We start from the raw sequence: 72,089 nt of genomic DNA on the forward strand, positions 1-72,089 counted from the left end.
CCCCCACTAACAGTCATCCTTCCAAAAGGTCTCTGAAACCAGAGGCCACTGCCCTGGCTCCGTAGACCACCCCTTAATCTGTTTTACAGAATGGGACTCCCATGGAAATAATATTTCCACCTCCTCCTCCTCCCACTCCTTAACCAACTCCTGTTCCTTTGTCCAGGTTGGAACCATTGTCTGGCCCAGCGCCAAAAAACCAAAGCCTCCATGCAGCTGGCTCCCTCTGGGGAACCAGAGGCACATTCTACAGTCCTTCCCTTATGGGACACGGGGCCCTCCAGATGCTAATAGCAATCAGTCTCACCATTACTGGCCTTTTTCCACATCACAGGTTTAACCGTAGAACTCAGAATGCCAAGTTCTCTGCTTTTTACTTACCAGCCCACCTGGGAGGATTGCCAGCAGCTTTTACAGGTCTTGCTTACCAAGAGGAGTGGGGATGTATTATTTCAGAGGTGCACAAAAATGTCCCAGACACTACAGGAGTTCCAACTACAAATCCCATATTGATGATTACTTTCCCTATAAGAGGCCCAATTGGGACTACAACACGACTACAGGTAGGAAACGTCTCCTAGTCTACTATCTGGCTCTGTTGGCAGGTCTCAAGACAATCACAAGACAGCCCACTAATTTGGCCAAGATGTACAGAAACAGGAAAGAATAGGACAGCATTTGTGTCCAAGGTAAGTCAGAATGTAGCTAAGTTTATTGGGGTAGATTGGAGATTGCATTGCGCATATAGGTCCCAAAGTTCAGGACAGGTAGAAAGGATGAACAGAACATTAAAAGAGACCTTAACAAAATTGACCTTGGAGACTGGCACTGACTGGGTGATACTCCTCTCCATTTCCCTTTATAGGGTTAGGAATTCCCCTTACCATCTAGGATTAACTCTCTTTGAGATTATATATGGCATGCCAGCCCCTGTAGTACCCAACAAGATTGATGCTACTGCTGAAATGGATTAAAACAGGTTTTGAGAAATAGTTTAAGGCTTCTGTGCAAGCAGGCAGCTCTTAAAGGGGCAACAGCAGCTTCTCAGATAAAAAAAAAAAGGCTGCAAGCCTCTATAGTCATAAAAAATGGATTTAATAGATAACAAGATGTTCCTCCCTTGAAATTACAGCTAAAGGGAATAAAAATACGTTTTGTAATTTTGTTTGTTTGTTTTGAATATATAAGTTAACTATGTTCTTCTATATATCTTGATATATGTTATTATTAAATATATTAATAATCAATACCGCACATAATTTCTGTCCTGTTTTAAAAACCAGGATTATAAAAATAATAAGGTTTAAAACTATGTTTATATAAAATAGTAAAAGTGCACCTTCATGTGTTTATATATAGGAACTTCTTTTGCTGGCAAACAACATCAAAATAATACATTTAATATTGATTTTAAAAGTACTGAATTGTTTGCATTGATAAAATTTGGTTTTGCCTTTTAAAATTATGGTTATACTTTATGACTTCATTCCTAAAAAGGGTACCTTATTTTGGTATTTCAAAAACAGGTTTAAAAAAAAACTATGTTTAAGGCAATAAAGCATTTTAAAGTTTATCAGGTATTTTAGACAATGACCTTAGGCATTTTAACAGAGAACTTGGAACAGTTTCTCAATCCTTTGGGAGAGAACAAAAGACTTTGATATTTGTTTTGTTAATTTTACGAAATAAAACCAAGTTATACTATTTGAGCCAATTATGAAAATTGCAGTTTTGATAAAATAATAAAAATTATTCTGATAAAAAACTTTTATATGGTTTAAAAATTTTAAAAAATGTCTGGTGAAATCAAAAAAATGGAGATGGGAAAAGCCTAACCTGAAGATATACAGACTGTTATAAAAGATAAAAATTGTATTTGCTTTGATTTTTACACCTGCAAGCATGATTTGAGAAAGAACTATAAGATATATTGCTCTTCATTTGAAAAGGCTAATGTTTTTTTTCAATGCAAAATGTTTTCTTATGCTTTTTAGCCTAGGTTTATATAGGGTTATATTCAACTCATTTTTAGTTGTTATAAAAATATATGCCTGGTTGCCAGTTCCTATATAAATTATTTAATGCTGTCTCTAAATGAAATTTTTGTCCTTTATGCTTTTTTTTGTTGTTCAGTTTTAATGCAATATGATAGGATGACAAGATTTTCTGGCCCTTCTATGTATTGTATTTGATTGAAAGTTTTGCGTTGATTTTAGTTCAGAAAGATATTTAAAGTTATGCTAATAAACATAAATAACTATATAACTATATATTTATATAAATATAAATAAATAACTGCTAATAAATGCAGTTAGTTATAAGAATGGATTTTATCTGGTATTTTGTTTATGTTTTTAAAGTTAACCCTAAGATAAATAATTATAAAGTTGGCCTATATAGATCTACTAAAAATTAATATGGGTTTAAAAATATTTATTTAAAAATATGCCAGAATTAAAAATTATGACATTCTATTGCATAGAATGCAATTTAAAATAAATAATTAAAAAAGAGATAAAAATAATTCAGATATGCCAGCCCTCAAGCTTGTCAGAGATCTGATAAATATGGCATTTTAACATGTGTAAGTTTATTATGACAGAGAGAGAGCCAAATTCCTGACAGTAGCTCCCCCAAGAAGATTTGGGCACAATGTGACTCTGGATTATGGTATGCTAACCACTGGGCAAGACTGCCCCAACAGGCCCACTGCCTGGGCCCAGCCTAAACTGTGGACACCTGGAGAGTCAATGTTTCACGTTGCTAAGGGCGAGGTGAGGCCATTCTCTTGTTTCTTTCTCCACAGAAACAGTCTCTCATCTTATGTGCCTGATTTCTGGACTGCCCTGCTCATGATGCCATGAGACCACAGGAGCCAAGGACAGCTGCCTAGAGTGATGGACTGACTAGTTGTCACTGTCATTTTGATTGGTACATGGATTGGTACATACTTATCCTTCTAAGGTCTCTGATTACATTGATGGCTAAGCTAAGATAATGGTAGCCTTGCAGCTAAAGAGCAGATAGTTAGAACCATTGTTAGTGTATTGGTTAATTTGTTAGTTAGTTAAAATTACCAGGTACAAGGTTTTCTATTTAAAGAAGGCAAGCAGGTTTGCCTAGCCTACAGGCTTCATGTTAATTATCTATGTCTTATAATGGATGGCTAGATAGAAAGATAATGGAGTTTATGTAGGGTCTGAGGATATAAGAGTTTACGTTTTGAGAATCTAGAAAATGTTGTTTGGTTTGGGAAAATGTTTCAGGGTTTATAAATACAAGAAAGATTGGAGGATTTAAATAGATGTTTTAAAATATATGAACATAAATTGTAATGATACAGAAAAATAATTTGAGACATATTAAAACTGGAAGATATTTTAGACTTCTCTCCTCTCTCTCTCTTCTATTGTTGTGCTTATGTTGTTATAAAATTTTAGGAGTCCAGAGTTATGACATTGGCTAATAGAGTTCTGATAAGCTGATTGCTTTATATCCAGTCACAAGTTGAATATTTTAATTGCCTTTTGATGGTTTTCTAGAGATAAATATAAAAATGCATTTCATCATGCTAAACACATATATACAATGTGTATATGTGACCCAAAAGCCAGAACTTTTACTATGATATCTTTAATATTTGCCATTTTTGTGGTAGACTTTGATACAGAAATTAAAAATATTTTAAATCTATTTTTTTTCTAGTTGCTTTGTTAAGGGAAGTCCAAGCATCCACAGTTCAGCACTAAAGCCACTAATATATTTCTGCCTAACTTTCCAGTGTAACATGGAGATAGGAACTAAAAATAAATGCTAAGAAGATCTGATAAAAAGTGGCCCAGCTCTATTGGTGGCTGATTACCAACAGCTGTAACCACAGTTAAAATGTTAGTTTCAGATAATGGATACATTTAAATCGATGCTCGTTCCATTGAATGCAGTTTTGCCTGTTATTCACAAAATGTTTTAGAAAATCAAAAATCATGAGACCTGAATTTGACATAGCTCAAACAGACCCCAGAAGAGTTTTTCCCTGGTATTGGGATTTCTCATTTTTTCCATTTATTAGACAAATTTAATTTCTGTTTCTAGTTTAAACTTGTCTCAGGAGATTTTCATCTGGTTGAAACTGCAAGCTGAGATCTGAACTTCCTGGAAGCTGACATGATTGCTCACTGCCTCCTTGGATGGACCACCTAACCAGACGTTTCTGAGGACTACCCCATTGCCCAGCCTTTGACTGGCATTTCAGCCTCCCTACCCCCTGATGTCAACGGTCCTACTGTCAGAACTGAAGTAGTTTCAGAAGACCAGACCACAGTCCAAAATCCCACCTACAGGCTGAAATGCTAAGTCAAAGGTGGCTCCCTGATATTAGCTATTATCTTGAGATTACTTAGCTGGAGCAGAAACTAGTATTGTAATACAACACTGGATGTACAAAGCCAGAGCTATAGCAGCTCAAGGGTAGAATCTTTTGCTTTTGGCCATTTTTGGATCAGGCTTACTTAACAAGTTGTTAGAATATTAGAAAAGACTAGGAACTATACAGCTAATGGCAATAAAAACCCAGCTTAGAGATGACCTTGAAGACCTTGAACTGTAAGAGCCCAAGATTGGCCTCTTCAGTTACATGGAAAGGGGGAAATGAAGAGCTTAAGATAGCCTGAATATAACTCCATTTTGAAATAAAGATCTTGACTAGGAACTGAATTCAGGCACCAGGAAATATCACAGAATGTACACCTGGCAGAAAACAAAGTTAACTGTCCTAGCAACAGACTCCAGGAAATATAACAGAATAAATGCTTAATAGAAAATAGAGTCAAACTCTCTGGCAATAATCAATGGGAATTGGTTGAGAATCGGGTGGGAAAATTCTCCCCAATGTTTCAGATATGGTTTAGAAAAATAGCCATTGTGATTATATGCCTTAGCCATTATGATTATGTGCCTCAGAAAAGGTCACCCTTCCCTTCTAAACCTCACCCAATTCTGTAACACCAAGGCTTGTGCCCCCCCCTGCTTGCTGCCATGGAAACCCCCTGCTCACACACTTTTGCTTTAAAAATTCTGTTCACTCAGAACTCGAGGTACTACTCCTCTACTGCTGTGCCAGTGAGACTTGGGTCCCAAGTTCGATCGCTCTAATAATAAAGCTCTCTTGCAATTGCATCGAGTCATCTCCTGGTGATCTCTGAGGGTCCCGTGAACCTGGCATAACAATAAGAAGCCAATATAAATGAAATCACCACACAAGAAGAAAGTCCCAACATGAAATCTCTTGTCACTAAATTAAGCATCCAGTACTGGTAATGGTTTATATTTAACTGAGGTATTGGCCAAAGTAGTGTGATCGTATTGCCAAAACAATACAGGCTTTTGCCAAGACTATAGGCTGCTCTCCATAAATTGACTGCAATGCTGTATTGCCGGAGACAACACTTACACTTACATTGAACATAGATAAATAGAGCTTGTGCCTACATAGAACCTTCACACTTACATTCTAGCAACTTTGATATGGGAATTGCTCAGCAAATACAAGAGATGAAATATAAACACTAACCCACCTACCAAATTTTTGAACTATAACAATGCTCTACCTGTAAGATATATTAGTGCAAGAGTTGTAGGAGTAAATAACCAATCTATAGTTTGACTTAAAGCCCTCTTCACATGATGGAATCCACACCTAACACTGGTTTATTGATCAAGAAAAGGAAATTACACAGCCCATGGTTCTGGGGGAAAACAAATACTACATTCTACTAAAAGTAATAAAATGACCATTGACACCATTCTGCAATACTCATAGACCAGTATCTTGTTCAGCCATCATAAAAAAAGTGTCATTCTGCATCTGATGGAGACAAATTCAAAGACCCATAAAGAAAATAGACAGTCAGTGAGAGACATCAAAATATGCCCTTTAGGCTCTTCAGTAATTCAGCCAGAAGAGTGTAAGAGCCAGAAAGAATAGAGGATATCACAGAACAAAGCACTATAAATTAAGAGGACTGAAGAATAGATGAACTGTGAGAGACTGAGGCAGCATGCACAAGGCCTTTAGTGTTCTGTCCCTAGCCCTATCTCTAATTGATAAGTGCTTGCAAATGAAAATGTAGTTTTCTCCAAGGGACACTCATTTTATCCAAGGGACTACTCTTAATTATATTTTTAAGAGTACATTCCAAAAGGTAGATGGCCAAATATTTCCCTCACTGGCAAGTTTGGATTCTCATGTCCTAGAATTCTGACATTAATTTAAAATTTTTTATCATAGTTCTCATTTTAATTTGCTGAAGATTTTTTTCTATTTTTAAAGCTATATGTCCTCTGTGTGTATGCCATTGTTTCAAGTTTAATATTTTATGAGATTCCTGCATGTATGAACATGTCTGCATCCTTTCCCGACTTGGGCTCTTTTTATTTTTCTTTTCCTACTCAGATGTGTTTGCTTTTGTCTTTTTGCTATTTTATTTTCTTATTATACATTATAGCCCTCCCTTTTTTAATATGAGGGTGAATTTAGACAGGATAGAAGGGGAGATAGAAAAGAGTTTCCAGGATTAAAGGAAGGGAAAACTTTAATCCGGATGAATATGTAAGTAAAGTGACTATTTTTAAAAGAAAAAAAAAAAAGAGAGAAGGAGGAGGATGAAGAGAAAGAAAAAAGAAGGAGGAGGTGGAGAAAGAAAAGAGAAACAGAAGGAGAAAAGGATGAGAAGATGATGATGATGATGAAGAAGAAAAAGAAGAACAACAGCAATTGTGTCAAAAAAATGTTAAATAGCCATGCACAAAATATCCAGAAAATCTGAAAAGTGCAAAAAAAGTAATTTATGAACAAAAGAAAGTAGAAAAGGAAGAAAAAACTCACATCAAAATCCTAGAAAATATTTTCAGCAAAATAATAGAATAATGTATCCTTAACCTAATAAAGAAGGGGTAGCCTATAAAAGTACAAAAAGTATATAGAACAACAATCAAAGTATACCAGAAAAGAAATTGTGCTCAGCACATAAAATCAAAGCATTAAATGTAAAGAAAAGTATATTAAACAAAGAAGGGATATTAAAAGTTTCAAGTTGATGATACTAAGTTGCATATAAATTCAGGCTCTTTATAATAACTCCTGATCTCTCAAGAGAGAAAGAGTGAATAATCCCAAGCATCAAATCAAAAACCCCACACCATAACTACAAAATAAAGGGAAATAATAAAAATTGCTCATTGAAATCTCTCAACTTGGATGTTCAATTTTCCAATAGAAAGACAGGAACTAACAGAATGGACTAGACAACAATGTCTATTCTTCTGCTGCATCTACTGAACACTCTTTATCATCCAGATTGGACAGCAACTCTGTGTAAAAGGATGGAAGGAGACAGTAGAAGAAAGTGGACCAAAAAAGAAGTTTAGGTGAACTTTATTTTATACAGTCCACTCAAACATATACCTAAAATTCTTGAGTCAATTTAAAAGAGAGTATGTACTGTACACACTGAATGAGGAGTTCCACCATTATCCATATGAAACAGATGATTTGGGCTGGTCCAGCACACATCTACACTTATGTTTACTGAAGCAAAGCTTACTGTGTGCTAAGAGAGAATGGACTTGATTGTCCTGAATCACATGAGTGCAAAATATAATTTTATTCATTTTTTTTTATTCATGGAAAACATGTACTTTTGTTTTTTTGAGATTTTTAATATAATCACATTATTTCTCGTTTCTCTGTCCTCCCTACAAAATCTCTCATATATCCCTCTTTTGGCTCTTTCAATTTCAAGTCTTGGGTTGCCAATAACAGCTATTACATGTATCATGCATATGTGTGTGTGTGTGTGTGTTTGTATGTGTGTATGCAAGATTGAGAGAGAAAATTTAACATTTCAAGAAAGGCAATCATTTTACTTTGAAATTGTGGATTAACTCAAAATGTATCATCAAAAGTTATGACCTGAGCTAGACACAGAAATCAAACATTGTTTGACATCAGTCCTAATTGGGCCAAAAGCAGTCAGCACCCTGAAATAAGAATTGAATAGTCAGTATTAGAGCCTGAACATCAGGGTGTAGTGGCATGACTTGTCAAAGAACACATTTCAGTGACAAGAGGAATAATATAAAAAAATAATTTGGGGTGTGTGCATAAGAGCTATTAATAATAGCTTACATTGTTTACTTGAGAAATATTCTGTGTATATATTTTAAATCTCAATAACCAAAATGTTATAATTACTGTGTAAGAGATATTAATTTATTTATATATTATTTATTCTTCCATCAATTTTCCTTCCATTTTCACTCTCCTGAGTTTTGAGTAATCATTCTTTGCTCTTTTGAAAATTCAAGCCACTTTTTCATAAACTATTTTTACACACTTAACATGTCAAAATTTGATTTGTAAAATATTTTACAATATTATATTACTAGGAATATATAACAAACCACTGAATTTTATCAAGGGTATTTATTATATACAGTATTACAGGAAAAAGGAAAATGTGAAGAGATGAAGTGCTATTCTTTGTAGTTGTTTTTAAGGGACAGTTGCCTGAGTCCAGCCATTTCAGGAAAAAAAAAACAAACTCATTTTTTTTCTTTTTATTGATTATTACAATTTATTCACTTTGTTTTCTGGCTGTAAGCCCTTCCTTTATCTTCCACCAGTTACAACCTACCTCCCTCTTCTACCCCTGTGCCTCTCTCCTAGTCCACTGATAGGGGAATTCCTACTTCCCTACTATCTTATCTTAGTCTATCTTATCAAGTTTTACCAAGAATGACTGCACCCTCTTCCTCTGCGGCCTGGCAAGGCTGCATCTTCCAGGAGTAGGTGATCAAGGAGCCTTCCACTGAATTCATGTCAGAGACAGCCCCTGTTACCCTTAATATGGAACTCACAAGGAAACTGAGATACTTATGAGCTACATCTGAGAAGGGGTTCTAGGTGTTCTTCATGCATGGTCCTTGGTTGGAACAGGACTCCCTGGGCATATATTTTTTGGCTCAATTGGCCTCCTTGTGGAGGGCCTCTCACATCCAGGTCTTTTTAGCTTCTGAATCTTCCATATTAATCCATGCTTTCTGCACAAAATTTAGCTATGAGTCTAACCATCTGCTTCAATACCCTGCTATGTTGGTTCTTTCAGAGGCCCTCTGTGGTAGTTTCCTGCCCTGCTCCCTATCTTCCCCCATTACCAATGTCTATCCTATTTGCCCTTCTGAATGAGGATTAAGCATCTTCCTTAAGGTTTTTTCCTGTTGTTTAGATCCTTTAGGAGTATAGATTTTAGTATTTTTAAACCTTAAATTATATGGCTAATATCCACATATAAGTGAGTATATACCATGAGTGTCTTTCTATTTCTGGATACCTCAATCAGAGTGATCTTTTCTAGTTGCATCCATTTTCCTTGCTTTTAATTGCTGAATAGTATTGCATTGTATAAATGTGCCACAATTTCTGTGTCCATTTCTTGGTTTGGGGACATCTAAGTTGTTTGCAGATTCTGGGTGTTGTCAATAAAGCTGTTATGAGTAGAGTTGAGCAAATGTCTTTGTTGTATGGTTGATACTCTTCTGAATATATGCCCAGGGTTGGTTTAACCGAATATTCTAGTAGCACCATTCACAACTTTCTGAGAAAGCACCAGATTGATTTCTAAAGTGGTTGTACAAGTTTACTTTCCCACCAGCAATGGAGAAGGGTTCCCCTTTCTCCACATCCAGTCCAGCTTGTGTTGCAGATGATATGATAGTACACATGAATGACCTTAAAAATTCAACCAGATAACTCCTACAACTAATAAACACCTTCAACAAAATGGCTGGACTCAAAATTAAATTTAAAAAATCTGAAGCCCTCCTGTATACAGAAGACAAATGGGCTCAGAAAAAAAATAGGGAAACAAATCCCCTTTACAAAAGCCACAAATAACATAAAGAACCTTGGTGTGACTCTAATCAAGCAAGTGAATGACTTGTATGAAAAAAAAAAAAAGAACTTCAGGAAGATATCAGAAGATCTCCCATACTCCAGAATTGGAGGATTAACATAGTAAAAATGGCCACTCTACCAAAAGAAATCTAAAGACTCAATGCAATTCCAATCAAAATAGCAGCACAACTCATTACAGACCTTGAAAGAACAATTTTCAGTTTCATATGGAAAAACAAAAAAACCAGCATTGATTTAAAAAAAATGCCTGCACAATAAATATTTTCTGGAGGTATCTTCATCCGAGATCTCAAGTAGTACTATAGAGCAACAGTAATAAAAATGGCATGGTACTGGCACCTGTACTTTAAATCTTGAAGGGGTGTGCATCTACTCATTAATCATTTTTATTAAATCACATCAAGAAGCTGAGGAGAAAAACAAATATAGGGGAATCAACTGTTGTCTCAGTTTTAGACCCAGTTTGCGGGTGCCCAGACAGCCAATGCTACCTTGGCTATTGTTTAAGCTCATCAAAATTAAAACATCCCTGGCTTTACTATTAATAGTGTACTTTTATTAACTTTAAATTGTTCTCTAAGATTTTTACACCAGAGCCATCAGCAAAAACATCTTCCTGACCTTGTTAAACAATCTATTTTACCAAATTCTTTCTAAGTATAATGCTCATTGCTAACAATCTACATCTATGGCTCCTTTTAAGGGCAGTGGTTCATTCATTAATCTGCTCCAGTAAACATGTGAAAAGAGATCAAGCATTGTTAATTTTAAATGCCAGTGATATTGCCCAGTGACAAGCTAAAAGACTTCTTAGAGTTTTCATACAACTCATGTTATGAGTTATATGGGCATCATAAGGGCAACAAGCAGAGCTATGCTACATAAGAGCCCAAAGTATTCAGGACAAGCAGTTCTTGGGATTATTCTTCTCCAAGAGAAACTCATTGTGACTATGCTAACAGGGGAACCACATTCAATGAGTTCTACTGCTGTTTTGCTGTTGTTCCTGCATGACTCTTGACAGGACCAGGTAGCCAAAATAGTTTGCCTATATATGGGTGTTTTTATATTGGTGAGGGCCTGAGAAGGAGAATTCAGGATATTGCATGGGTTATACCAGCCTGGAGGATCAGATAACATGGAAGACCAGAAGGATTGCTGGGAGAAAATGGCAGGTAGCTTTGATTTGATATGTTGAGTAGGAACCTCTGCCGTTAGTTCCAGGTTTGAATCCTACTTCTATGGTAACATAAACTTCAGAAAAAGCATCATGTTCTCCATTGGGTTATGATTATCAAGTAAGCCCACAAGGAAGAAAGGTGGCAAAGACAAAGATTCTGTTTTTCTTTTCCCCAACCCCCATCCCTAGTCCATTCAAAAGGGGAGTTGCCCTCTGCAATCCAACCATACCTTAGTGGAATACTTCTCAGCTATTAAAAACAGGGAAATTTCCACTCTTATTTCTTTTCCATAGGCCACTGTACTCACCTCAGAAGATTTCATACAATGAAGCTTGCCTGCAAACTTACTGTGACATAAACACTAGGTATAACTCATTTTAAAGAGTCCCACCCCAATACACTGTTTTATTTACCATCTCATATCCAGAAACATGTGAAATTTGAAATGCTCTGAAGTCTGAAATATTTTATCACAGGCATTTCAGAGAATGTGATTGTCTTGCTGCCTGGAGGGCTGTTTTCCACCAGCCCAGGAATGCATGAGTGGTAGAAGATGAGTAGTATAAAGCTTGGAAAGCCTGCAAGGATAACAGAGCTTTATCTGTTATACTTGGCAACCACCTCAGAAAGTAAGGTGGTTATCTTTATCTATTATCTGGCAACCACCTCAGAAAGTAAGTTCAACTTTAATTCTAGAAAACAGAAAACAGAGGCTTATATCCCTTGGGGAGTGCCTGCGATGCTCGAAGTATAGGTGTAGATAATTGTTTAATACTAGGCAATTCAAAGATGCTCGATTTGCATTAAACAGCACATTCCTATTATATGAATAAGAAGAACAAGAACACAGAACCAAATTATCCTATATTTGAAGGGAGGGGAGAGTTATCAGGGATCTGTGTCAAAGGCCATCTATCAAAATTGATTGGTGGTGTCCATGTCTAAAGATACTCTCCAGATGAAGTCAGGCAGAGAAAACGCACCCTTGACATGGTTACCCATTTAGGCCAGAAGCAGAGTCATACATGGAAAAGAAAGCCTCCTCCCTCATATCTCAAAATTCAGTGTGGTTTGTGATGTTTTTTAATAGTACCCCTGGAACAATAGGTATGTGTACATAAAGAAACTTCTTCAGGCTGCCACTGTTGTGATACTCTCAGAGAACTTCCTGGCTGGTGTTAGTTCATTTCCTACATATTCATCCACTGAACTAAAAGATTCTTGTGTAAAGTGAGGCAATTGAAAACATTAAATGTTGAGAATCAGGATTATCAATAAGTCTTCCATAAACACCTTATTATATAATACTGTTGCGTGTAATTGATATTCACTATTCATTGTATTATTTTAAAAAATGAGTTTATTTACTTTACATTCCAATCTAAGTCTCCCCCCTTTTACTCCCCCATTACTACCCTCCATTCCTATTGCCTCTATTCCTTTTCCCCTTCAGAAAAGGGAGGTCATTTCCATTGAGCTAGTTTTACAGTTCTGTTGCATCTCAGTGGACCAAAGTACACAAAGGGCTTTCCACCTTGCTTATAGTCACAGAATTCCTCTCCAGTAAGGATACTTTTATGATGATGATGACGACTCTAGATTTGTGCAAGGCCTCACCATTTGAACACATTCATAAGTTCTCTCAAGTATGAATCCTTTCATGATGATGAAGATTGTACAAATATAGAATGATTTCACCATGTTAAAAGCACTCATAGGCTTTCTGTCCATTAGGATTTCTTTCAAGAGTTTGAAGATGATTCTAAAGTGCAAAAGTTTAATCACATTGGATGCAGTCAGACAGCTTCTTTCCAGTATGTGTTCTTTTATTTATTAAGAGATGTTATATGCAAAGGCTGTGCCACATAATTATATTCATATGGTTTCCCTCCAAAATGTGTTGTTGTCTTAGGAGATAACTGTTACATGCAAAGGTTTTATCACACTAATTACCCTCACCAGGCTTCTCTCCACTGTGTGTTTTTTCATGTTTTTGGAGACTACTTTGTTGTGCAAGGGTTTTATTATGTTGAGTACCCGTATAAGGTTTCTTTCCAGTATGTGTTCTTTTATGCTGTATGAGTTTACTATTTTCTGCAAAGGCTTTACCTCACTGATTACATTCATAAGGTTTCTCTCCAGTATGTGTTCTTTTATGGCTTAAGAGAGTACTGTTTTGTGTAAAGGATTTACCACACTGGTTACATTCATAAGGTTTCTCTCCAGTGTGTGTTCTTTTATGGTTTATGAGAGCACCGTTTTGTGCAAAGGCTTTACCACACTGGTTACATTCATAAGGTTTCTCTCCAGTATGTGTTCTTTTGTGGCTTAATAGAGTACTGTTTTGTGCAAAGGATTTACCACACTGGTTACATTCATAAGGTTTCTCTCCAGTGTGTGTTTTTTTATGTCTTATGAGATGACTGTTTTGTGCAAAGGCTTTACCACACTGATTACATTCATAAGGTTTCTCTCCAGTGTGTGTTCTTTTATGGCTTACCAGATGACTGTTTTCTGCAAAGGCTTTACCACACTGGTTACATTCATATTTTTTCTCTCCAGTGTGTGTTCTTTTATGTCTTATGAGATGACTGTTTTGTGCAAAGGCTTTACCACACTGGTTACATTCATAAGGTTTCTCTCCAGTGTGTGTTCTTTTATGGCTTAAGAGAGTACTGTTATTTGCAAAGGCTATACCACACTGGTTACATTCATAAGGTTTCTCTCCAGTGTGTGTTCTTTTATGGGTTATGAGATGACTGTTTTGTGCAAAGGCTTTACCACATAGGTTACATTTATGAGGTTTCTCTCCAGTGTGTGTTCTTTTATGCCGTATGAGATCAGTGGCATAGGGGAAGACTTTACCACATAGAGTGCATTTAGAAGGTTTCTCTTCAGTATGACTGCTTTCATGCCTGCAAAGATAATTAGCACATGTGAAAGATTTACAACAGTCATTGCATTACACTAATAAACATATTTATCTATATGAATTAATGTCATATTTTGGTCTAATGGTAAAGGAGAATCAAATTTTAAAGTTTTATCACTTTATTCACATTCATGGTTTTTCTCTTCATTATGGGTATTTTTGAAGATCCCTGTGATGGTAAAAATATTTGTTACGTGGTTCACTTTTATACCATCATTTTTGTATACGAGGTTTTTGTTTTGTATATATGAAGAGTTTTGTAAGAATTCAGAACTTTACCACAACAATCCCATTCACAAATTTTTGTACTGTATGAATTACACTTCATTTAAAAAGTGAGCAGGACATGCAGAAGAAGATCAAAATTCCTAGTATTCATAGTTTTTTTTTTCAGCAGTATGGGTTTGCTGATGAATTCTCAGTGAAATTACAAAACCAATTAACAGTATCCATTTATCACATTCAGCAAATCTACTCAAAGTGGGGAGTACTACAAAATCAGTTTTTCTTGGAGAAAGACAGGGACACTGCTTCTTTCAATATCCCTATGCTCATGTGTCTTACAAACATTGTGACATATGATATACCAGTTTAATTTACAATAATAATAATAAAAGATTCCCACATTGAATTAACAGAGTTTGTTTTTTGTTCATCATAGACATGTCATATAGGGATTAAGGTTTCTCCACAACAATATTCTTGATTCTCATAAGCTGCTCCTTTCAGTAAACTTTACAATATTACTGTATGAATATGAACAACACTGGTTGTACTATGACATATATGCTTATTAAAAGGTTTTGGACACATACTGATCACCTATTCAATGTATATGCCTTTTACAATATCTGAGTAGATAGAATGAGACTAAAAAAATTGCCAGTTCAACTCAGTAGTCCATAATGTTCATAATATTCAAATGGTATTTTTTGTTACAACATTATTTTGTTTTCTTCTATCTTAGGGGAGTACCTTGCAAACACAAATCAGATACCTGACATTGAAGTACAAGAAAATGTGAGATTTTAATGATCATCAGTACACTTAAAGCAGTGCTGTTTATACATTGTTGCTTTTCTTTAAAACTTCCAGGACACAGCCAGGTATGCTGGTACATGCCCTTAAACCCAGCACTTGTGGTGGCAGAATCAGGCAGATCTGTGTGATTTTGAGGTCACGCTGGTCTAACAAGCAATTCTAAGATAAGCCACAGCTACACAGAAAAAAACTTTTAAAAAACAGAAAATAAAAAGAAGCCAACAAACAAACAACAAACCAAAAAAACAAACTTCCAGGATACATTAAAATTTCTTAAGATTCATATCTGTACCAGGACACATTAAAATTTCTTAAGATTCATATCTGTTTCATTGTGCACATAAATTTACCTTTTATTACTTGTAGAACTTTGAAAATGTTCTTCAATATTATGATCTTCCATATTGTAGCCTAAAATATAGTACCAGAAAATATATATTATTGGAAATATCATATTATTATTAAGGAAAAACTTAAATCACTATCTTCTTTGACTCTTAGAACCATGTCTGATTTATTCACCTCATTCTACCTCATTCTCAATTGGAATTATAGAAGAGGATCAATAATAAAGTAAGAGTTGCCTTCTTATTTTAAAAGGGAAAGAAAATTTGCAGTCTTACCTATAGCAGTGAGGTTTTTACAGGTCTCTAGCATCACATCTTTGTAGAGTTGCTTCTGGGAAGGTTCCAGCAAAGCCCACTCTTCTTGGCTGAATTTCACATGCACATCATTGAAGGTCACTGAATTCTAAAATATGTGATACATGTGTACAACAGAAACAGTAGCAACAATATAAATTTATACCTCATTGGAAATATATTCACATATTTCTGGTACTTCTTTCATTTATTTTCTGTCACAGAAGTACTAATGAAAGACAGTTAGGTGTTGTGCATCAGGTGAAGGAGGGGAGAAGGAAAAGCCTAAATATTAGATTGTAAGAAAAAACAAAGCCATGCTTTGAAGACCTATGTTATAGAAGTTTTATCAGTTTGTGAAACATGAATCTCAAGTAGCCAGCAGTTGGATCCTTGAGCAACCTATGAATTGGGTTCAGTTACTTGGGTGAGTTGGTCAGAACCCAGTGATGAAAGAGGTGGAAGGAAAAAAAAAAACATAGCCACGATATTTTGTCTAGCAGCAAATGAGATGTTGTGATCAGGGGACACTGGCATCAGTCCAAAGACAATGTGGCATTGAATATTGTGTTTTGACCAGGCCTCAGCGATATGACATATCAGTATGCAAAAAGGGGGGCTTGTATGTTTGTGGACAGGATAGTGGACTATGGTGAATTCGTGGATAAAAATAATGTGAGTTGGCAAACAGCAACAATCATAGCTAATAAGATCATATTTGTGAGTGACCAGACAAAAGAAAAGGCATAGAACACATGATTATTCTTTGATAATTGTTTTGTATATTCTCCTTTCCAAATCATGTATAGTCTATAGTTGAAAAATAAAGAATAAAGCATTTATATTAAAAGGGAACTGCTACTGTTATCAATAAGTCATTCTTAGAAGAAAACTGAATAACTTTGTCATATCTGAACTCTTTGAATAGGATATATCCTTGAAATAGACATGCCAATTAATGTGGACAAAGACAAAAAGAGAAGAGAGTGAAATAGAAAGAGAAAGATAGAGACAGAGATACAGAGAGAAGTGAAAATTTGAACAGTACTGATTACATATCAGAGAAATTTATGAACATTTATTAACTACAAAAATGATGGAGAAGCTGGGTGTATTCAGTTATGCCTCTAATTCCATCACTCAGGAGGCAGAGGCAGGTGAATCTCATTGAGTTGGATGCCACCATGATCTATGAAAAAAGTTCCAGGACAGCCCAACCTATATTGTAAAACAAAGCCTCCCCTAAAAGTCAATCAAACAAATATAATAGGTAGAAAAAACTCAGAGGTCTTTGCTGAAGCTCCAACAAGGAATCCAATTCTGTATTAATCTTCCAGAAACCAGTAGGGCCACAGCTTAAACTGTAACATTAATAAGAATTTACTAAAAGAAAATGCATGTTTAAAAAGTCAAAAAAATATTAGCAATGTAAGTGCTGATGATAAATAAGCAACATAAGGCAGGTCAGATGGCTCAGCAGTGATTTCTTGCTCTTCTTGCAAATAATTGGGCTCAATTGTCAGTGTTTACATGGATCCCACTACTATCCTTTATTCTAGGTTCATGAGTTCTAACGCAATCTTCTGACTACTGTGAGGAGCAGGCACACAAGAGGTGCATAGTCATGCATACAAACAAAATACTCATATTTAATAATTAAAAAAGCAGATCCCAGATGGCAGAGCTGATTGAACACTGTGTCTGATCAGCAGGATAGCAGAGACTACACAGTGACCAATAGTTGGAATAGTAGGCCACAAAACACCACTAACTGTGTTTCCCAGGTGAAAGGAAACCCAATGGTGAGGGAAAAATTGGTTCCAACCTCAGAGCATTGAGCTTATCTCTGGAAAAGTTCCTGGGATGTTGAAACAGGAATGAGGTTTTCAAGCAAATGGACCCAAGAAACAAGCAGAAGTTGCAATTCTAATATCTAATAAAACAGACATGCAACCAAAATTAATTGAAAGAGATAAGGAAGAATACTTTAAACTCATAAAAGGAAAATTCTACCAAGATGGTGTCTCAATTCTGGGCAACTATGCTCTAAATTCAAGGGTACCCACATTTGTAAAAGAAACATTAATAAAGTTTAAAGAACATTTCAATCTCTACACATTAATAGTGAGAGACCTCAACAACTCATTATCATCAAAGGACAGAGCAGTGAAACAGAACCTAAAATTATATATAATGACACTAATGGATGTCATGAATTAAATGGACCTATCAGATATCTAGAGAAATGTTTACCCAAAGAGAAAAGAATACATCTTCTTTTCAGTACCTCATGAACCCTTCTCTAAAAATGACCATACAGTAGGTCACAAACCAGGCCTCAGCAGATACAAGATTGAAGTAATATCTTGCATCCTATCAGACCATGATGGACTAAAGGTGGATCTTGACAATAACAGAGATAGCAAAAAGCCTACACATATGTGGAAACTGAACAACTCCCTACTCAATAAAATCTGGGTCAGGGAAGAAATAAAGAACTTCCTATAGTTCAATGAAAATGAAGGCACATCATACCCAAACTTATGAGATGCAATGAAAGCAGTCTTAAGAAGAGATTTAATAGCACTAAGTGCCTCCATAAGCTATTAGAGACTTCCCATACAAGCAACTTAATGGCACACCTGAATACTCTAGGAAAAAAAGAAGCAGACACACTCAACAGGAGTAGACCACTAGATAACCAAACTCAGGGCTGAAATCAATAAATTAGGAACAAAGAGAACAGTTCAAAGAATTAACAAAACCAGGAGCTAGTTCGTTGAGAAAATAAAAAACAGACAAATTCTTAGCCAAACTAAGAAAATGGCAGAGAGACACTAACCAAATCAACCACGTCTGATAAAAAGAGAGATATAACAGACACTAAGAAAATCCAAAGAACCATTAGCTCTTATGTCAAAAGCCTATATGCCACAAAATTTGAAAATCAAAATGAAATATACAATTTTTGTATTGTTTCCACCTAGCACATTAGAATCAATATCAGGTAAAGAAATTTAAAATCTTACATCCTCTCAGTGAATAGAAGCAAACATCAAAAGACTCCCAACCAAGGGACAAATGATTTCAGAGCAGAATTCTACCAGAGCTTCAAAGAAGAGAAGATACCAATATTTTTCAAACTATTTGATAACATATAAATGGAAGCAACATGACCAAACTTTTTTTGTAAGACTGCAGTCACCTGGATAAATCCTCAAAGACCCAAAAAAGAAAGAGAACTTCAGACCAATCCCTCTTAAAATACTCAAATAAAATACTCACAAACCAAATCCAAGAACATTTTAAAGATATCCTCCACCATGACCAAGTATGTTCCATCCCATGCATGCAGTGGTGGTTAAATACATGGAATCCATCAATGTAATCCATCATATAAATAAATTGAAAAAAAAACAACCACACAATCATTTCCTTAGATGCTGCAAAAGGATTTGACAATATCCAATGCTTATTCTTGTTTAAAATCTCAAAGACCGAGGCTATAAGGCACATATCTGCAAACAGTGAAGGCAATACACAGCAATCCTATAGCTAACATTAAACTAAATAGAAAGAAAGTTAAATCAATTCCACTGAACTCAGGGACAAGGCAAGGCTACCAAATTTCTTCAATATATTATCTGAAGTCCTATCTAGAGCAATAACACAACTAAAGGAGTTTAAAAGGATTAAAAATTGAAAAGGAAGAAGTCAAAGTATCACTATTCACAGATGAAATGACAGTATACATATGTGTCCCCAAAATTCTACCAGGGAATGCCTACAATTGAAAAACACTTCAGTGAAGTGGCTGGATACAAACTTACCAAAAAATCAGTAGCACTCCTGTATACAAAAGACAAACTGCCTGAGAAAGAATTAGGGAAACAACACCTCTCAAAATAACCAGAAAAAAAAAAAAAAACATAAAGTATCTTGTTGTTACCCTAACCAAGTAAGTGAAAAACCTATATGGAAAAAAAAAAACGTTCAAGCCTTCTGAAAAAAAAAAAGAAATTGAAGAAGATAACAAAAGATAGAAAGATCTCTCATGCTCATGTGTCAGTAGGATCAACATAGTAAAAATTGCCGTATTACCAAAACAATCTATAGATTCAATGATATCCCCATCAAAATATCAACACAAATTCTTACAGACCTTGAAAGAACAATTCTCAGCTTCACGTGAAAACCAACCAACCAACCAACCAAACAAACAAACAAACAAACACTAGAATAGCTAAAACAATCCTGCACAAAAACAGATCTTCAGGAGGTTTCACCATCCCTTATCTCAAACTATACTATAAAGCAACAGTAATAAAAACAGTATGGTACTATTACAGAAACAGACTGGTGAATCAATGGAATTGAAGCAAAGGCTCATAAATAAACCCACAAACCTAGGGACACTTGATTTTTGACAAAGAAGCCAAAACCATGTAATGAAAAAAATGGCAACCTTTTTAACAAATGGTGCTGGTATAACTGGAAGTATACATGTAGAAAAAATGAAAATAAATCCATATTTACCATCCCGCACTATACTAAAGTCCAAGGTGATCAAAGACTTCCAAAATAAAACCAGACACACTAAATCAGTTAGAAGAAAAAGTGGGGAAAAGCCTTGATCACATTGGCATAGAAGATAACTTCCTGAACAGAACACCAAGAACACTGGCTCTAAGATCAACAATTAATAAATAGGATTTCATGAAACTAAAACCTTCTATGAATCAAAGAATTCTGTCAATAGAACAAATCAACAACCCACAGCATGGGAAAAGATCCTCACCAACCCTATATACAGCAGAGAGGGCTAATAAACAAAATATATAAAGAGCTCAAGAAATTAAACTCCAACAAACCACTTTAAAACTAGGGTACAGAACTAAACAGAGAATTCTCCACAGATGTATATCAGATAGTGGGAAAACATTTAAATAAATGCTAAATATCAATAGTCATCATGGAAAAACAAATCAAAATGACTTTGATATTCCTTCAGAATGGTTAAGATCAAAACCTGAAGAGACAGACAGCACATGGTAGTGAGGATGTGGAGAAAGGGAAACACTCCTCCATTGCTGGTGAGAGTACAAAAATATAAGTACAAACTTATATGACCACATTAGAAATCATTTTGATGCTTTCTCATACAATTGGAAATACTGCTACATCAAGTATCAGATATATTATTCCTGGGCATATTTCCAAAAGATGCTCCACAATTCAACAAATACATTTGCTCACTTATGTTCACAGCATCTATATTCATAACAGCCAGAATCTGGAAACAACCTACATGTCTCTCAATGGAACAACAGTTACAGAAATTGTGGTACATTTACACAGTGGAATGCTAGTCACGTATTAAAAAGAGGGAAATCGTGAAATTTTCAGGGAATGGATGGAACTAGAAGAGATCATCCCGAGTGAGGTATCCCAGAACCAGAAAGATATGCATGGTATATACTCATTTATAAGTGGATAATAGCCATAATACAGGACATACATATTACAATCCACAGATCTAAAGAAGCTAATTAAAAAGGAGGACCCTATGGAGGATGCTCAATTCTCATTTAAAAGGGCAAATAGAATCGATACCAGATGTGACTGAAGAGAGGGAACAGGATGAGAGCCTAACATACATGTCCTCTGAAAGACTCAACCCAGTAGGGGATCAAAGCAGATGCTAAGACTCACAACCAAACTTTGAGCAGAGCACAGCGAGTCATAGGAAAGAGTGGGGGAATATAAAGTCTCAGAGATGACAGGAGCTCCATAAGAAGACCAACAAGGCCAACAAATCTGGGACTGAGGGGACATGCAGAGACTGATGCACCCATCAAAGCCATTCATGAAGAGGACCCATACCCGTGCTCAGATGTAGCTGAGAGGCAGCTCAGTCTCCATGTTGGATCCATAGTAAGGATAGTAGGGGCTGGCTCTGACATGGACTCTGTTGCCTGCTCTTTGATCATTTCCCCATGGTGGAGGAGGCATTGGTATACCACAAAGGAAGAGGATGTAGGCAGTCCTAGTGAGATTTGATAAGTTGGGGTCAGCTGGTAGGAGAGGAGGGCTCCTCCTATCTGACAAAATTGGAAAAAGGGGAAAGAGGAATGGAGGATGAGACAAGGAAGAGACAAGGGAGGAAGCTACAATTGAGATGTTAAATTATTTTTAAATTTTATTTATTATAATTTATTCACTTTGTATACCCACTATAGCCCCCTGCGTCATCTAGTCCAAATCCCACCAACCCTCTCTCTTTTCTCCTATGCCCTTTCCCTAATCTGATAAGGGAGGAACTCCTCCCCTTCTATCTGACACTAGCTTATCAGGTCTCATCAAGGATGGCTGCATCATCATTCTCTGTGGCCTTGCAAGGCTGGACCCACCAAGAAGAGTGATTAAAGAGCCAAGTTCATGTCAGAGAATAAATTATAAAAAACAATTTTAAATAAAAAATAAATTAAATGTGAAAAAAATGCATGAATAAAGTTTTAAAAAACAAACAATACACCCCTGCAATTCAATGACTCAGAAAGCTCAGATAGTGTTAATGCCATGAATACATGCCCCCTAAAAATTTAAATATACTCTCTGCCAAATTTCAAATGCAAGATGTGGATGAAGATCACCACAAAACCTATGCTTACCTAGACAAAACAAAAGTAAACTAAATAAAAACCCAAAACCCTACATTCCAGACTCAGCAGCCAATGATGATGATGTTGATGCCAGGCATGTTGGCCTAAATTTCACCCCAACACTCAACTGGACTTAGACCTGTAAGTGCAAAACCTGCCTGGTGTACATACTGACTTTCAGGGCAACCTGGGATACACAGAACTTTTTCATTCAATGTCAAAACGAGAAACATCATCTTCTCTGGGAGCTCTTTTCATTCAATCAAATAATTGCTGAACAAATTCACTATTGGCTTATGGCCATCCCATGATGAAAATCACTGAAGTACAGTCATCCTAAAATTTGGCAATAACTCATACACTGTTAAAATGTCCAAAGTCTCTTCTGACATATAAGAAAATCTCTTGACTGCCACATCAGAAGCAAGTTACATCAATTCTACATAGATGCACAGAATACCCCTTCCCATTCCAGTAGAGAGGAATGTATACATAGTGAGGAAAGACTGTACCAAGGAAAGAAGACCAGCAAAGAAAACAGCAAATCCTGTTGCTGTTTCAAAAGGCTTAGAAGGTCCTATCTATGCAACGTCTCATACATCTCTCAGATTTGTTACTTCCACTCCCTATAGGCAGCACTCCATGACAGGTATCTCATAACTTAGGTATCTCAACAGCTTGTAGCGTCAAGATGCAACTCAGGCTTCACCCTCACTGCTTCATGCAATGAACCTTTACAATATCATCACTGGTGATCTGACTCTGCCAAACACAGAAGGTTGGCCCAGTGTTGAATACAAACCACAAAGAATCTATTATGTTAAATTTTGTAACTTTCTTTTTTTCAGGAAAAGCACAACGTGGGTCAATTTGGATTCAAAATTGGGATGGACCTTGACACACATGGACCATTTGGAGCAGGCTTTATATGAAGTTCATTCCTGGCACTAGGAATCACTTTGAGTCCTCCTTCCATTAACAGAAGAATTAGCAGGAAGGCATTTACTCTAGGAATATCATTTTAGGCTTCAAATCCAGGGCTAGGACCTCTTCTTTCATAGTGATAATCTCCTTGAAAAATTCTGCCTCTATTTCATCATGTGACTGCCATCTGAAACTACCTAGTACTGTTTTTCTCTACAAACCAAAGACTTTACATTTATTTCTGCTCCACTTGTCTCTTTCTTTCACTGTGGTCCTGGATGTCTCTGTTATAATAACCATTCAACAGATTCAATATTCCATCTAAGATCCTGTCCATCAATTTTTAATTCTGCCTTACTCAATTTCAAGGCATGGGCAGAATAAGTATGATTTGCAGCCAAAATATCACACAAATGACCTCTAGTTTATTTTCCATAGAGTCTATTGTCCACCGAAATCTTATGACATGGACTTCCTCTGTCTGCATTACTCTCAATACTCTGATCTTCTAGGTCCTACCAGAACAGCCGATGAAGCTCTGTGTACAGCTTTATAATGCTTTTGTTATCTTAAATCCTGATGTATTCCACAGTCCTTAAAAAGAGAACATTCTAAGATTCTGTCCAGCAGTAAAATCACTCTTTGCATATAACTTTTTGTTCTAATTTGTTTCTTTGTTGTTGTGACTAAATACCCTAACTAAAAGCATCTCAGATCATGAATGGATTTACACATTTAGTTTGGTGCTGTTAGATCACAGTACATCACTTTGGGAGCTTAGCATAGAAAGTCAAGCTTGAAGAAAATTAAGGCAAAAGCCATGGGCAAATGTTTCCTAGGTTGGTCTCTTGCTTCATCAGTGTCTCATGCTCAGGTTGTTCTCTTATGCAGCCCAGGCTCACTTGCTTAGGGATATTGCATCTCTCAGTGGAAGACCCTTTCCACATCAATCATCTGTCAACACAATCTCTCACAGATAGAGCAACCAGCTTCTCTGATGAGGGCATGCCCTTAACTGAGGCTCCCTCAGATGACTGTAGGCTTTGAAATGTTGCCAACTGAAGTGAATTAGGACACAGAGACAATATATGAGAAAGTTTTTAAAACCCCCAAAACAATGCATTAACTCTATCAATCACTTAAGTAGCAAAAACCGAGACATTGATTATTGCTACAAATTGAAAACACAGATATACCAAGAAATGAGGAGAGGCGAGTCTTTAGGATCAAGAAGAGAAAAGTAAAACTGTTTCTCTAAATCAAGTTTCCAAATAAACCAAAAATCAAGGAATTATAACATAATAAAATTTCAGAAGGCAAAAATATGTGGTCTATCACTTTCAAGAGAAACAATATAGCTAGATTATAACTAATCAAATCATACAGTATACATAGCACCCTTGACAAAAGGAAACACAAAGAGAGGCCTATAAATATAACACAGTCCTATAAGCAAATACAATAGGATTATAGTCAAAACCAAAATCAAAGAACTCAGTGGCCATCACTCAACTTGTGCATTCCTGTTCTTTACTTTGCCAACAATAAAAATGCATTGGAGGTGGAGGGATGTTCCAATTGAAGAGACTCCATTAAAGCAAACAAATATTTCAACATTAGAAAAACTAATTTTGATTACTAAAATTATCCCATACTCTTATGATAAAGAAAATGATGTCTGCTAGGATCACTTGGAAACCATATTGTTTTCTTTGGCTGATGATTGGGTATATGTCTGCATCAGTGTGAGAATATGTAACCTTTTAAAAGCCAAGTAGAAGAAAGCAGATTTTCAAAGAAACAGTGTGTTTGTGTTATACACGTAAATATCCCCTTTTGTAACAAATGCTTTAATGACCAATATCATCTTCATGTAATTTGTGTCAAGATCTTTTTCTTGTGCTTTCAGCTATGTTTATATATTCAGGATGTGCTGTGGTATGTGGTATGAATAAATTCCATAAAGAAATCAAGGCAAAATATAATCACACAATTGGAGTTAACCATCAAATTCCTCAAATAAAGCCATGAAATAACAAAGAAACATTTGAGGGATGTGAGGCTTTGCTTGATTAGTATGAAATCTGACATTTCTGGATAACCATTTATTTCCACTTGGTCTTAGATGGTGAATTCTCTTTTCTCAGTGAATGGCCTAAAAATCTGCCTCCTGATCTGTATGACCCCAAGTCTTGTAAAGAGCCTCACATAGCCCTCCGGGCAGATTATTAGCCAAACCCTTTCCTGATAAGGAAATTGCTCCAACAAGCAAATGGAAATTCCTAGAAATGGATCACCCTGCTAAGGATCTTAGTCTTCAGCAGTGACTTTCAACTGTACTCAGAGATTTCCCCACACATATAGGATAATTAAGTACTGTGTCCTCCTTCTTGAGATAGGACCATGTTATTGCATGGAAAATGAGGCATGGTAGCGCTATATGTAAGCCAAGTATCCTTGACCTCTAGATCCCAGCAAATCAGAAATTTATCCTCAAAATCCTTCCCTCTGCACAAGTTTTATAAGTCCCTGACTTCAAATAAACAAGTTGTGGGCACATACATGCTGGCTGGTTATATGCCACCTGATACCATCAGCCTTCCATCATTGCCCCTGATATTCATCATTTATCCCCCTCTGGGCCTGCTCTTTGACCCACTGGGCCTAGGCCTCACTGGATCTGAGTCTCATCAGGCCTATGTCTTGGTTGCAAGTCAACCAAGCATGGACTTTCACCTGCACCTCTGAGGTGAAAGACTTCAGAGCAAGGCACAGCAGCTTAACTGAAAATGGTATGATCATATGCCCTGGAACGCCCAAATTTCCACTACCATTAGGAGATCTAAAAGAACTAGCTACCTGTGACCGTCAATAGAAAATTCTTTCCACACCCCAGCCTAGTGAACATGGGTGTTGCCCTAAAGTGTTCTAGCTACCCCTGAGAGAAATAGAACCACCATTCTCCATCTGGAAGCAGAGCTCCAGGCCTCTCCCAAATGGAGAATAACAGAATGAAACACATTCTGGAAATACGTAAATAGAAACAATAAAGAAAGCATTAACAAGCTAGCCATGGTGGTGCATGCCTGTGATCCCAGCACTTGGGGTGGGCAGAGGCAGAGAGATCTCTGTGACTTTGAGGCCAGCCTGGTCTACAAAACAAGTCCAGGACAGCCAATGCTACACAGAGAATCCTAGCCTTAAAAAAAAGAAATTTAATTTTTTTAAATGGAGAAACTCAGGGAATCCTGGAAATGAAAAATTTAAAGACAACAACAAGGAAATACAGAGGTAAGGTTCACACAGAAAACAGAGATCAAAGAGATAAATTTATGCACTGAATACAAAATAGAAGAAATGGAAGACAGGTGTGTTTGCACATTCTTTTAATACTAGAACTCAGGGAGGCAGAAACAGCTGGATTGTTACAAGTTCAAAGCCAGCCTGGTCTACAAAGTGATTCCAGGACAGCAAAGGCAAAAAAGCAACCCTGTCTGAAAATTAAAAAAAACAAAACAAAACAAAAACAAAAAAGAACAGAAAAAAAAGATGAAATAGATACATGTGTCAAAGAAAATGTTAAATCTAAAAATTCCTTACCACAAAACATCCAGGAACTCTGGGACAATATGATAACACAAAACATGCTGATATTCCGATTAGCAGAAGAAGGATGAGACCAAAGGTCCAGAAGATATTTTCAACAAAATCATATAAGAAAAATTTCTTAACCTAAAGAAGATGTCTATCAAGTCAAGGCACAAGAAGCATACCAAATACCAAAGAGTCTGGACCAGAAAAGAAATTACTCCTAGCACAGAATAATCAAAATACTGAACATGCAGAACAAAGAAAGAATATGAAAACCTGCAACTGAAAACAAACAAACAAACAAAAAACCCAAACCAAACTAGCCAACCAATCAGACAAACAAATAAAAAACAAACAAACAAACAAAAAACCAAAAAAGGCAGATCTATTGGAATTAATCCTGTATTCTCAGTAAAAATGCTAGAAGTTGAATGGCTTAGACAGAGTGCTTCTGACTCTAAAAAACTACAGAAGCCAAGACAAATTACTAACCATGCCCAGAAACTTTCAGTCAGAAAATAGAGAAAATAAAATGTTTCATGATAAGGTCAAATTTCAACAATATGTATCTATAAATATAGCCCAACACAGGGTGCTAAAACAACTGCCACCACCACCAAAATACCAGGATTTACAGTCACTGTTTGTTGATATCTCTTAATACCATTGACCCCAATTCACCAATAAAAAGACACAGGCTCACAAAATGGATGATAAAACAGAATCCACCCTTCTAAATACATCAAATACAGCTTCACATCAAGATAGACATCATCTCAAGGTAAATGGTTGGAAAAGAAATTCCAAAAAAGAACTAGGGTATCAAGCTCGTATAACAATTTTAATATCTAACAAAACAGACTTCAAAAACAAATAATCAAAAGATGGCAAAGGACATGACTTATAAAAAAAAAACATGCAGCAATATAACATTTCAATACTTACATTTATGCTCCAAACATAAGAGAACCAAAGTTATAAAAGAAACCCTTCTGCAGCTTGCATCACACCCTGGCCCTCATAAATTGATAGGGGAAGACTTCAAAATATCACTCTCACCAATGGACAGGTCCTCCTGACCAAACTGAACAGAGAAATGCTCCAGCTAACTAACATCAAAAAACTAAATATACCCAAATGATGTTTACAGAACATCCACACAAGCACAAAAGATTGTTCCCTCTTCTCAGCAACTCATATATTGTTCTCCAAAATTGATGAACAGTGGAAGTCTCAAAAGATATAAGAAACTTGCAATAACCTCCTGCATCCTATCAGACCACTAACATTTAAAGCAGCACATCACCAATAACAAAAACAATAGAAAGCTTACAAACTCATAGAAATTGAACAACTCTCCACTGAATAAAAAAATGGATTAAAACTGAAGTAAAGAAAGAAATTAAAGACTTTCTAGAAGTCAATGTAATGAATACACAACATATCAAAACTCATAGTATACAATGGAAGTGTTATGAACAGAAGACAGTTCATAGTACTAAGTACATTTAGAAAAAAATATCAGCAAGATCTCTTACTAGCAATGTAACAGCACACCTAATACTGTACAACAAAAAGAAGTAAACATAACTAAAAGGAGTAGACACTGAGAAACTGTTGAACTGTCTCTTCACTGGTAAAACTGAATCTTTCCACAGGAATAGAATGGTGGATCCTATCAAAATTGATAATGATTAGATTTGAATAGTAGAGATTTCCTGAATAAGCAAATGTAACTGTTCATCAGACAGCTTGGTCATTGAGCCCAAACAAGCTTATAAAGGCTAGTGTTTTCTTCTTAAATAAAAAAAGGATACTTTTGTTGTTTCATATTAAAAACAGTTAAGAGGTTTAAATGTTTTAAGTAAATTCAAAGGTATAAATTTTTTGAGTTTGAATAATTTGGAGTGAATATAACATATTTGAGCAGCATAGTGATAGACCATGCATTTAATCCCAGTAGAGACAAGCAGTACTCTATTAATTAGTTTTTTTTTTAAATTCAGCAGTTACAATCACAGGGTGTTGGTGGCTCATAGCCTTATTCCCAGCATTTGGGAGGCACCTGCCTTTTGCATACCACTTGGGAGGCAGAGGCAGGCACATAAGATTTACAGTGATTTTATTTAAAAGCTGCTTGTAAAAGGCAGGCTGAAAATCAAAGTGAATGTCCTTTATTATCTAGAAATAAATACACTTTAAAGTATATTTGTAAACTTTCAAAGATTTTTAAACTTAAACTGAGATATTATACTTTTTCTATTTCAAAAAAACTATTTTGTCCTATAAAAGATATAACATGCCTAAAAAGGCACAACCCTCATCCCAGAATTAGGGATGGGGCAGGGTTTTGATTTAATCTTTTCAGGAGAATAAAATCATCCAACTAAAGAATATGGAGACCATTGGACACATGAAATTGCTGAAGAAAATGACAGATCACCAAAAGAAAATGTCAAAAGAGAAGGAGTAAACTATCCAACTGGTATCACTCACCTTCATGTTATCTTTTTTGCCTTCTACAGACATAAGTGCAAATTGTCTTTATGTGACTGCTAAAGAACAATCCAAAATCTCTATCTCATATAAGAAAAGCCACCTGGTAAGAAGCAGAGGAAAACAGAAAAATAAGGGATGATTCTATTGTCATGAATCTCATAATCTTTTGGCATGATGTGACTTCTGTACTTACCACAAACTTCAATAATCAAGAATGTGTACAGTGTTTGTGAAAGAATGAGGACATGGGAGAAAAAGCCAAAAACATAAAATATAGTCAAGTTTACATGAAAAGACGTAAGGAAAATCTAACATGAAAAATGTGCACTGGACCAGAGATACCTTTGATTTTCTAATTAATACAAATTAAATAAACACAGATTTCCCAACTGCTATAAGACAAACACAAAGTGACACCTAAACTCTTATATTTCTGACCCTCCAGCTACTAATAACCTCCTTTACAGAGAGTCCTTTTGCTCTGGAAGTCTCTTGGAAAATGGAGGTGATCATAAAGATGGGCTATGGCTTGCAGTTCCTCATATCCCCTTGTGGGTCCAGGCAGATCCCAGCCATTTTGGACACTCACACACACACAAAAAATGTTGGAGAAAAATATAGTATCTGTTTCCTGCTGCATGAATTATGTCACAAGATGTGGAATCTGCCCTATCCACTTATTTAAAACCAGGCACACCTGACAAAATTCTGCATCTCAGAAATTCCTTTTGTACCCTCAAATTGAATTTCCCTAAATCACACCATTGTGACTAGTGGTAGTTGGAAGGTAAACAACAACAACAACAAAACGTATTCAAGTATTGCTGAAAGATGACCACCACCACCTCTTTTCTTCCAGTTTCAAATTATTTGTAAAATTTGTTACACAAAACTGTATGTGGAATACAACGTTCATCATTTCTAGAAATGAGACCTTCAGTTTTCCAATTTGTCCACTGCAATACCAATGCCTGTGTGTGCACACTAGGTAGTCAAATTATAAGCACCACAACTTTCTACTTCTCAGGCAACAAAATCCTCACTTCTCTGGTCAATAAACACTCAGGAAGGGTTGGAGGCCAATTGTCTCTTCCGAGATCACCACATGGAGACCAACAGAACCACAGCCTGAACCACAATCTGAACCACAGTCCATCTCTTTCAAAGCAGATCAGGCTGTGAGAGCTCAGCAGCCTGCTCTTCCTGGCCTGGGACCAATGGCCCCACACTCAGCATGACATGGCCTCTGGATCTCTCTCACAGCTCTTTAGAGCTACATCAGAGGAAAGTCCCAGAACAAACCCATAAACTACTTCCCAATGTTTTTCCTGACTGCTAGGCCTGCCCAGAGTCCCACATTAGCTTGAACAATAGAGCTGAGTCTCAGGATAGTAGTAGTTCCTCTACCAGTGGATCAAAGATCAAATAATGCAGATAGCAGAGGCATTCTAGCTTTGTCCTAACCCCTATGGGCACACAGAACCCTAGTTTTGTTCTAAAAGAATGAAAATCCCAATTATTCGATTTTCAAACCTGCTATCGCAGAGAGGCGAAGAAAGCACCCATCTGACTCTGCTACTCACCTCTACTCCAAGAGGAAAAATCCCCAAAAGCTCACCAGTTCAGATAACAGCTCAGGTGGGATAGGCCAAAGGAACCCAAGGCCAAAGCCTTCTAGCTCAAAGTTCAAAAATCCCAAAATTTACCAAGCTAAAACTCCTTCCACTTTTACACTCTGTCTTAAATACATTTCAGCTGAAACTTCCACTTACTCTTTAATCCCTGTCAGCTAGTTTCTTGCTTTGCCTCTTGACCTAGGGTTAACATTATTTCATCCTGTGCACAGAGAGCTTTTTAATTAAAGGTATGTTCCAGGGCTGACAGAATCATCCCATAATCACCTTTTTAGAATAAATAGAAAATTCTTGGAATTAAGGTTTGTGTTAGGGCTCAACCATACCAAACAAAGCACAGGTTTTTACAGTTCACAATCCAAGGGATCACCCTGGGATCAAATATCCTGCAACACCCTCATCTTGGAAATGATTTAAAATTCAATCTTCCACTCTCCCAGGGCACCTGTTCATTTTCCAAGATACAGGTAATTTATGTTACACACTCAGGATCCAGTGAATTCATCTCTACCTCATAGTTAGGAAGTCCTTCAGCCAAACTTCGGTCAAAGCCAAACAGTAACAACCATTAAAGAAACAAATGGCCATGAATTTGAAAGCAAGGAGTAGTTAAGCTCATCAAAAATGAGATATAAAACAAAAAGGATGTGGCTGTTCCTAGGTATGTTGGAGTAGAAAGTTTATTATAGATAGAAAAGAGAACATAGACACAGGGAAATGTGGGACAGTCTAGAGTTGACATGACCCTGAACTATGTGAGAAGAGAGGACAGAGGGAAGTAGAGAGCCAGAACAAAGGGCCAGGAGGATAAATGATAAATGAAAAATTTATCATTTTAAATTTAAATAAAAATTTAAATTAAATTTAAATTTAAATATCATTTAATTTATCATTTAAATTAAATGATAAATTTAAATGAAAAATTTATCATAAAGGAAAAATGATAAATGAAAAAGACCAGGTAACCAAAACGGTTAGAATACATAAGGAAGGACAGCTGGGAGGAGGGCAGCTCAACTCCTGGGCTAGAGAACTGTGTTTGACACCCATACCTTGTAACAGGTAAGGACTGAGGGATGCTGGGAGAACCTGACAGCCAAGCGTGCTTTGATTGTTAAGCAGCCACCTTAAGGATTCATCCCATCATTTGAGACGTAAGAGTAGAGAGGAATGAGAAGGTTGAAACAATTTCATTATAATCTCAAAAATTATTTTTAAAACTTGAAAATTGCTTTATGGTCCAATATTCTTCAGGGAATCCAAGTATATATTAGAGACCGCAAAGTATTACTCATACCTTTTCTCTCAGGTTGTGCATTTTCAAATGGGGGGGAGGGGAAAGCATTCCTGTTAGGCACTACCACACCACTTTGTCCAGATTTTCTGTGTGTTTGAACTAGTGTAAGTGTAGAAATTTGCTTTCCAGAAACAAGTTCAGCAGCTAATCAATATTCTTGATTCTCTTTGTGTATGACTCCCAGCTCTAAGTGTACACCTTTCACTTTTACTGACCATCTAAAATTGATTACCTGACTCAGTGCCATCTTCACTCCTCCCCCTCCCTTTCTGTGTTGTGACAACACCAGCTTTAAAGTAGGTCAGTGAACTCAATTCATACACAGGTCCCTCTTTATTTGTAATTACCAACCTCCAAACAAACAAACAAACAAACAAACAAACAAAATCCAGGGAAGTCAGTGGACACTCATTCACTGATCTGTTTTACTTCACACTGACCAGTCAGGGCCCGCCTGAAAAGAGTTGCATGACTATGTTCTAGGCACTGGGCAGTAGGGGCAAGCATTCAGTGTTCCAATAAAGTGTAAACTACATAACATGTGAAAAGCTGATCTACAGGAGACATTGCTTTAAACAAAAACAAATATCAAAGCACTAGGGAAAAAGGAATGAAATTCTTAATGACTGGATTATCAAAGATTATTAACTAATAAGAGACTAAAGCAGCTATGCATTAACAAAATAAAATTTAATAATAACAACTGATGTATTTATTTATTTATCTATCTATCTATTTATTTATTTATTTATTATGGATGCAGTGTTTTGCATACATGTACACTTGCATGCCAGAAGAGAGCACCAGATCTCATTATAGATGTTGTAAGCCACCATGTGGTTGGTGGGAATTGAACTCCTGACCTCTGGAAGAGCACCCAGTGCTCTTAACCTCAGAGTTGAAAAAGAAAACACATAGGCATACTGACTTTGAAAAACACAGGCTATTCTCTTGTAGAGGGAAATCCATTAATAAGATACTGTTCAATGTTGTCCCTGTGTTCAATATTAGCTGCTGAGACTTGTAAATTGGCAAAGCATTAGTCAATAGCCTGTTTCTCAAATTTGAACTGGCAGAACTGTGTCAATGAGGATTGTACATATGGGCATAGTACAGTCCCTTAATTCAAAATTCAATATTCACTGGATCAAGTTACCTGACATAAACTGTACACCCATCAATCTGGTCTGTTTTCATTCACATTCATAAATTAATAAATACACATTGGGAAGTTACAAATTAAAAAACCTCACCCTGCTACATTTCTAGATAATCCTGGTGAGCAAACATCAGTTTCCCAGAATCCTAATCTCTAACAGGCCTGGTTAGCATATTACTTATCTGTGGAGTATTTTACAGACATTCTTCCCTCAGCTAAATTCTATCTTAGACCACTAGTTTCTCAGCAATAGTAAATCCTTTATATCATTGGTTCTACTCTTCTATATCACAGCTTAATATTGGAGTACTCCCTGACACAGGACATACCATTTACAACCCCCACAAAATTCAAATGTATCTTTTAGAACTGAGAGAACCTATCTGTCACCCCCAAGGTCACCAGGAATTAGGCCTAAAAAAGGTCACCTCAAGGTCACCAGACTAGTGAGTCTGCCCCAAGGTCACGAGGAATTGGGCCATGGGTCACCAATTCCAAAAACAATGTCGTAAGATTCCCTATCCAAGGAATAGCCTGAGGATAACCACAAGGATGGGAAATATCTTATAGCAAAATGGGGCATTAGTGCTGAGCAGCCTACCAACCTTGTAGTAAAACATTAATGACACGGAAAATACCTAACATTCCTGAGGCCTAGAGATAGCTTGCTCAATGTTAATTATGTTAGCTATCCAATCACTTTGTAAAAAGCTTGCCCTTGCTGAATGTCAGCCAATCCTGAAACTGTTGAACTGGAACTTCCTGGTCCTTCCTAAAACCCCAATCAAAACCCTGCCACGCAGCTGCTCAGGGCTCTCCTCCCTGATCCACTGTGTTAGTGATGATGGAGAAACCCAGCTTAAGTTCAAATAAAACTCTTTGCTCTTACATATGTGGTCTAGCTCCTTATGATCTTTGGGGACCCTAAGATCTAGGCATAACATTTGGGGTCTCATATTGGATCCCACGTCTCCCAAGCACCCCTGGCACATGGGGCTGAACAACAGCCAGTAAGTGAGCACTCTGTCTGGGTCTTTCTCTGTGTTTCTCTAGTTTCCTTTTTAGGGACTTGGGGCAAAAATTGTAATTTGTGTGGTTAGAAAGGTTAGAGCTGATGCTTTGGACAACTGTGGGCCAGAGGGGGCCTGCAAGATTTTCCAGAACCCCCCTCAAAGGGGTAAATCTGTAAAGGGTTGAGTACTGAGTTTTCTGTGTTCTCTGGATTTCAGAGAGGATGAATGTGCCCCTATCTGTAAAGGGTGGTAGAGTACCCAGTTTTCTGTGATCTCTGGATCTTTGGACAAGGACAATGCAGGTAGCTCCTGCATCAGAGATTCGCTGATATCCTACTTTCATTTTTTTCCACTGCAGGAGTGGTGGGATCTGCTGTTTGGCTCTGTGTATTTTTCTGCTGTACAAGCAATAGGGTCTAGCTGTCTGTGTCTTGTTTAACTGTTTTGACTCTCACTGCATTTTTTTTGTCTCTGGGACTGACTGAGGACATGGGACAAAATCCTTCTACCCCCCTAGACCTGATTCTTTCCCATTTCAGGGAGGCTTAAGCCATGCTTCATAGGTTCCAGTGAGAGTAGCAAGGGATTGATACAGTATGTAGAGCCCCAAGCTTGGCACCTCTGCCAATGTTCTCTGGTCTCTGGTCTGGCAGATCTTATCCACTACTCTGGCCTCGGGTCTGGCAGAGCGTGTCCCCTGCTCTGGACTCTGATCTCGCAGAGATTTCCTGCTGCTGTGGTCTCTAGTCTGGCAGAGTTTGGCTGGTGCTTTGGCCTGTGGTCTGGTAGACAGAGATCAACAGATATGTTGCTGCTCCATTCTGTGGTCTGGCTGAATGCAGGTCTCCATTCCAAACTCGGGTGTAGTTGGGTGGAGCCTGATTTGGGGGTGGGTCACCACTAATGGAACAGGATAGAGGGCCTATAGAGAGACAGGCCACTGTTCTGAGTTTTGGTATTTTCTTCTTCCATACTCTTTGAGTGCATTATACCCAGTACATTTTTTTCCTTTGTTGTACTTTTGTGATTTTGTTTGCTTGTGATGGTCTCAGTGGGCTGGTGATCAAACAGCTGTGCTCCATTGTGACTTTGCCTTCCCCATGTTCCCAACACTACAAGCTGGGGCACCTCTGGTCATCAGTGGGAACACATATTTCCACATATTTAGCTAGGAAGGCTCGGTTGGAGAGGGGTCTGTGTGCAGAAAATCTTGCTGGGCTCAACCTTGTTGCCTCCTTGCTAAATCTATGAGGAAGGTCGGTGACCTGAGGATAGCTCTGGCTTGGAACAATGACCGCCAAATAATGCTCTTAACTGAAACATATTGTAGTTATTATTATTATTATTATTTGGTTAGGGTCCCCTGTAGCCCAGCCTGGCCTTAAACTATACAGCTATAAGATGACCTTGAATTTCTGATTCTTCTGCTTCACCACTTATCAACTGAGCTACAATCCCAATCCCACAAACTTCTTTTTTTTTTACTCATAGGTGGCTTCAACAAGGAAGTGAACCGAACTCAAATAGGGAAGGCTTGGCTCCACTGAGCTCCTGGGTCTGAGCCTGTGTACTGGCACTGTACACAGAATACCCACCTGAGCACCTTGATATGTCACTTATTAGCCTGGCTGTACTTATGAGATTGTCACCTGAGAATGAAGCCAATTCTTTTTTAGTCAAGGTCTCATACGGGCAACTAAAAGAATTTTATTAGAAAATATTAAAAGCACATGTTTGATTGTGGTTTGAATGGGTGGGGACCTTTATCAATGTGCTCCCCAAAGTGCTAAAGGACATAAGCATGGGGAACGGGTAGGGGTAGATGAGGAATTCACCATGTCTGGGTATCTACCCCTACCCCCCAGAAAATGAGTTGCTTTACTTAATCACCAATGCAAGAAAAAAAAATAGCTAGAATGCATTTGAGGTTCAAAGTTTAGAAGAGAGGCTGCAGGGGTCCTTTTGGCAATGCTTTCGAAGAACTGCATCCATTCAAGTGCAATGTTTGTAAATTCACACTGAGCAAGGAAGGCAGGGAAGGGAAGGGGAGGGGAGGACAGGGGAGGAACATGTTCAAACTTTTCCTGTCAAGAAAACAAAAAGGAAAAAAATCTTAATGAAGTCCCACTTTTTGTATGTGTGCCCAAGAATTTTTTTATTATTTATTTATTTTTTTGTGTTAAATATTTTTTTAATTTTTTAAACTTTTATTAATTACACTTTATTCATTTTGTATCCCCCCATAAACCCCTCCTTCCTGCCCTCCTAATACCACCTACTTTTCCCTTTCTTCATGAATGATCCTCCCCAAGTCCACTGATAGGGGAGGTCTCCATTTCCTTCCTTCTGATCTTAGTCTGTTAGGTCTCATCAGGAGTGGCTGCATTGTCTTCCTCTGTGGCCTGAGATCAAAGAGCAGGCCAATCAGTTTATGTTAGAGGCAGTCCCTCTTCCCATTACTATGTAACCCACTTGGACACTAACTGTCATGGGCTACATCTGTGCAGGGGTTCTAGGTTATCTCCATGCATGGTACTTGGTTGGAGTAGGAGTCTCTGGAAAGACCCTGGTGTTCAAATTTTCTCATTCTGTTGCTCTCCTTGTGGAATTTCTGTCCTATCCAGATCATACTATTTCCCACTTCTTTCATAAGATTCCATGTACTCTGCCCAATAGTTGTCCATAAGTCTCAGCATCTGCTTTGATAGTCTGCAGGGCAGAGCCTTTTAGAGGGCCTCTGTGGCAGGTTCCTAACTTGTTTCCTGTTTTCTTCTTCTTCTGATGTCCATCCTCTTTGCCTTACAGGATAGGGATTGAGCATTTTAGTCAGGACCCTCCCTCTTGATTAGTTTCTTTAGATGTACAGATTTTAGTAGGTTTATCCTATATTATATGTCTATATGAGTGAGTATATACCATGTGCCAAGAATTTTTAAGTTGTGTTTATGTGTACATTCCTTTCATCATATTTATATATATATTCTGTAAACGTTTGCTGAATAATGGTGTTTCAACGTCTTTCCCACATTTCAACTGAATTATTTTTCGGCATTAATCTAAACCTAATTCTTATCAATATTTGGAGGTTTTACTTGTTTTGAATGTGTGGTTTTATTTTCTTAGTTAACAGTGTGTACACAGTCTCTTACACCAGGGTCATCATATTTGGGTCTCTAACAAAGTAATGAAAAACAGTAAATATTACTAATAATGTTAATGACTAAAATGAAAATAACTGAGTGCATTGTACAATGATTTCAGATGCTCTTTTCAGATAGGACATTTTATGATGAATTTTTTTTCATGAGGCACAAAATGTCTGCTAAGCTTAAGGCTTGTTTACAACATTCTCTTGAAAACAAGGTTCAAGATGCATCCTGAAGTCATAACATCAAATGATGTACAGAGAGGACATAATCACCTTTGCAGATATGGTCTCCTAGGGATAAGTATGGTAGGATTCAAAGCTCAGGACACTTTCTGAGGATATGACTTCTCATAAAACCTAATGAAAATATAGATTCTTCCCAGAAAATGAACATGTACATAAAACCAACCACATATAAAGCAGGTACAGAGTAAATGTCAGGAGAAGGACCAGGTTAAAAACTAACACCAAATAAGTATCACTGTTGCTGTATCTGGAATTTCTACCGTATTTGGTATGCAGAGACAAGAAGACTGCTAACCCCTGTATTTAAGGCAGTGCATCTGCATTAAGAAAAGCAATGTTTTGCTTTCCCTGTTCCTTTTTTTCTCCTCCCCTTCCTCCTCCTTCCTTTCCTCCTATATGTGAAGCAAATGTTCTACCTCTGAGTTGTATTCCTAGCTTCTGTACAAAACAGGCAGAAACAGAAATCTTTGGATATAATAAAGCCAGATGCTAAACCTCACTAAAGCTTAAAGGAAGTAACGTGTTATGGGATAAATTAAAGAGAACACAGAGAAGGCAACAGACATAAAGGAGGCTGTCCTAGTAACAGCAATAACAGAACAAGATAAAAAGACTTCAGGAAATGTTTTTTTACAGATGCACAATGACTGGTATTAACAAATAAAATGCTACATGCTCCCATCCTTTAGGTGGGAATTCTGTATTACTATCAGATTATGAAGACTTTGTTCAAGGCGTTTACTATTTAAAAGGTTATTTGTCCTTCTGCAGATAGTTACTGTTTGTGAATTAGGTACCCAGTACTGTGCTATGTCCTGAACACACAAAAATGATTCATGCAAACATCATTCTTTCTCTATAAGCTTAGATTCTTGTGGGATAATCCACCATAAACAAACCCATAAACAATGTATATACATGTATACATCACTATAAATTATACTATGATGCCTAAAGAAAAGCAAGAGAGACCTAACATCCCAGATGGGATAAAGAACATACATATTCAAAGGCCCAGAGAACATTTTAGTTCAGTAGGGGAAATGAAAGAAGGTGAATTTGGTTTGGAATATACTATGGAAAAAGAAAGGAATAATAATAATATTAATAACAATAATAATAAAGATTAAAGGATGAAAAGATGGCTTAGTGATGAAAAATACTTTCTTTGGGCCTGGAGAGATGGCTAAGAGGTTTAGAGCATTGGCTGTTCTTCCAGAGGTCATGAGTTCAATTCCCAGCAACCACATTGTGAGCCACCATCTATAATGAGATCTGATGCCCTCTCCTGGGGTGCAGGTGTACATGCAAACACAATATGTTATTCATAATAAATAATAAATCTTAAAACGAAACAAAATATTCTCTTTTTTTTTCTTTCCGACTTCCTAGCATGTCCATGGTGGATGACAATCTACTGTGGCTCATGTTACAGGGAATTTGATGCCATATGGCTGCCTGGGATATAAGGCACTCATGTGGTTCGCTTATATACATGCAAGGAAAATACTCTTATCACTCATCTACACAAAAGATAAAAATACCCCCCTCAAAAAATAAAAGGGGATCAACAGGCTTATTGGCACACACTGGATCTCTGTGAGTTGGAGGCCATCCTGGTCTACAGACCTAGTCCAGTCCAGGCAAAGCTACACAGGAAATGCTGTCCTGAAAAGCAAAACAAACAACAATAAAACAGAAAAACAATACAAAAACAAACGAAAAAGATCATAAATCAAGTGTTATGACACATGCCTGTAAATGGAGCATCAGGAAGGTCAGGAATGAAGGTCAACCTGGACTATAAGAAACTGTCTCAAAAACAAAACAGAAGCAACAACAACAAAACAGCACACGAATCTGAGTGCCTGGGATGCTTTGGGACATTCAAAATTTTTATCTTAATTCTTGGCTCCATAGGAAGCTGTTGAGGAATGTAGTTATTTGAATGAAAATGACCACTATAGTCTCATATGTTTGAAAATATGGTCCCCCCATTGGTGGAAAAATTAGGAAGTGTGATCTTGTTGAAGAAGTGTGTCACTGTGGGTGGGCTTTGAGGTTTTTAAATCCCACACCATTCTCAGTTAGCTCTTTGCCTCATACTTGTAGATCAGGATGTAAGCTCACAGCCACTGTTCTCTTTGGTGCTCTGCCTGCCATTCCTGTCTGCCACTATGGTCCCTTCCATGATGGTCATGGACTTACCCTCTGAAACTCTAGGTACCCAACCAACCGTTTCATCTATAAGCTGCTTTGGTCATGATATCTTAGCACAGTGATAGAAAAGTAGCTAAGACAAGGGGTTTGAAAACAGGAGAGAAATGCTTTGATGTACACTCATCTCAAAGATCCTTTTGTCCTGTCAAATTAATAGTAAGATTTCAGAAATTTCAGGCCTCAGAGCATCCCGACCCAGAAGGTCTAGCCCTCTCTGGTGGGGCGGGGGAGGGGCCTGCGCGAGGCGCAGCGCAGGAGCAGTGCGCGCCCCCATTGTCAAGCCTGACGTAAGCGCCATTGCTATGGCAACAGCCGCCAAAGGGAAAAGGCTGAGCTCTTCCCTTTGGGTTGCAGCGGCGGCAAGGGTTGGCGACGGGAACCCGCTTCCCGAGCGCAGTGGCAGCGGTCGTGGCTCGGCTAGTGGACTACTTCATCGTGGTAGGCTGAGACCAGGAGAAGCCAGGTAGGGGTGTAGGGCGGGAGCTGCCTGGGCTCTGCCTCTGCGCACCCACGCTCCGCTCCGCCCCGCGCTCCTCCCTCCATCCCAGGGTTCTCTCTCCCCACCCCGCCCCGGGCTCCGCCCCCTCCCTACCAGGCTCTGCCTCTGCCGCCCCCGGGCTATGTCTCCCTCCTCCCCCCGAGCTCCGCCTCCGCCCCTGAACTCCGCCTCTGCCCACCCAGGCTCCGCCTCCACCCCCCACCCCCCACCCCCGAGCTGCACCCTCGCTCCCGGGCTCCTCCCTCTGCCCCCGGGCTCTGCCCCCGCCTGGCTCCGGGATCTGTTTCCGTTTCCCGGGCTCCGCCTCCCGCCTCCCCCGGGCTCCGCCCCCGTCCACGGGCTCCTCCCCCGCCTCGGCCTCTGGCCTTCACCTCCGCCCCCAGCATCCATACATCGGGCCAGGTGGTGATGGTCCTGGCATCTCGGCTGGGAGGAGGGGAGGAGAGAGGGTTGGGTCCCGCGGTGGAAGAGCGGCGGGTCCACGGGTGTCGGCCTGCGTAGTGCAGCCGAGCCTGGCTGGCTGTGGGCGTGTGTGAGGGACCCGCAGGATGGCGGTCGCGGGGTGAGGCCAGGGCTGTGAGTTGGGGACTAGCGGGCTGGGCGGGTCGGGAGAGCCTGCCAGAGTGAGTTCTGCCAAGAGCATCTGTGGGGCCTGTTGGTACCCAGGACAGCGCCCTTGGGCAGCCGGGGTTGGGAGCACGCTGTGCGGAGTTCCTAGGGATACACTTGTGCCCTGCATCCTGAGGAAGAGTGATGCTGGGTGTAGACGTCCCGGAAAGGAAATACAGAGAGTCCAGTGCTGCCTCCTGACTGCCCTGAGGCTCGTGGGGGGGGAGGGGGAGCTTGGACATCCAGGTCGAAAGAAAGCAGGGTACTTGGAAAGTCCACAGGATCCATGCACATTTCTAGAAACATTGTTTGAGGACCTATGTGCAGGCATTCCAGAACGAAATGACTCTTCATAAGTAAAGACAGCCACTGCAGGTGCTCTCTCTCACTTAGCTTCCACGTGATTTGAGTGTTCTGTTTATTTGTCAGAGAATTCTTCATAAGGAACAGTTTGGCGGATACACTGCTGTTTATACTTTGATGGACTTGCACAACCAGGAGTATACAGGGTTCACACAGGCTTACTTTCCTATTTGCATCTCTTTGCATTGCTATGTATAGATAAGCAGGATGTAATAACAACGTTACTGTAGAGCTGGGGAAACCTCCTTTATTTCAGGTTAATTTTACTTTGACCCTTGCAAGGAATTTTAGCTACCAGCCCCGTAGCCCCTTGTCTCAGGAGGTGCTTAGGTTGTGTTTTGATGATTGTTAGTCATTGGTAGCACTAGGGTACTAATGTTCTTCTCATCACTTTTTATTATTTATTCATCCCTAAGAATTTGTTTAAGAGAAGGGATCCTTCACATTTTTTTCTCCCTACTACCTAATTGAGGTCACTTAAGGGAACAGCTTCCAGGTTGGTGAGATGGCTCAGCAGATAAAGGCTCTTGGTGGGCATGCCTGGAGACCTAAGTTCGATCCCTGAATTCATGAAAAGGTAGAAGGCAAGAAGTGATTACACACAGTTGTGTTCGGAACTTCCTATGTGTATGTGTTTGCATGCTTTACCTGCATCATGAACACAAACACAAACACAAACACACACTAAAAAAAGAAGACATTGGGCTGTATTTAGAGAATCTTCTTGCTCCATAATGACATGTCATTTCAATTGTCTCTCTTACAGACATAGTCTTATCACACTGCCAGTGTGGGGAATCAATTTTGTTTTTAATGCTGTTAAGTTTTTAGTAACATTGTTCTTCCCCCTACAACAATTTTATTTATTTATGTATGTATGTATGTATTTATTTATTTAGACAAATTCTCTCTGCAGAGCCCTGAATGTCTTGGAATTCCCTATGTAGACGAGGCTGGCCTTGAACATACAGAGATCTGCCTTCCTCTGCCTCCCAAGCGCTGAAGTTAAAGACCATTCCGAGTTTCCCCATAACAATTTTGAAACAAAACTTGAAAAAAGTACCAAGTATGGTACACAGTTAATTACTGTTTTACTTTGGACATTTGAGAGCAAGTTGCTGACCTTATGCCCTGCCACTCTGAATGGTTTACTGTCAGTTTTATACAATCAAGAACCTTGTCCTACATAAGGTTCAGTCTCTATGAGGCCCCATGGTCCCAGATTAGCTGGCTATGTAGGTCTTATTGTGGTGTCCTCCCCCTCCTTCTTCTAACTCTTCCACAAGACTCCCCAAGTTCTGCCTAATGTATGTTTGGGTGTAGGTCTCTGCAACTGTTTCCATTAGCTGCTGGATGAAGCCTCTCAGATGACCGTTATGTTAGTTTCTTCACTACAAGCATAGCAGAGTATTACTGATAGTGTCAGAAGTTGGGTATCTTCATGGGTTGGGTTTCAAGTTGTGCCAGTCATTGGTTGGCCATTTCCTCCATCTCTGTTCCATCTTTTATCCCTGCATATCTTGTAGGCAGACAAATTTGGCTTGAGGGTTTTTTTTGTGTTGACTGGTGTCCCCCTCCCTCCGCTGGCTATAGGATGTGTCCACTTCAATCTCAATATCCCTGCTGCTAGGAGTCTCAGCCAGGGTCACCCCCATATCTTCCCAGTTCCCTTCAAAATTCTAGTTCTTTATCTTGTCTCAGAAATGCTCCAACACCAATTTCCCCTTTCTCCTAGCCCTTTCACCCCTATACATTCCCCACAGCTGATCCCTCCTGCTTTTCCTCTCTTCACTCCCCTCTCCCATCCATTTCCTCTCTCCCTCCACTTCCCATGTCTGTGATGTCTATTTTATTTCCCCTTCTTTGTCAGATTCAAGGATTCTTCTCTTGATCCTTCTGTGTCACTTAGTTTATTTGGGTCTGTGGGTTCTACCATGCATATCCTGTACTATATGGCTAAGATCCCAGGTTAGTTATTATTGTAGACTGTCTCTCAGCTCTCTGTGCTCTCATGGATTGATATGTACTTTGGGCAAGGGTATCACAACAGTGGTGCACCCTATGTCTTGTTAGGTGGTACATACTTTCATTTTCAGTGTCTGCCAGGCTTTTCTACTAGAGAGTTAATACCCTGCACCCCATGAGTACCTTGGAACTCTGTGTCTTGGTATTTATCAGAATGTTAATGCATTTGCCATTCACTTACATCAATATGGATTCATGATTTATGTGTCTTCTGTAGTGGACTGTACTGTTATTGTTTGTTTTACTCTTCTGGGGCTGCTCTGACAAATGATTTATAAAAAAAAAGCCTTACTTTTCACAGTTGGAACCTCTGGGAAGTCTAAAGTTAAAATATGAGGTGAGATGGGGGTATGCTTGTCTACAGTCCTGTTCTCACTTTAATCTCAGTGGCCTAAAGGGCCACAATATGTTATAGGATCTCTTCAATAAGGTTATGAACCTATTTATAAATACTTCACCTCCAAGACCTGAATACCTCCCAAAGATCTCATGCAGTTCTGTTACTTTGGGTCTTAGGACTTCAACATAGGAATTTTGGGAGGACATAGATATTCAAATTATTTTGATGTTTAAATTGTTTTGTTATTTGACCAACAAGAGCTTATATATCTGGCCTCTGTGTTTTTTTATGAGAATTTTTATTATTTATACAATGTTCTTCTGCCTGCATGTATGCCTGCAAGCTAGAAGAGGGTAATAGATCTCATTTTAGATGGTTATGAGCCACCACATGGTTGCTGGGAATTGAACACAGAACCTTTGAAAGAGCAGCCAGTGCTCTTAACCCCTAAGCCATCTCTCCAGATCCTTCTGTGTGTTTTTGATATGTCCCATTTCCATCATTTTTTTGAGCAGCATTACTTTTTGACCTAAGGTATTTCTGGCATACATACACGCCCATTTCTATAATCTCTATCATCTGTGTGTATGTTGTTGTCCCTATCCCTCCACTGGAATTCATAGCTGGCTATAGAGGTAGCCACTTCAGACTGCATACCCCTCATGCTAAGAGTCTCAGCTAGGGTCACCCATAGACATCCAGGAGCCTTCCGCATACCACCCTGAACATGTCCAATCTTGTCTGGTGTTTTGTTTTTAATACCTGAGTAGTTTTAATACCTGAGTGTAAAAGTACCACATTTTATGTATTCATCCTGTTTTTGAGGGACATTTAGGTTGTTTCCAGATATATAATAACAGCTTTATAAGTAAAGCTGTTATAGACATAGTTGAACAAGAGTCTTTTGGAATGGGATTGTTGGGTCTTGTGGTAAGACTATTTAAGTTTGCTGAGAAACCACCAGACTGATTTCCACAGTAGTTGTACAAGTGTGCATCCCCACCAGCAACAGGAGTGTTTCCCTTCTTTCACATCTTTGCCAGCATGCACTGTCTCTTGAGTTCCTGATCGTAGGTTCTGACAGGTGTAAGATGGAATATCACTGCTTCTCAGCCATTAGAGATCCCTGATGAATATTTTGTATTTTGTTCTGTACCCAATTTTTAATTGGATTATTTGGTTTGATGGTGTTTAATTTCTTGAGTTCTTTATATATTTTGGTTATTAGCTCTTTGTCAGAAGTAGAGTTGTTGAATATCTTTTCCAATTCTATCTGATGCCATTTTGTCTTCTTGACAGTGTCCTTTGACATGCAGCTTTTCCATTGCATGAGCACCCATTTATTAATTGCTTATTTTAGAGCCTGAGATGTTAGTGTTCTCTTCAGAAGCTTGTCTCTTTCACTGATGTGTTCAAGAATATTTCTACTTTCTCTTCTGCTAGATTTAGTGTATCTCGTTGTTTGTTGAGGTTTTTTATCTGCTTACATTTGAGTTTTATTCAACATAAATATTTGCATTCTTCCACATGCAGACAACCAGTTAGCTCCACACCATTTGTTGAAGTTCCCCCACCACTACCACCACTGTATAGCTTTGTTTTCTTTGTCAAATATCAAGTGTCTGTAGGTGTGTGGGTTTATTTTGGGGGTCTTCAGTTTAATTCAATTGATCAACCTCTCTGTTTTTATGCCAGTATCATGCAGTTTTTTATTACTAATGCTCTGTAGTACAGTTTGGAATGAGGGATGTTGATACCTCCAGAATTTCTTTTATTGTATAGGATTATTTTAGCTAATGTGAATTTTTAATTTTTCCACATGGAGTTGAGAATTGCTCTTTCAAGGTCTATAAAGAACTGTGTTGGAATTTTGATAGCAATTTCATTGAGTCTGTAGATTGCTTTTGGTAAGATGGCCAGTTTTACCATGTTAATCCTAAGGATTGATCCATGAGCATGGGAAATGTTCCCACTTCCATTTTTTTCTTCATAGACTTAAAATTCTTGTCATACATTTCTTTCACTTGCTTGGCTAGAGTTACAGCAAGATATTTTATTTTATTTGTGTCTTTTATGAAGGACACTGTTTCCATAATTCCTTTCTTGGCCTGTTATTTTTTTGTATACAGGAGGATTACTGATATGTTTTTTAATTTAATTTTGTATCAACCACTTTGCTGAAGGTGTTCATTAGCTGTAGGAATTTTCTGGTAGAATTTGGGGGGTCACTTATGTATACCATCACGTCATCTGTGATTAGCAATAGTTTGACTTCTTACTTTCCAGTTTATATCCCATTAAGCTCCTTTAGTTATCCTATCGCTTTGCTAATTTTGTCTGTACAGCTGTCTTTGTACATATAAACTCACAAAAGATTATTCCTCCATCAATTTTGATTCATACCTTTGCTGACTAGAACATCTTGGCTAACAGTTATGAAGTCTCAGGAGTAAAAGTATATCTTTTGATTTCCTTCTGATGCTAAAGTTTATTTCAAACAGTTTGGTATTATTTTAATAGGCTTGCACTTTTGTAAGTTATTTGATCTTTCTCAATTCAAATTTAATACTATTTTTGTGTTTCTACTATTTTAAGTATAATACAATGTTAAAGTTCACATGTTAATCTCTTTCTCTCTCTCTCTCTATCTGCTTTGGCATGTTTCAGGTTAGGATCTGGGACAGGATGAAGATTCCCTGTGCGCTTTATCACTTGGGTCACCATGCAACTTACCAGGAAGGATGACTGAAAGGAAAAAGAAGTGGGGAAGGGTGAGAAGGCCAAGATTTATTTTCTAGGATTAGGGACCAGCTACACTTTGCTAAGGAGGAAAAGTAAAGCTGTCTACATATTTTTTTACTCTGACAAAAATTGTAAAGCATCTTCTAGTCAAACCTGATCTGAGATTAGTTCCTCTGAAGGAGCAGGCTTCTGCGGAGACCTCCAAGTTAGATCCCAAATCTACTCACGTATTTGTGAATTGATAAGAAAAGGAAAGAGGAAATTAACAAAACAGCATCCATACATAAGTGCTTAATGGAAATGGTGAATAAAATTAAAACCTTAAAGTTCAATTTTGACAAATTTTCACAAGTTTACATACAATAATGATGTTGCTTTTAACTAGTATCTCCTCTGTAGAAACTGCAGCAAGTTCAGGGTGCTGGTTCCCAGGTATCTACCTGTGCACACACATAGACAAACAATCAGACATATAGACATGTTCATATTCCTAAACACATCACATAGATGATATAAATGGGGCTCCTTACATACAAGTGACATACCCTTATGTAAAACACGTACAAGATACAGGCAGATGGACTTATTTACGTATATGATACTCAAGGATAAATCAAATTCTATCAGGCTTCAGCCAACAGGCTTCTACACAATGGTTTTCTACCACCAGGCTTCAACCCTCATTTATTGTCTGGTTATCGTATTATACTTCAGAGACAAATAAATTACCTCATAGTAAAAGGGCATTTAATTACAAAAACAGATGAATTCTAAATACAACAGGTTATATATGTTAAAACTAAACATTTCTTATCTATGTATCCATTACATGCATTCATAGTGAGCTCAGAATGACAAAGGGTGAAAAAGGTCTAAAAGTTACAAGAATATGTCTTTTCAATTAGGACTGACCTGGCTACACATTTTCAGCCATCTCTATTCACAGTGAATTCAGAACAATAACTTTCTCTGTCACTCATTCTAACAAACAAAATTAATTTAAAATGACAATATATTTTGCCATTACTTGACAAGGTATGAGGAATTACAACAATATAGTTTGTATTTAAAGACCTCAATATTTATTTTTAATTTAGACATTTCATGGTAACCCCATTATATTTTGGGTTCATGGAAATTATAAACCAGCATACCTATATTTATGTTGTATACCAGGAATCACATTATCATCTGGAGTAAAGGCTATCTGTGGTCACGAATATGCCTCATACCTGTTCCTAGTGCACAAAGGTATTTATTGCAGACATAAACTTGCTAAAATGGTTTTGGAAGTTCTAAAGCAATATAACTTTAAAATTGTTTGAATCAAATCAGGAATTTCATAATCAAGAACTAATCCATCTATACAGCAGTACATCTTCAATAACATCATTTAGGAAGTTGTTGGGTTTTTTTTCAGTCAGAATAGGTAAATACCCAGAAAGCGACAAATCACACCATACCAGATTTTAGAGAGATTCAGGAGGGCAAAAATGATGGGGCTGTCAGAGGTTGGACTAAATTCTGGGGTGAATCATGGTACAGATATAACATAATACCAGAAAACTCTCATACCTACTGAACTTCCCTAAACAAATGGCTCTTGACATCATGTCAGAGGCTAGAAGCATTTCTGGGCTGCATCACAATACAGATGCAAAATGCCAAATCACCTTCTAGAAGGCCCACTTGCCTAAAGAACTGCTTTCACAGACTGGATCCTGATGATAGATTCTGGAGAATTTATCTTATAATCTCGTGTAATTGGCATTATGTAATTCACTCAGAACTTCTTAGGCATCAGTTTTATAAGCTTTTGGAAATTTTCTTCAATACTTTTACTGAATATACTTTCTGTGCCTTGGCTGATGTTTTCTTCTCCTCTTTTTATAATCATAAGTTAGGGATTAAGTATTTTCTTGGTATGCCAAAGTCTCTTATCCTCCATGCATATGTGCTTTTAAATTTCACATTTTCAACATCTGCTTTGATATTCTGCTGGGTAGAGTCTTTCAGAGGCCCTCTGTGGGAGACTCCTGTCCTGTTAGCTGTTGTCTCCCTCTTCTGATGGCAATCCTATTTGCCATTCTCAATGAGGATTTTTTTATCTTACCCAGGGTCCTCCTTTTTACATAGCGTCTTTTTAGGTTTAACGATTTTAGTATGTTTATCCCATATTATATTTCTAATATCCACTTAGAAGTGAGTATATACCATCTACCTCTTTCGCCTTCTGGATACCTCAATCAGGATAATCTTTTCTAGTTTCCACAATTTGCCTGCAAATTTCATGATCTCCTGTTTTTTAATTTCTGGGTAGTATTCCATTGTGTAAATGTGCATCAGGGTTGTTTCCAGATTCTGGCTATAACAAATATATCTGCTATGAGCATGGTTGAGCAAATTTCCTTGTTATATACTTGAACATATTTTGGAAATATGAGTGGTATTGCTGGATCTTGGGGTAGCACTATTCCTAATTGTGTGAGAAAGTACCAGATTGTTTTTCAAAGTGTTGTGCAACTTTCCATTGCCACCAGCAATGGAGGAGGGTTCCCCTTTCTCTACATCCTCTCCAGCATGTGCTGTCACTTGAATTTTTGGTCTTAGCCATTCTGATAGGTGTAAAGTGAAATCTCAGGGTTGTTTAGATTTGCATTTCTCTGATGACTAAGGACATTGAACATTTCTTTAAGTGTTTCTCTGCCATTCGATACTCCTCTATTGAGAATTCTTTGTTGAGCTCTGTATGCTGTTTTTTAATTGGATTACTTGATTTGTTGCTGTTTAACTTCTTGAGTTCTTTATATATTCTGTATATTAGCCCTCTGTCAGATCTAGGGTTGGTGATGATCCTTTCCCAGTCCATAAGCTGTCATTTTGTTCTGATGACAGTGTCTTTTGCTTTATAGAAGTTTCCACTTCACAAGGTCCCATTTATTGACTGTTGATTTTAGAGCCTGTGCTGTTGGTCTTGTGTTCAAGATATTGTCTCTCGTGCCAATAAGATCAAGGCTCTTCCCAACTTTTTTGGGTAACAGATTTAGTGTGTCTTGTTTTTTGTTGAGGTCTTTGATCCACTTGGATTTTAGTTTTGTGCAGGGTGATCAATATGGATTTATTTGCCTTTTTCTAAATGTAGAGATTCAGTTTGAACAGCACCAGTTGTTTAAGATGTTATTTTTTTTCCATTTTATGGTTTTGGATTCTTTCTCAAAAATCAAGTATCTGTAGGTATGTGGGTTTGTTTCTAGGTTTCCTATTCCATTGATGCACTGTTCAGTTTCAGTGTCAGTACCACATGGGTTATTTTTTCACTTTTGCTCTGTAGTACAGCTTGAGATCAGGGATGGAAGGACCTCCAGATGATCTGTTACTGTACAGGATTTTTTAAAGCAATTCTGTTTTTTTTTGTTGTTGTTGTTGTTTGTTTGTTTGCTTTTCCATATAAAATTGAGAATTGTTCTTTCAAGGTCTGTAAAGACTTGTGTTGGTATTTTGATGTGAATTCCATTGAATTAGTAGATTGCTTTTGGCAGGATGGCCATTTTCACTATGTTAAATATACCAATCCATGAGTATTGGAGGTCTTTAATATCTCTTGGGTATTAAAGCAGATGCTGAGACTCATAGCCAAACTTTGGGCAAAGTACAATGAATCTTATGAAAGAAGGGGGAGCTAGAAAGACCTGGAGGGGACAGCAGCTCCACAAGGACAAAACAGAACCCCTCCAAAAAATCTGTGCATAGATGTCTTTTCTGAGACTGATAGTCTAACCAAGGATCATTTATGGATATAACCTAGGACTCCTGCTCAGACATAGCCCATGGCAACTCAGTGTCCAAGTAGTTTCCCTAGTAAGGGGAACAGGGAATGTCTCTGACATGAACTCGGTGGCTGGCTCTTTGACCACCCAACCTGAGGGAGGAGCAACCTTGCCAGGCCACAGAGGAGGACAATGCAGCCAGTCCTGATTAGACCTGATAAGCTAGGGTCAGATGGAAGAGGAGGAGGACCTCCCATATCAATGGACTTGGAGAGGGAGGAAGGGTGGGATTGGGAAGGAATGAGCGAGGGGGCTACAGCTGGGATACAATATGAATAAACTGTAATTAATATAAAAATAAAAGATTTTAAAAGGTGAATGAATTGTAATTAATAAAAATTAGTTAAAGGAAAAAATAAACTAAAAAGGAAACAAACTACTCATATCACATTGATGTAATATTTCTGACTTCTACAGCAATGAGGTAATAAACATTTCTCATTTCAATTAAAATGTTTCTTATTTTCTGTTATTGAGTATTTTAGTTCCCCTAATTAGCCTTCTTTCCTCAACTCTCTGTTTTCAACATGATCATTTCTGTTAGTGTGGATTTATACTGAGGTTTGTAATTGTGTGTGTCTTTTTGCTTCTTTGATACCTCACTCAAGATGATCTTTTCTAGTTCCCACCATTTTCCTGCAATTTTCATGATTTCCTTGTTTTTAATTGCTGAGTAATATTCCACTCTGTAAATGTACCACATTTTCTGTATCCATTCCTCAGTTGTGGTACATCTGGGTTGTTTCCAGGTTCTAGTTAATAGGGTTGGTGAAGATCTTTTCCCAGTGTGTAGGCTGTCGTTTTGTTCTGAGGACAGTGTCCTTTGCTTTACAGAAGATTTTTCTGTTTTCTGAGGTCCCATTTATTGTTTGTTTATATTAGAGCCTGTGCTATTGGTGTTCAATAGATTGGAAAGATCTCCTGTGCTCATGGATTGGTAGGATTAACATAGTGCTAATGGCCATCCTGCCAAAAGCAATCTACAGATTCAATGCAATTCCCATCAAAATACCAACACAATTCTTTACAGAACTTAAAAGAAAAAGTCTCAACTTCATATGGAAAAACAAAAAATCCAGAATTGCCAGAATGATCCTGCACAACAAAAGATCATCTGGAGATATCTCCATTCCTGATCTCAAGATATACTACAGAACAATAGTAATAAAAACTGCAGGGTACTGGCATAGAAACAGAATGTTGCATCAATGGAATCAAATAGAAAACCCAGAAATAAACCCACACACCTATAGATACTTGCTTTTTTGACAAAAGAATCTAAAACCATACAATGGAAAAAAAAAAGCACAGCATCTTCAACAAATGGTGCTGGTCTAACTGGATGTCTACATGTAGAAAAATGGAAATAGACCCATATTTACCACCCTGAATAAAACTAAAGTCCAAGTGGATCAAAGACTTCAGCATAAAACCAGACACACTGAATCAGTTAGAAGAAAAATTGGAGAAGAGCATAGAACTCATTGGCTCAGGAGACAACTTCACTACTTCCTGAATTGTGGAAGTCTTACCAGTGATTTTAAATGCCGAACCAGCTCTCCAACAACAATGCTGGTGCCTTGATTTACTCTGTCTGATCTTTGGGATACAGTCTTCATTCAGGTCTCCTTTTTCATGGCTACAGTACAGAACTTCCAATAGTTAGGAAAAGGAATCTACAAAAAAATTCCTCCAACAGTGTCAGTGATCCTGGGTCTCAAGGGTGGATAGGGAAACTGAAAAATTCTAGTAAGACATCTTTTATGTATATATGACTCTGGGTCATGTGTGGTTCCTATAGATTCCCTGGGTCTGTGAAGTATAGTTTTAAAGTGTCTGTGTTTATATGAAGAGTTGAGTGACACCCAGAAGAACACATATTGAGAAAAAGTATAAATGAATATGTTTTAACTTTACTCTCATACTTGAATTTGACAGATATGAAAGTAAGACTAGTGTTAACATAGCCTGCTCTCCTAGCTTCTGATGAGGACATGGTGCACAGTGCTGCACTGTTGCACCTTAAAAGTCAGGAAATGAGCTTATATTTTACAGTCAGTCCCATATGTTTACTAAAGAACTTATTTCTCTTCAATTGTCATCTCTAAATAATTGTGAGAAAATAGTTTGCTGTATCTTATGTTCTTCTTAGACTATTATAACTGTATGAGTAATAAACTGATTATATTTTCAAAATCACTCTCTTCATACCTTGTAACAATGATTTTTTGTCAGAAAATCTATAGAACAAAAAGACTTAATAGATGCCCACTCCTCTTACCAGGACATTCTCTCAAGCCTACGAGTTTAAGTCTCATGGTTATTCTGCATCAAAGGATCTTGTTGAAGAATTTCTCAATAAACTCCATATTATACACATTTAGTGCTCTAAGGGAGGATCAACTTTGAATTGATTGAGACATGGGTTTTATCTATTATCCAGAATTGCACAGAACTTTGGTTTACTCAGAAACAAGTTTCCCTGCGCCTTTTCATTACATATAGTCTTATAACAGATAGGTTCTATCTCTTATGTAGTCATTGCAAATTGTTAATCTGAAAAAGAAAGGAAGTCATAACAAGCCACAGTATGGCCAGCTAACATATCTTTTTGTAGTGCTTTTATAATTGTTATGTCATTTGAGCTTCTGTTCACTCAAAACTCAACCATCCTTTCTTAGGGAAGTCAATTTATTTTAGGGGTCCTGCTGTCCTTACCATAGCATAATACATAGTATATTTATTGACCTAAACTCCTAGTGGCTAGGGAATAGATCCCTGGGAAGAATAGCTTTCCTCAATATAGTATGTGAAAATACAGACTGTGAAATCTTAATATTATTGGATGTTTTACAGAACTGAGTAGTATCTCTCTCTCTCTCTCTCTCTCTCTCTCTCTCACACACACACACACACACACACACACACACACACACAAATGTTTTCAAAGCAGGCTAAGGAGTAGATGGACACTGATACTGATCAAAATGCAGGAATGGAGGACACCTCTACTTAGTGACTAACCCAGGATGAAAGAGTAGTGTAGGACTATGGAAGTTCAAATCTCAGAATATAAACAGGGAACTTGATTTCTGCACTGAAATGAAGTAAATTATTTAGAAGGAAAGAAAGCAGCAGGACTATTGGCTTTTCCTAAGTGGGAAATGAGCTGATTTTGTTGAGTGTGGACATCACAGCCATTTGAAGATACAGATGTATGTATCATGGAAGACTATCTGAAAGACTTATACTTATTAGGAAGAGTCAATTCCACTGGCTGTCTTTGATTTGGAAAAGCATGGTCCTCTTATTTTGCTGTGTATGCACAACGTGCATTTTCAGGCCTTCCTCTGATCTAGGATGCCTTCACCAGGCAAACTTGTCATATGAAAAGTTTCTTGCTTCAAACCCCAATTAGGAAGTTGATCCCTGAGCTCTTACTGTCTATTTTCTTTGCTGAAATCATGGCGCCTGTGGCTAGAGAAGATTCAAAACATATTTTCCTACTTGTTTTCAAGCAGAACACAGGACCTCAGATGCAAAGCCTAAGGGCAGAGTTTCAGAACTCTCAGTGGCAGTGGAGGAAGTGTCAGGAAGAACTTAGGGCGATTAATGTGACAGCTGAACTCATTAACAAAGTGAGAAACACACGTGTTCCCAAACACTTGAGCTTAATATATACCTACTGGACATAGTTAGAGCTGTATGCACCAGTCTTATGGCTGGGCATATGTGCTTGTTAATACGATGATCTGGGTTTTTATCTTCGATTTCCTGTATATTCCCAATTTTGTGTGTGCCTTTACTGACAATGAATGCTATGGAAAAATCGAGGAAGATTTTCATCGTGAAGGAGATGTGATGCTTGGTGCATTTTTCCCTCTTCATATTGCTTATACAACCAAAACCAGTCCAAAGGAAATCTATTTCCAAGACTTTTATGTACAGTAAGTATAATTATTCATTTTAAAAGTTCAGAATTCTGTGACTTAAATGATGTATGAATTAAATCTTCCTTTTTTTCACAATATTTTCCATGATCAAGTATGTTCAAGTATATTTTCATGTGGACTTATTTACCTCTTTCAAAGGAAAAATGATAATTTTTATGTTATTTAGTTTGCTTTCCTCTTATGCTTTTGGAACTTCCTGATTTTTTTTATCATGCTTGTAATGGAAAATGATTTGAATATTTTTGGAGATATGTTTTTAGAGTATGGATAATTTTACCTAAGTACAACATGATAAAGAAAGCTTCTGGGCTTTCTTTAAGTCCAGATATGCTCTTGTAAGAAGAAATGATGCCACTGAATGTAGAGACTCCTGAGTGCCTGCAATGTTGCTGAAGTGACAATATTGTCTATGTTACATACATTTGATTTTACAGCATATCTGTCACCACTTTGGGTACAGTACATCATTTTGGGAGTACTTTTTTCTCAACATATAACTTTTTCTATCTCATATTCTTTGTTTTGCATCTCAGTGTTTCCTTGCTATTTTTTTATTATCAGACTGATTTTAATATGTTTACCTGTTTGCCATATGTTTCCAGTGCATTGGTTCCAATTATATGGTTGTGCACATTAAAATGCTCATTATGTGAGAGTGGCCACTTAAGACTGTTTTTACTGTAGCTTTTCAGAAGTATGCAAGTTTAAGGAATAATGTCAGAAAAGTCAGATTTCCCTAGAGAAATATTCAATTGTATCTCTTATAGAGGAAATAAAGGGTGCTTATCTAATACAGACATCACAAATCTCTATGGATAAATTAAAAAGACCATGAAATAGAGCAATAGAACTTGTAAATATATGAATACACAGGAAATTGATAGAAAGACAATAGGTATTTACAACATTAAATGTAGTTATAAAGGTGAATTGTGCTCAGTGTGACATTACATATTTGTTAAAACCTTGGTGGGATGTTAAGTAAAATAAAACAAGGACAGTGAAGTAAGAAATATGATCAGATGTAAAAAGTTATCAGATATATGAGGGTAATGACACATTTATTTTAAAACAAACACATCAAGGATAGCCACAGATTCAAAATTTTATATGTAGATGCAATAATTTGTAACTCAATAATTATAATCAGCAATTCAAGGTAAATATAAGTTCTTAAGGATCATATTTTCTTTCAAAATCACAAATATGTCTCATAGGCCTAGCAGACTGGGGACTTTGGATGCTGGGTAGAACACATTTACTTCATCATAACTAATACCAATTGTTACTCTCCCTTTCCCCTGCTCTCTGCTTTCAGCAGCTCAGGCCCCAGTGTACATCTGTATGTACTTTTCTCAATCATCGTGTACCAACAAGCCAATATGTGAAAAGACTTTACTTTCAGTTATATGACCCGTGAGCGTCTTGTTGTAATTGATGAATGAAAGGATTGTAACCTTTAAAAAGCAGTTAACTTTTTATATAGTCAAAATAAAATCAAAGTAATTCACAACCGGAAAACAGTATTTTTACTATAAAATATAATAAATTTCTTTATCCAAACATTTTTCTAAGTACACATACACTAGTTTATATTATTTTCTCCTGGAGATATATATACGTGTGTGTGTGTGTGTGTGTGTGTGTGTGTGTGTGTGTGTACATGTGTGTATGAGCAACTGAAAGTTTTCTACAAGTATGTGTAAAAATCATCCTGGAATTTTTTCTCCATTTTGACCCTTCCAAATATTTACAGTGAAAATTGTATCTTGAGCATGAGTACATTCCTCCACTCCTGGCTGCAGCCTTATAAATGAGTTCTCTATTTTCATGAATTGCAGTCCTGTGGCCTTTTCTTTGTACACAGTCAGAATGGCCATTCATGTCCTTTAAATCCTTTTGTGGAGATCTATAATGTACCTGGCCTGCATTCATTTACCTGAGAAGTACACCTTTGGTGTCTACTCATCTGTATCCACTGATCCTTCTACATCTCCAAATTGTTCTTTTAACTGGTTCCCCAGTTGTATTTTTCAGCTCCACTTTTCTCAGATAATTTAATAAAAAATGTAAGTTTTTTTTTCAGAGTCTAGCAGAAGTGAGTTCTGATGGCAATCATTGTCACCATTGTTCTACCATTTATTGTTCAACCAGTTATCTCAAAATCTTACTTACAGAAATTGAGGTGAATTCAGAACTGTGTAGATTACTTAGTAGATTACTTTTCTCTTATAATTTAGAGATTATAAGAGTATTACATTGTATTATGTTGCAAATTTATTTACTCTAATTAAATAAGTAAACACTTCATGAAGTATTCTCCCATTTTCATAAGATTACCTGCACTCTGACTAAAGTGTGGCTATAAGTCTCAGCCTCTTCTTTGATACCTCAATCAGTACAGTCTCTCAGAGGCCCTTTGTGGTAGGCTCCTGTCATGTTACCTGTTTTCTCCTGCTTCCAAAGTCTATCCTGTTTGTCCTTCTGAATGAGGATTGAGTATCTTCCCTAGGGTCTTCCTTGCTTTTTGGCTTTTTTAGGAGTTTAGATTTTAGTATGTTTCTCCTTTATTATTATTTATTATTATTTACCACTAATGAGTTGAGTATATACCATGTATGTCTTTCTCCTTCTGGGTTACCTAACTCAAGATCATCTTTTCTAGTTCACACCCTTTTTGCCTGGAAATTTCATGATTTCCTTGTTTTTAATTGCTGAGTAGTATTCCAGCATGTAAATGTATCACAATTTCTGTATCCATTCCTCTGCTGACGGACATCTAGTTTTTTTCCAGCTTCTGGTTATTATGAATAGAGCTATTAAGAACATGGTTGAACAAATGTCCTTATTGAATTGTTGAGCATATTTTAAATGTATGCCTAGGAGAGGTATAGCTGGATCTTGAGGTAGCACTATCCCCGATTTTCTGAGAAAGTGCCAGATTGATTTACAAAGTGGTTGTACAAGTATACATTCCCACCAGAAATGGAGGAGTGTTCCCCTTTCTGCACATCCTCTCCAGCATGTGTTGTCACTCGAGTTTTTGATCTTAGCCATTTTCATGGTTGTAAGGTGAAACTCAGGGTTGTTTTGATTTGCATTTCCAGATAAATAAAGATTTTGTGCATTTAAAAAATATTTCTCTGGCATTCAATATTCCGTTATTGAGAATTCACTGTACCACATTTTTAATTGGATTACTTGGTTTGTTGGTATTTAACTCTTACATTCTTTATGCATTTTGGATATTAGCCCTCTGTCAGATATAGGGTTGCTGATGATCCTTTCCCAATCTGTATGTTGTTTTGTTCTGACAACAGTGATACTTGCTTTACAGAATCTTTTCAGTTTCATGAGATCCCATTTATGGATTGTTGATCTTAGAGCCTGTGCTGTTGTTATTCTTTTCTGGAAGGTTGTCTCCTGTGCCAATAATTTCAAGGATCCTCCCCACTTTTTCTTCTTACAGATGTAGTATGTATGGTTTTATGTTGAGGTCTTTGATCCACTTTGACTTTATTTTTGCAAAGGGTGATAAATATGGGTCTTTTTGCATTTTCTACATGTACACATGCAATTACAACAGGATCGTTGGTCAAAGATGCTATATTTTTTTCCATTGTATCATTTTGGGATCTTTGTCAAAATCAAGTATCCAGAGCTGTATGGGTTTATTTCTGGGTCTTCCGTTTGATTCTATTGATACACCATTCTATTTCTATGCCAGTAACATGCAGTTTTTAATAGTGTGTTATAGTTCATCTTGAGATCAGGGATAGCGATACCTCCAAGATGATCTGTTATTATACAGGATTGTTTTAGCAATTCTGGTTTTTTTTTTATATGAGATTGTGAATTGTTCTTTCAAGATTTGTAAAGAATTGTGTTGGTATTTTGAAGGGAATTGCATTGAATCTGTACATTGCTCTTGGCAGGATAGTCATCTTTACCATGTTAATCCTAACAGTCCTTGAGCATGGGAAATCTTTCCATCTTCTGATATCGTCATCTATTTCCTTCTTCAAAGACTTCAAATTATTTTTTTCATGGAAGTCTTTCACACGCTCTGATTCTGTAGAAATTTAGAAAAAAAAAAACGCAGAAATTTGTCTCATGTATGATCTTTCCTATTAATTTTTTGTATGTTCTGTTACTGTTATTATCCTAATGAAAACATTGTAAATTAACCACATTTAAGAGCATCAGCTGCTTTTCCAGAGAAGCAGTGTTCAATTCCCCACATCCACATTACAGCTCACAACCATCTGCAACTCATTTTAGGGGATTTGGCCCACTCACACAGTTATACATGGACAGAAAACACCAATGTATATAAAATAGATATAACAATAAATCATTTAAAATTAACCATATAATAAGATTATTTTTTGAGCTTCATTACCTTATACTTTTATTCAGCTATTAATAGTAATTTCTTTTTTTATTTTTTATTTTTTTTATCAGTTACATTTTATTAACTCTGTATCCCAGCCATGTCCCGATCCCTCATTCCCTCCCCGTCCCTCCCACCCTCCCTCATCTCCACCGTGCCCCTTTCCAAGTCCACTGATAGGGGGTACCTTCTCCCCATTCATCTGATCCTGTTTTATCAGGTATCTTCAGAACTGGCTGCAAAGCCCTCCTCTGTGGCCTAACAGGACTGCTCCTCCCTTCGGGAGTGGGGAAGCCAAAGAGTCAGTCATTGAGTTCCTGTTAGAAATAGTCCTTGTTCCCCTCACTTTGGGAAACCAATGAGCTACCACAGGCTACATCTTAGTGGAGGTTCTAGGTTATATCCATACATGGTCCTTGGTTGAATGTCAGTCTCAGAAAAGACCCTGTGCCCAGATATATTTGGTCCTTGTGGAGCTCCTATCCTTTCCCCATCAGACTAACTCCCCTTCTTTCTTATGATTCCCTGTACTCTGCCAAAGGTTTGGTCATGAGTCTTTGCTTTGAAAACACTGATGTAAGAGTCTTTCAGATGCGCTCAGTAGACTCCTGTCATACGTTCAATGCACATCCCATCTGTCTTTCTAAACAAGGATTGATCATCTTGCCCCATGTCCGCTCAATTGATTATCTTTTTTAGGTGTATAGATTTCATTATGTTTATCATATCTTATAGGTTTATATAAGTGAGTATATCCCATGTTTGTCTTTCTCCTTCTGGGATATTTCACTCAGAATGATCTTTTCTAGATCCCACCATTTGCCTGCAAATTTCATGATTTCCTCCTTTTTGATTGCTGGGTAGTATTCCATTGTATAAAAATACCACAATTTCTGTACCCATTCCTCTGATGATGGACATCTGGGTTGTTTCCAGGTTCTGGCTATTACAAATAAAGCTGCTATAAACATGGTTGAGCAAGTATCCCTTTTGTGTACTTGAAGGAACTTTGGGTATATACCTAGCAGTGGTATAGCTGGGTCTTGAGGAAGCACTATTCCTAATTGTCTTAGAAAGTGCCAGATAGCTTTCCAGAGTGGTTGTACCAGTTTACATTCCCACTAGCAGTGGAGGAGGGTTCCCCTTTCTCCACAACCTCTCCAGCATGTGTTGTCGCTTGAGTTTTTCATCTTGGCCATTCTGATGGGTGTAAGGTGATATCTCAGGGTCATTTTGATTTGCATTTCCCTGATGGCTAATGAGGATGAGCATTTCTTTAAGTGTTTTTCTGCCATTCGATATGCCTCTGTCGAGAATTCTCTGTTTAGCTCTGTTCCCCATTTTTTAATTGGATTACTTGGTTTGCTGCTTTTCAGCTTCTTTAGTTCTTTGTATATACTGGATATTAGTCCTTTGTCAGATAAAGGGTTAGTGAAGATTCTTTCCCAATCTGTAGGCAGTCATTTTGTTTTGATGACGGTGTCCTTTGCTTTGCTCTTAGAGCCTGTGCTGTTGGTGTTCTGTTCAGGAAGTTGTCTCCTGTGCCAATGAGTTCTAGGCTGTTCCCCACTTTTTTTTCCAATTGATTTAGGGTATCTGGTTTTATGTTGAGGTCTTGATCCACTTTGACTTTAGTTTTATGCAGGGTGATAAATATGGATTTATTTTCATTTTTCTGCATGTAGACATCCAGTTGGTCCAGCACCATTTGTTGAAGATGCTGTCCTTTTTCCATTGAATGGATTTGGCTTCTTTGTCAAATATCGAGTATTCATAGGTGTGTGGGTTTATTTCTGGGTCTTCTATGCAGTTCCATTGATCCTCCTTTCTGTTTCTATGCCAATACCATGCATTACTGTTGCCCTGTAGTACAGCTTGAGATCAGGGATGGAGATACCTCCAGATGACCTGTTGTTGTACAGGATTGTTTTGGAGATTCTGGGTTTTTTGTTTCTCCATATGAAGCTGAGAATCTTTTTTTCAAGGTCTGTAAAGAATTGAGTTGGTATTTTGATGGGAATTGTATTGAATCTGTACATTGCTTTTGGCAGTATGGCCATTTTCACAATGTTAATCCTACCAATCCATGAGCACGGAAGATCTTTGCATCTTCTGATATCTTCTTCGATTTCTTTCTTCAGAGACTTGAAGTTTTTCTCAAACAGGTCTTTCACTTGCTTGGTTAGAATCACACCAAGGTACTTTATGTTATTAGTGGTTATTGTGAAGGGTGTTGTTTCCCTAATTTCTTTCTCAGTCTTTTTGTCTTTGGTATATAGGAGGGCTTCTGATTTTTTTGAGTTGATTTTGTATCCTGCCACTTTGCTGAAGGTGTTTATCAGCTGAAGGAGTTCTCTGGTTGAATTTATGGGCACACCTGAATTTTCAACAGAGACTATGAAAGCTAGAAGGGCCTGGACGGATATCATGCAGACCCTAAGAGAACACAGATGTCAGCCCAGGCTACTATACCCTGCAAAGCTATCAGTCCTCATAGACGGAGAATATAAGATATTCAATGACAAAAACAAATTTCAACAATACCTACACACAAATCCAGCATTACAAAAGACACTGGAAGGGAAAATACAACCCCAAAAAATTAGCTTCTTTCAAGAAAACACAGGAAATAATTAACCTTACTACAGTAAAACAAAAAGCAGCCAAGCACACAACCTGATGACTACAGCCAACATCAAAATCAAGGGATCTAACAGCCACTGGTCATTAATCTCTCTCAACATCAATGGACTCAACTCTCCAATAAAAAGACACCGATTTACAAAATGGATATGTAAACAAAACCCAGCATTCTGTTGCATACAAGAAACACACCTAAGGCACAAAGATAGACATTACCTGAGGGTAAAGGGTTGGAAGATGACTTTCCATGCAAATGGACCCAAGAAGCAAGCAGGAGTAGCCATTCTAATATCTGATAAAATAGACTTTCAACCAAAATTAATAAAAAGAGATGGGGAAGGACACTTCATACTCATCAAAGGAAAATTCCACCAGGAAGACATCACAATCCTGAAAATCTATGCCCCAAATACAAGAGCACCCACATTTGTTAAAGAAACATTAATAAAATTTAAACCACATATAGATCCCCACACATTAATATTGGGAGACTTCAACACCCCACTTTCAACAAAGGACAGGTCAACAAAACAGAAATTAAACAAAGAAACAATGTCTCTGACAGAGGTCATGAATCAAACGAACCTAACAGACATTTACAAAACTTTACACCCAAACACAAAAGAATTTACCTTCTTCTCAGCACCTCATGGAACCTTCTCCAAAATAGACCATATAGTGGGTCACAAAGCAAGCGTCAACAGATACAAGAAGATTGAAATAATCCCTTGTATCTTGTCTGATCACCATGGAATAAAGCTGGACCTCAACAATAAAAGAAATAGCAAAAAGCCTACACACACAGGGAAACTGAACAACTTGTTACTAAATGATAGCTGGGTCAGGGAAGAAATAAAGAAAGAAATTAAAGTCTTTCTAGAAATCAATGAAAATGAAGACACAACATACCCGAACTTGTGGGACACAATGAAAGCAGTGCTAAGAGGAAAGTTCATAGCACTAAGTGCCTTCAAGAAGAAATTCGAGACAGCTCATTCAAGCACCCTAATGACTCACTTAAAAACCCTAGAAAAAGAAGAAGCAGACACACCAAGAAGGAGTAGACGGCTGGAAATAATCAAACTCAGGGCTGAAATCAATCAATTGGAAACAAATAAAACAATTCAAAGAATCAATGAAACCAAGAGCTGGTTCTTTGAGAAAATCAACAAGATAGACAAACCCTTAGCCAGGCTAACTAAAAGGCAGAGAGACACCACCCAAATCAACAAAATCAGAAATGAAAAGGGGGATATAACTACAGACACTGAGGAAATCTAAACAATCATTAGGACTTACTTCAAAAGTCTATATGCCACAAAATTTGAAAATCTAAATGAAATGGACAATTTTCTTGATCGATTTGACTTACCAAAGCTGAATCAGGGCCAGGTAAATCAACTAAATAGTCCTATATCCCCCAAAGACATAGAAGCGGTCATCAAAAGTCTCCCATCCAAAAACTGCCCAGGACCAGATGGCTTCAGGGCAGAATTCTACCAGACCTTCAATGAAGAGCTAACACCAATTCTCTTCAAACTATTCCACAAAATAGAAACAGAAGGAATATTACCAAATTCATTCTATGAAGCCACAGTCACCTTGGTACCTAAACCTCACAAAGACTCAATAAAGAAAGAGAATTTCCGGCCAATCTCCCTTATGAACATTGATGCAAAAATACTTAATAAAATACTTGCAAACCTAATCCAAGAACACATCAAAGATATTATCCACTTTGACCAAGTAGGCTTCATCCCAGGTATGCAGGGGTGGTTCAATATACGGAAATCCATCAATGTGATCCACCATATTAACAAACTGAAAGAAAAAAAACCACATGATAATCTCCCTAGATGCTGAAAAAACCTTTGACAAAATCCAACATCCATTCATGTTCAAAGTATTGGAGAGATCAGAGATACAAGGCACATATCTAAACATAGTAAAGGCGATATACAGCAAGCCTATAGCCAACATCAAACTGAATGGAGAGAAACTTAAAGCAATCCCACTGAAATCAGGGACAAGACAAGGCTGCCCACTCTCTCCATATCTCTTCAACATAGTGTTGGAAGTCCTTGCTAGAGCCATAAGACAGTTGAAGGAGATCAAGGGGATACAAATTGGAAAGGAAGAAGTCAAATTATCACTATTTGCAGATGATATGATAGTATACGTGAGTGACCCCAAAAACTCTACCAGGGAACTCCTACAGCTTATAAACACCTTCAGCAAAGTGGCCGGATACAAAATTAACTCAAAAAAATCAGTAGCCCTCCTATATACAAAAGACAAAAGGGCTGAGAAAGAAATTAGGGAAACAACACCCTTCACAATAGCCACAAATGACATAAGGTACCTCGGAGTAACCCTAACCAAGGAAGTCAAAGACTTGTATGAAAAAAAATTTCAAGTCTCTGAAGAAAGAATTAGAAGAAGATATGAGAAGATGGAAAGATCTCCCATGTTCATGGCTTGGCAGGATTAACATAGTAAAAATGGCCATTTTACCAAAAGCAATCTACAGATTCAATGCAATTCCCATCAAATTACCAACACGATTCTTTACAGACCTGGAAAGAAAAATTCTCAACTTCATATGGAATAACAAGAAACCCGGAATTGCTAAAACAATCCTCTACAATAAAAGATTTTCTGGAGGTATCTCCATCCCTGATCTTAAGTTGTACAATAGAGCAAAAGTTTTAAAAACTGCATGGTACTGGCATAATAACGGAATAGTGGATCAATGGAACCGAACAGAGGACCCAGAAATAAACCCACACACTTATGGACACCTGATCTTTGACAAAGGCGCCAAAACCATACAATGGAAAAAAGATAGCATCTTCAAAAAATGGTGCTGGTCCAACTGGATGTCTACATGTAGAAAAATGAAAATAGATCCATACTTATCACCCTGCACAAAACTGAAGTCCAAGTGGATCAAAGACCTCAACATAAAACCTGACACATTAAATCGGCTAGAAAAAAAAAAAGTACCCTAGAACTCATTGGTACAGGAGAAAACCTCCTGGACAGAACACCAACAGCACAGGCTCTAAGAACAACAATCAGTAAATGGGACCTCATGAAAGTGAAAAACTTCTGCAAAGCAAAGGAGACCATCACACAAAACAAAGCGACTGCCTACAGATTGGGAAAGAATCTTCGCCAACCCTTTATCTGACAGAGGACTCATATCCAATATATATAAAGAACTAAAGAAGCTGAAAAGCAGCAAACCAAGTATTCCACTTAAAAAATGGGGAACAGAGCTAAACAGAGAATTCTCTGTAGAGGAATATCGAATGGCAGGGAAACACTTAAAGAAATGGTCAACTTCATTAGCCATCAGGGAAACACAAATCAAAATGACCCTGAGATATCACCTCACACCCATCATCATGGCCAAGAGGAAAAACTCAAGTGACAACACATGCTGGAGAGGTTGTGGAGAAAGGGGAACCCTTCTCCACTGCTGGTGGGAATGTAAACTTGTACAACCACTCTGGAAATCAATCTGGCGCTTTCTCAGACAACTAGGAATAGTGCTTCCCCAAGATCCAGCCATACCACTCCTAGGCATATATCCAAAAGAGGCTCAAGTACACAAAAAGGACATTTGCTCAACCATGTTTGTAGCAGCTTTATTTGTAATAGCCAGAAGCTGGAAACAACCCAGATGCCCCTCAACTGAAGAATGGATGCAGAAAATGTGGTACATCTACACAATGGAATATTACTCAGCAATGAAAAATAAGGAAATCATGAAATTTGCAGGTAAATGGTGGGATCTGGAAAGGATCATCCTGAGTGAGTGGTCCCAGAAGCAAAAAGACACACATGGTATATACTCACTCATATAGACATACAACATAGGACAAACCCACTAAAACCTGTGCATCTAAAGAAACTAAGCAAGAGAGAGGACCCTAACTAAAATTTCCAATCCCCATCCGGAAAGGCAAAGAGGATGGACATCAGAAGTAGAAGAAAACAGCAAACAACCTAGGAACCTACCACCGAGGGCCTCTGAAATCCTCTGCCCTACAGACTATCAAAGCAGATGCTGAGCCTGATGGGCAATTGTTGGGCAGAATGAATGGAATTTTAGGTAAGAACTGGGAAATAGTAAGAGCTGGAGAGGACAGGGTCTCCACAAGGAGAGCAACAGAACAAGAAAATTTGAACACAGGGAACTTCCCAGAGACTCATACTCCAACCAAGGACTATTCTTAGAGATAACCCAGAACCCCTGCACAGATGTAGCCCAGGGCAGTTCAGAGTCCAGTTGGGTTACATAGTAATGTGAAGAGGGACTACCTCTGACATAATCTGATTGGCCTGCTCTTTGATCACCTCCCCCTGGGGGGAGCAGCCTTACCAGGCCATAGTAGAGGACAATGCAGCCACTTTTGATGTGAACTGATAGATTAAGATCAGAAAGGAGAGGAGAACCTCCCCTATCAGTGGACTTGGGGAGTGGCATGCATGCAGAGGGAGGAGGGAGGGTGGGATCGGGAGGGGAGGAGGGTGGGGCTTATGGGGGGATGCAGAATGAATAAAGTGTAATTGATGAAAAATTAAAAAAATAAAAATTAAAAAAAAGAAAACAAAAAGGAAAAAAAAAATATCCTGCTTAATGAAATTCCACCTTTTGTGTGTGCGCCCAAGAATTTTTTTATTATTTATTTTTTTGTGTTTTAAATATTTTTTATTTTTTTTTAACTTTTATTAACTACACTTTATTCACTTTGTATCTTCCCATAACCCCTCGCCCCTCCTAATCCCACCTTCCTTTCTCCTTCTTCACTCGTGCTCCTTCCCAAATCCATTGATAGGGGACGTTTCCCTCTCTTTCCTTCTCATCTTAGTCTATCATATCTCATCAGGAGTGGCTGTATTGTCTTCTTCTGTGGCCTGGTAAGGCTGCTCCTCCCTCAGGGGGAGGTGATCACAGTGCAGGCTAATCAGTTTATGTCAGAGGCAGTCCCTCTTCCCATTACTATGTAACCCACTTGGACTAAACTGTCATGGGCTACATCTGTGCAGGGGTTCTAGGTTATCTCCATGCATGGTACTTGGTTGGAGTATGAGTCTCTGGAAAGACCCCTGTGTTCAAATTTTCTGGTTCTGTTGCTCTTCTTGTGTGTTTCCTGTCCTCTCCAGATCTTACTATTTCCCACTTCTTACATAAGATTCCATGCACTCTGCCCAACATTTGGCCATAAGTCTCAGCATCTGCTTTGATCGTTTGCAGGGCAGAGCCTTTTAGAGGCCCTCTGTGGCAGGTTCCTAACTTGTTTCCTGTTTTCTTCTTCTTCTAATGTCCATCCTCTTTGCCTTTCGGGATAGGGATTGAGCATTTTAGTCAGGGTCCTCCCTCTTGATTAGTTTCTTTAGATGTACAGATTTCAGTAGGTTTATCCTATATTATATTCTTAGGTTGTGTTTATGTGTACATCCTTTCATCATATTTACATATATACTCTAAACGCTTGCTGAATAATGGTCTTTCAATGTCTTTCCCACATTTCAACTGACTTATTTTTTGGGCACTAAATCTAAACCTAATTCTTATCAATATTTGGAGGTTTTACTTGTTTTGAATGTCTGGTTTTATTTTTTTAGTTAACAGTGTGTACACAGTCTCTTACACCAGAGTCATCATATTTGGGTCTCTAACAAAGTAATGAAAAACAGTAAATAGTATTAATAATGTTAATGACTAAAATGAAGGTAACAGAGTGCATTTTACAATATTCTCAGATGTTCTTTTCAGACAGGACATTTTATGATGAAAATTTTTTCATGAGGCACAAATGCCTGTTAAGCTTAAGACTTGTTTAGAACATTCTCTTGAAAACAAGGTTCAAGATGCATCCTGAAGTCATAACATCAAATGATGTACAGAGAGGACATAATCACCTTTGCAGATATGGTCTCCTAGGGATAAATATGGTGGGATTAAAAGCTCAGGACACTTTCTGAGGATATGACTTCTCATAAAACCTAATGAAAAAAAAATGATTCTTCCCAGAAAATGAGCATGTACATAAAACCAATTACATATAAAGCAGTTACAGAGTAAATGTCTGGAGAAGGACCAGGTTAAAAACTAACACCAAATAAGTATCACTGTTGCTGTATCTGGAATTTCTACCTTATTTGGAATGCAGAGACAAGAAGACTGTTAACCCCTGTATTGAAGGAAGTGCATCTGCATAAAGAAAAGCAATGTTTCAATTCTCCTGCTCCTCTTTTTCTACTCCTTTTTCTCCTCTTTCCTTACCTCCTATATGTGAAGCAAATGTTCTACCTCTGAGTTGTATTCCTGCCTTCTGTACAAAACAGGCAGAAACAGATAGTCTTTAGATATAATAAAGCCAGATGGTAAAGCTCACTAAAGCTTAAAGGAAGTATCTTGTTATGGGATAAATTAAAGAGAACACAGAGAAGGCAACAGGCATAGAAGAGGCTGTCCTAGTAAAAGCAGTAACAGAACAAGATAAAAAGAATTCAGGAAACGTTTTTTATAGGTGGCACAATGGCTGGCATTAACAAATAAAATGCTACATGCTCCCATCCTTTAGGTGGGAATTCTGTATTATTATCAGATTATGAAGATTTTATTAAAGGAATTTACTGTTTAAAAGGTTATTTGTCCTTCCACAGATAGTTATTGTGAATTAGGTACCCAATACTGTGCTAAATCCTGAACACAGAGAAAATGATTCATGAAAACACCATTCTTTCTCTATAAGCTTACAGCCTTGTGGGGTAATCCACCATAAACAAACTTATAGACCATGCAAAGAAATGTATACATCACTATAAATTCCACTATGAAACCTAACGGAAAGCAAGAGGTACCTAACACCCCAGAAAAGATAAAGAACTTACATATTCAAAGGCTGAGAGATGAGAGCATTTTAGTTCAGTAGGGGAAATGAAAGAAGCTGAATTTGTTTTGCAGTATACTAGGGAAGAAGAAAGGAATGATAATAATAATAATAATAATAATAATAATAATAATAATAATAATAAAAGATTAAAGAGAGATGGTAGCCATCCCTCTCTGCTGCTGCTGTTCTTTTCATCCTTGCACCCTCTCATGTGCCTCTGTGCCCTCTAGTGGTGATGGGAGGCAACTTCTCCATCATTTCTCTCTGGAACTGTTGCAGAGCCTGCAGGGCTGGTGGCCCCAGGGAGAGCCCATGAGTGGGAGGCTTGGGCAGGTGACTCCAGGAAGTGACCAAGCTTCCTCAACATTGTTCCAGGTGGAACTCGGAACCCTGGTTGCCAGGTAACCAGACGCCAGCAGCAGCAACAGCTGCCTGGACAGACCAGCTGGTCCAGAGGAGCTGGAGAGATGAGTCTGTTCTGCATCCAGACTTCCAGGGTCTCAGGTCTCTTGGAAGTCAGCGGTGGTCACCTGGGCCGCTGCTGGAGACATATGGTGCGCTCACTGACACGTTTCTGGCCTGTTCCCCACCGGGAGACCAAGGTAACCACGGCTATGTGGAGGGGGAGTTTTCTGGTCCACTCCCACCCCCTATCGACCATTGTTGCGGCCTGGGCAAGTGTTCCTGTTGGGTCACCGAGGAATACTTTCAAGCCCGCTTCAGTGTAGGCAAAGGGGTCATTGGTGTCCCTCGGGGTTTGAACACATCACACCTCCCTCCTGCCCTGGTCCTTTCTCAGAGAGAAAGGAAGTGAGCCTTCCAGCATGGTATCCCCATTGCTCAGCAATGATGGCGTGAACTTCGTGGAGCAGATGATCCCCTATTTGCCCACCACTCTTTCTGGCCCTTTATCCAAAGTTTGCGACCACAGGAGTGGTTCTGGACCTGATCCTGAAAAGGCAGTTGAGTGGCTCCGCCAGGGATGCAGCCCTCCGACCTCCTCCTGCTGTTTCCTAGGGCCTGTGCCCACACAGAACCGGGACAACTGAGTTGCAGCAGCCTAGGTGCCGGGCCTAGCCCTTTAAAGTGACATGTCCATACATGGTCGATTGGGACGGAGGTGGGGCTCTAGCAGGTGCCATTCACCTTCCCCAGGGAGTGTCACACACCACCCTTTCTCAAGCCCTGAGAGTCCTTTCCCTGATTGTGTAAAGGATTCTGGGCCCCATTTGCGATGTTTGTTATGGATGGAGCCCCTAGCACCCCCAAACCCCACCCTGGGAAGATTCTAATAGTTTCTTCTAGATGTCTGGGTGGGTTGGGGACACGGGGCCTTAGGGGTAACACCCCTGTGGACTGTCACAGGTATAGATCCTTCAGGCGGAAAAGCAGACAAAGACATGAGTAGGCTTGGGGTGGAGGGGGAGGTGAGCAGGAAGGGGCGTTTGGGGCCAGGGTGGAGGGCCAGTTTTGGCCAGGAGCCTCACCTTTGGGGTTCTCTCCCTAGGGACTGTCCCCACGACCTCACCTGCTAGTAGAGGACAAAGGTTTTCCACTGGGCTCCAGGGTTTTGAGCAGCAGAGGGAGAGACAAAAAAGGAAAGGCCCTGGGGGATACCAATGCCCCCCCCCACAGATCCAAAAAGAGGCCAGGCTCCCGACACCGTGTCTCTCTGCCCTGCTCTCACCCACAGTGCCATCTTCTCATTCTTGTCCCAGTGGCTGCAGAAATTTCCCCAGGATTTCTTTGGGGCCCCCGGACCTGGCCATCGTGAGGCGGCTGCTGGACTATGCCAGGATCCATGTGCCCACTGCAGAGTTGGACTGCCAATCTGGGGAGATTCTCCGGGCAATGGATAAGCCCGGGATAAGCTGAAGCCAGAGAAGGAGGAGGAGGATTAGGAGGAGGATGAGGACCCGGGGGAGGCGCCTGGTGAGGCAGCAGCTGATTCCAACCCCGTTTCCCACAGGGGAAGTGTCCTGAAGCTCTGGCCAAGGAAGCAGAGGAGGAAGACTGTCAAATCGACTGTCCTGCGGATAGGAGAGGGGACTGTGCCTTCCCTGGCATGGAGAGGCCATCTTGGGTTAGCTCACCCCATTCTGCGTGCCTTCAGGCTGCTCCCTTATCCCAGATGATGGCTCACCCCTTTTTTTGCTCAGATCCAGGGCTACTTGGGGCCTCAACTGCAGAGCTGCCCATGCAAGACACCTTGGTGGCACAGGAGAAACGGAGCCTGGCTTTGGGGGCAGATGCTAAGCCTCAAGAGGATACTGAGCTCTTGGATCCCATGGCTGCAGGATTCCCAGTCTTGCCAGAAGCTGGACCAGTGAAACCTCTGGCTTTAGTATCAGAGGATGCCCAGGGCCTTGTGGCCTTGGCTGATGAGCTACTGTTTCTCTCCACTGTAGTGCACTTGGGGACACCCAATCCCCTGTCCTCGCTGCCCGAGGTAGACATATAGTTGGTACAATTGCCGGCTGAGCTGCACCCTGCGCCTGCTCCCCTTAGAGAAAAGATTCCCTTAATTTTGTATATTTTTAAATTGCTGTTTTTCACTCTTGTGTTATTGTTGTTGGTTTCATACTATTATTATTAAAAAGGTGTTGCTTACTCAACTTAAGTGATGTATTCAGAGATGGGGCCTCCCCATCGGTCCACAGTGGGTGGTTTAGCCAAGGGGTATGGAGCCTGTTTTTGTCGAGAGTTTCCTGCGAGTTGGGCATGTGCATCTATCTATAGAAGATGCTGCCAGGTGTGTAGTTGGTACACAGGGGGTCTACTGGGATAGATTGAGCCCCAGAAAAAAAAGCCCAACAGGGCCAGTGCTTGACAGCAGAATTTTGGGGCCACAGCTGGGCCAAGAGCTAGGCTCTGAGGACCAGGACCGGGACCAGGACCAGGAACAGTACCAGGACCCAGCTCTGTGGACACTATCCCTGAGGGGAAAAAAAAAAACCTATAATTTGAGATACAGAGTATATTTTGGGGGATCATTTAAATACATGATATTTCTACATAGCCATGCCTGTTTTAGAACTCAGTCTTTGGAGCTGGGCATGATGGCACACACCTGTAATCCCAGCACTCAGGGAAAAAGAGACTTGAATTTGAGGCAAGCCAGGTCTACAAAGTAAGTCGAGGACAGCCAAGACTACACAAGGAAATTCTGTCTAAAATACAAACAAATAAATGAATGAACAAACACAAAAGAGAGCTCACTGTGTGGACCAAGCTGACCATAATTTCAGAAAGATTAGGTTGCCATGGACTCCCAGGTCTAGGATGACAGGTATGCACCTCTGAGCAAAGCTAAGATATTTTTTAATGACTTATTCTTGAATCAAGGAATGAAAGGATAAAATAAGATGTACAAAGGTAACATTTTTCTTCTAATGAACAAACAGTAATAAGTCTTCAAATTCTATATTTATTTACAATTGCAAAATCATTTCTGATGTTGTCAGTAAGTGGGTTTTCTCCTTTGCTTTAATTTCATCCATTGAAAAATGTTTGAGTATGTATGTGCCAGTGAGAGGACAACTTATTGCTGTTTACTATCTGTTTACAACCCATATATGAGTTTTCGACAAGAAACCCAAAGAATGTTTTGGTCAGTGAAAAAA

This window comes from Meriones unguiculatus (genome assembly GCF_030254825.1).
Source record: "Meriones unguiculatus strain TT.TT164.6M chromosome 13 unlocalized genomic scaffold, Bangor_MerUng_6.1 Chr13_unordered_Scaffold_28, whole genome shotgun sequence".
NCBI classification, from domain to species: Eukaryota; Metazoa; Chordata; class Mammalia; order Rodentia; family Muridae; genus Meriones; species Meriones unguiculatus.